At 49.1% G+C, this 71,642-nt stretch overlaps 1 protein-coding gene across 2 annotated transcripts; it reads left to right on the forward strand.

The window, feature by feature from the left end:
• The first annotated feature begins 13,491 nt into the window (after positions 1-13,491).
• Positions 13,492-59,478, forward strand: EIF2B4 (eukaryotic translation initiation factor 2B subunit delta). Of its 2 annotated transcripts, XM_073624818.1 has the most exons (14): positions 13,492-13,725; positions 15,169-15,209; positions 22,481-22,616; positions 22,863-23,087; positions 41,779-41,858; positions 43,881-43,922; positions 45,067-45,158; positions 45,337-45,451; positions 48,181-48,257; positions 50,812-50,914; positions 54,280-54,407; positions 55,399-55,576; positions 57,379-57,559; positions 59,222-59,478. In XM_073624818.1, the coding sequence occupies exons 1-14, from the start codon at positions 13,704-13,706 to the stop codon at positions 59,419-59,421; spliced, it is 1,620 nt and encodes a 539-aa protein (XP_073480919.1). In that variant the 5' UTR covers positions 13,492-13,703; the 3' UTR covers positions 59,422-59,478. The 2 variants fall into 2 exon arrangements, with proteins under 2 accessions (XP_073480919.1, XP_073480920.1); XM_073624819.1 differs by lacking the exon at positions 43,881-43,922 and having other exon boundaries at positions 13,500-13,725.
• The last annotated feature ends 12,164 nt before the right edge of the window (positions 59,479-71,642 follow it).

Below are 71,642 nucleotides of genomic sequence, written 5' to 3' on the forward strand. Positions count from 1 at the left end.
TATGTGAAATCTACAGATCGCAATCAATTGCTACATTTTAACAGCTTTCATCCTCCTAATGTTTTTGCCTCTATTCCAAAGAGTCAGATGATGAGGGTACATCGGATCGTTGGTGATCCACTGTCCCGAGATCGGAGACTTGATGAAATGGAGACTAAATCAATCAATATCCTGAAGCTTTAGTTAAAAAAGAACGGTCCAGTATGAATTTGGTTAAAACCTCTAAAAAAGATATTCAGAGAATTCCTTTTATTATGCAATATCATCCCTTTTCTTATAAAATCTCCAAAATAATTAGGAAACATTGGAATCTTTTAAGAACTAGTTATCCTATGGTACAAGAATTCTGGAATCCCCCTATGTCATCTTATAAGAAAGGTAGAACAATACGTGACCGATTAATAAAATCGGATCAATCAGTGGTAGCACCTAAATTAACATTTCTGGGACCAAAAAAATCTGGGCTCATACCCCTGTTTGTCGTGTACACAGTGCAATTCTATGATTAAAGGCAAATATTTTACACACCCCCATAGGGGTTTCAATATCCCTATACGGGGATACTACACATACGGACACCGTCCGTATAAATAAACATATTTGAGGCCTATACCTTAATGCAATAGGCTGCACACACCTATGACAGTCTAGTTTTAACAAATAATAATCAAAACACTGCGCTTACTCAATTAGATAGCGGCTCACACAACAAACAAGGAGATTTGTAAAAAGTACAGGTGTAAATAGTGTAGCGCTAGTTAAAATACAAAGATTTTTAAATTGCGAGTAATGTATACACCAAACAAAAGCACATAACTGCATATATCGCAAATAATAATATAAAATGCTCTAATAGGCATCTATTACATAAAAAAATTCCAGAAACAGATGAAAGTCCCATAGGTAGTGTTGTACACCACGTGGATAGCTGGTTGAAAAGTGACACATACATAATGGATCCCCCGCGTGGAAGCAATGCAGGCTTATCGGAACTGTTGGACTCATAAAAACATATGTCCCATGAGTCAGTAATGCTTGTATGACAGACAATGAAGTGGGGTCTCCCAGCAAAACAATATGGAATCCAGGTTGTGTCTAGGACTCTAGGCAAAGCTCTTCTACACGTAACATGATCTCGTGGTGGCCACTTAGACCAGTTCCACTTGGACAGGGTTCCAACAGGCTCAATAATAATAATAATAGATATTGGGCCTGTTGGAACCCTGTCCAAGTGGAACTGGTCTAAGTGGCCACCACGAGATCAAGTTACGTGTAGAAGAGCTTTGCCTAGAGTCCTAGACACAACCTGGATTCCATATCGTTTTGCTGGGAGACCCCACTTCATTGTCTGTCATACAAGCATTACTGACTCATGGGACATATGTTTTTATGAGTCCAACAGTTCCGATAAGCCTGCATTGCTTCCACGCGGGGGATCCATTATGTTTGTGTCACTTTTCAACCAGCTATCCACGTAATGTACAACACTACCATCTTTATGGGACTTTCATCTGTTTCTGGAATCTTTTTTATGTAATAGATGCCTATTAGAGCATTTTATATTATTATTTGCGATATATGCAGTTATGTGCTTTTGTTTGGTCTATACATTACTCGCAATTTAAAAATCTTTGTATTTTAACTAGCGCTACACTATTTACACCAGTCTAGTTTTAACCACTTGTTCACTGGGCACTTTCACCCCCTTCCTGCCCAGGCCAATTTTCAGCTTTCAGCGCTCTCGCACTTGGACAACTACTCGGTCGTGTAACACTGTACCCAAATGACATTTTATATATATATATATATATATATATATATATATATATATATATATATATTATATATATAAATTCACACAGCATTTTTTTTTTTTTTTTTGCTAAATGACACCAAAAATTTTGGAGTGTGGTGTGTTTTCCCAGCCCCCTTTCATAGTTAAAAATGACCAGTTTACAGAATTTTATATATTTTTTTTTTTCTCCTTTGCTGAGGCTGTGCTGGTAGGTGGCGCTGATAAGGAGGTACTGATGGGCGCTGATGAGGAGACACTGGTAGGTGGTACTGATGGGTGCTGAGGCTGCACTGGTAGGTGCTGATGAGGCACTGGTAGGTGGCACTGAAGGGCGCTTATGAGGCACTGATGGGTGCCGAGGTTGCATTGGTAGGTGGCACTTATGAGCGCTGATGAGGAGGCACTGATTGGTGCTGAGGCTGCACTGGTAGATGGCACTGATGAGGCTGCACTAGTAGGGGGCACTGGTAGGTGACACTAAAGAGGCACTGATTATCAGTGTAAATGTCCCTTTAACACAGTGGTTCTCAGGACCCACCAACAGGCCAGGTTTTATGTATTACCTTGGGGAGATGCAGAATACTAGAATACTGCAATCACTGAGCAGCAAATTATATCACCTGTGATGCATTTCAGTTATCATTTGCTGCTCAGTGATTGCAGTATTCTAGTCTGCATCTCCCCAAGGTAATACTTAAAATCTGCCCTGTTAATGGGTCCTGAGGACAGGAGCTGAGAACCACTGGTTTAACAGAAGCATACTTACCAACTGTCCTGAATTTCCCGGGATTTAGACTCTTTTCCCGATCTTATTGTTTCCTGGGAAATGTCCCGAGAAATCCGGGTTTTCCCGATTTTTCGCTGCCACCGCTAGAGGTCCGCGGCCACCATTTTTAGGAAGACCAGGAACACGGCTGGGTGGCTACAGTAGAGACGGAGCTCCTGCATCGCCGGCCACCCCGACCCACTCCGCCCCGCTGCCGGTCTGTTATGGAAAGGGGCGGGGGTTCTATTGTAACCATGCAGCCAGCGGAGACACTATTTTGTATACCCCCTTGGCCTCTGTTCTGTAATGGCGGCGGAGACACCACTACTAGGACACCTGATGCAAGGACGGGCTCTGCTGGGGGCACCTGATGCAAGGACGGGCTCTGCTGGGGGCACTTGATGCAAGGACGGACTCTGCTGGGGGCACCTGATGCAAGGATGGACTCTGCTGGGGGCACCTGATGCAAGGACGGACTCTGCTGGGGGCACCTGATGCAAGGACGGACTCTGCTGGGGGCACCTGATGCAAGGACGGACTCTGCTGGGGGCACCTAATGCAAGGACGGACTCTGCTGGTGGCAGGTGACAAGCTCAGGGATCCCACTGATTCGGCATTATGTTGAGTTAAATGATTTTATTTTAGATTACAATGTAATAATAGTGATGCACTTCAGTCATCCTGACACCATAACCATGGTGCCGGGATGATTGAACCGCTAACACCAGGTGTTTGGAGTATCTTTATCTGCTGATTGTTAAACTTTCTAGAATACACATATTTCTATTGTTGTTGTGTAGGATCTGGGACTGCTGTCCCTCCATCCCTCTTCCCCCACCCCCCTTTCCCCCTTTCCCTCTCCATCCCTCATTCATCTCAGTCTAACCATACCCCCTTTGAGACACACCCATTTAAGCCACGCCCACTATTTCACCCATTTTTCATTGCGCTTCACATTTTTATTTTCACCTACGCTACACCTACAAACGCATGCCCCGCCCCCTAATTATAAGCCTCCGCCTACAGCCAAAAAAGTGTCCCCAAAATTTTTTTTCACAATGTTGGCAACTATGCAGAAGCTAGTCATCGGCTCTCCTCATGCTGTCAGCGTAAGGAAAGGAAAGCCGATAACCAGGTTTCTATTTACATCCCGTGTCCAGCTGTCATTGGACACAGCTGATCACTTAAAGAGCTGCTGTGATTGGCCCTTCACCCCAATCTGTGATCAGCTGAGCCCTAAGGACATCCCAATCACAGAGCGCGCTGCAGGGAGTGCACGGACAGGGCAATCACGGGAGGACCTCCATGGACGTCCTCCCGCTAGAGTAAGTCCACGCTGTAGCTGTCTTTTGGCTATAGCGCGGGCAGCAGGGTATTAAAACCCAAGGCCGAGTTAAAGTCCCCAATATCATTCTGGGGGCACTGTTTCGAAAATCTGAATTTTGATTATCGGTAAAGTACACAAGAAGCTTCTTTATTTGCAATCATCCATTCTATGGAAGCGGGTTCTACCTTTTGTTCGCCCTCCCATCTTTCTTCTACTGCAGATAAAAGCCTCATCATGTCACCAGCTTCTCCAGAGACATTTCTAGGCAATGTCTGCAGGGACCGGATCCCTCCTGCTTCTCCTGTTCTGTATGGGAGCCTTGCCACTTCTGGAGACCTCACCGAGGATAAAGAAGCTTTGGGTAAGAATTGGGTAAGAATTGGAAAATGTATGTAAAATACCGGTAGTGACTCAATCAGTTTTATAAATGTGTATGTCTTCCATTTATTAATATAGAAATTAATGAAAGTGTTTCCTTGCTCTGGTTGCACGGTGTATACTGTTGCTGTTTATGGTGTTTTTTAAAGCTTATCACTAAAGTGAATGCAGTTTTCAAGTGTGCAGTTCTTTGGATCTTTTTTGTATTTGTTCCACATTTGAAATTAAAATGTAGGCAAACCTATTTTTAACCATTTGACCTTCGGAAGATTTTTTTTTTTTTTTTCGACACGGCACTGCACTACTTCACTGACAATTGCGCGGTCATGCAACACTGTACATAAAGGAAACTTGGATTTGATCATTTGGTGGTATTTTATTTTCACCTGCTTAGACTGTTATTTTTCTGCTGTCTGTTGTGCTCCTTCATCCACAGAGGAAACACTCTAATACAGGATGTGTGTTACTGGTCAGATCACCAGATGAAAACAGAAGGTGGGGGGGCTAAAATAGGAAAACGAATGCAGCAGCCACACTATCACAGGTTAGGGTTAATTATATTTTTGTTGGTGTTAATACTACTTTAAATAAATAAGTGTAAAATACACAAATATGATTATTTTTATTTGGGCGTTTTCCCCTAATATGATTTTTTTAAGTGTAAAATACACAAATAAAAATAATAAATACAATCATTTTTTTAAAATTTTTTTTTAATTTTTTATTTAAAGATATGACACAGATAAAAATATAACGATAGCTTCGCATTGCATTTAAACTGTAATGAACACGTCAAGTATAACAGTCAGAAAATTAACAGTTAAAGTGGAGTTCCACCCACTTTTACAACTCTTCAGCATCTCTCACTAAACTGCGCACTGTAAACAGATTGGATATTTTTAATTTTTTTTTCTCAGCACCTACTGTATATCTGCTGTATTCATTTTTCACTTCCTGCTCCCTGGCCGCGGCCCATCGCATTATTTCCTGTTTGCAATGCCTTCTGGGAAGGGGCGGCAACTTCCTCTGAAACTGCCGTTGCTATGGAAACCTGACCTGAAACCTATTACACTGCTTGTGCTGCACTGAGCATGTGCGAGATCTGCAAGGATGAGATCCAGGAAGAAATACAGTCTGGCTTCAGATGCCCACACTTAAGATGGCCACGGCCTGCTGTAAGTTTATAAAATAACAAACTACTGCTATAAACTAACAAAACAGACCTTAGTTTACAGACTAACTTTACTAGAATACATTAAGCTTGTGTATTATAGGGGTATTTTTATTTAAAAAGTATAATTTCCGCCGGAACACCACTTTAAATGTGAGTGAAGGTCATTATTCAGTTAGACTGAGATACCACTCGCTGAAGTCTAATATAATGTAAACTTAAACATCTGTGCCCATCACTTTTTATGTCTTTTTTATAGAAAGAGAAAAATAGTAAAGTTAGAGAGAGAAGACTGAGGAGAGAGAAAAAGAAAGAGAGATAGAAGAATAAAAAAAAGAAAAAAAAAAGAAAGAAAATTATTAAAATTTAGACAAACAACACTCCTGGGAGGGGGGGGGGGGACGGTTGCTCCCGGGGAGCCAAATTCGGTAATGCTGAACTGTCAATGGGGATCCTAGACGATGGATCCTGACAGGTATTGGTGGAATTCGTTGGAGAAGCAAAAAAGGTTCCAATGAAACCATCTGGACTTATGTTCCTCCGACTTGTCCCGCAACGCAGAGGTCAGATCCTCCATCTGCTCAATGTCCTTCACCCTCGCGAACCATTGGGCCACCGTTGGCGCAGACTGTTGCTTCCAAAGAGGTGGAATGCTAGCCCGGGCCGCGTTAAGGAGATGCTTGAGGAGGGATTTGTGGTAACGTTTCTTTGACAGGGGAGTAAGGTTAAGAAGAACCGCAGCTGGATTATCCTGAAGGGAGATATCCGTGAGTTTCTGTACGAGCTTAAGCACCGGCAGCCAAAAAGTTTTGAGCACAGGGCAGTCCCAGAAAATATGTAATAGACTGCCTGGATGTAGGTTGCAGCGCCAGCAGCGGTCAGATTGTAGAGGAAATATCTTAGCTAGCACTGAAGGGGTCCTGTACCAGCGCGTCACTATTTTATATGCGGTCTCTTGGTATTTGCTGCACATAGAGGATTTCTGTGCAAAAAAGAGTATGCGTTCTTTTTGGGGTTCTGTGAAGGTGACTTGCAAGTCTCTCTCCCATTTTGCTAAGAATGGGGGATCCTCTGTGGCGTGAAGGTCCAAGAGGGATTTGCAGGAGGTTGACAAGGACCTCCGAATCGGTCCCTCACCCAAGCAGAGTTCCTCAAAAGAGTGGAGCTTTCTGACAAAGTGGGTTGGTTTGGGTAGTGAGCCAAGAAAGTGGAATAGTTGGTTGATCCTCCAGTGGTCTAACCGGAGTGGAGCCTGACCTGAGAGCAGGTTCTCTGTAGTTAGCCAACCGGAGGACCGCAAGAGCGTAGAGGCCCTCATGAGTCCCTGTGGGGCTTGCGATCGAAAGGACGGGTCAGTGAGGCCAGGTAGAAAATCCGGATGACCAATAAGTGGCGTCAGTGGAGATGGAAAGTTTCTTAATGAGGCTAATCGGAAAAACCTCTTCAGTTCCATAAGAGTTGGTCCAATCAGTGGGTGAGTAGTCAAGTGGGTGGCAGGAGTTTTCCCAGCCCAAGGTAGGCCCGCCAGTGGGGCTCTGGCTGCCTCCTGCTCCAGCGATACCCAGAGCTTCAAATCACTGTGACGGCACCAGTCCACGACCCTGGTCATATGTGCCGCAGTATAGTATAGAGCTGGATCTGGGAATCCGAGACCGCCTCTAATCTTTGGTCTTAATAGGAGTGTTCTGCCGAGACGTGGGTGTTTTCCACGCCAGATGAATCTGATGAATAATGAGCGAACGGCGTGAAAAAATGTTTGAGGTATCTTAACGGGCAGCGCCTGCAATAAGTACAGGAGTCTGGGCATTGCATTCATTTTAAGTATATTGCAGCGGCAGAACCAGGAAAGGGCCAGGGAGTTCCACCTCTCAAGATCAGCAGCGAGCGTAGATAAAAGGGGCTGAAAGTTGAGGGTGACGATGTCTTGTAGTTTTGCAGAGATTTTTGTTCCTAGATATTGTATTGAGCGGGCAGCCCATTTGAATGGAAAGAAGGGGCGTAAGTTAGAAATGGTAGAATCTGACAAGGAAACATTTAAGGCCTCTGATTTTTGTAAGTTAACCTTAAAATTAGATAGGGTGCCATAACGCTTTAGCTCCTATAACAAGGAGGGTAGAGAGGTGAGGGGCTCGGTAATGTAGAACAAAAGGTCGTCGGCATAAGCCGCAACTTTGTGTTGGCATTGATCCTATTGGATGCCTTTTATGGACTGATTACTTCTGATATGGCGTAGAAAAGGTTCCAGGGAGAGGACGAACAGCATTGGAGACAGGGGGCAGCCCTGTCTGGTGCCGTTCGAGATAGAGAAAGGGCTGGAGTCAAAGCCGTTTACCCGGACAGTCGCTGTGGGATTCTCATAGATGGCCGAAATCCATGACAGGATGGAATCTGGCATACCCACGAATTTAAGTGTCTCCCGAAGGAAGGACCAGTCCACCCTGTCAAAAGCCTTCTCGGCATCTGTGGAAAGGAGCAGTAAGGGTATTCGGGAACGTTTTAAATACAATCATTTAATAGTATGCGTTAATTAACACCTTACCCTTAAAAACCAAGAACCCTAACACAAAATAAATAAAATAATAATTTATTAATATTATTTTTTGTTGTTTGGGTGTTAAAGTGGAGTTCCACCCAAAAAAAAAAATACATTAATGTCCATGAAATAAAATAAAAAAACATTTGGAGAAAATTATTTTATTTTTTATTTTTTTAATTTTTTTTTTATGCCTGTTGCTATGTGGTCCCTCGAAATCTGCCTCCTTCAGCGCCTGGGCTCCTGACGTCACTTCCCTCACCGCCTCTGCTCGCTACTGCTCCTGGGAGACGTGTGTCATCATTTCCCAAGAGTCAGTGCGCTGCGCCGAGGGCTAGGTTGCCATAACAGCACTTCCGCCGCCCGTTGTTATGGCAACCTGTATACTTTACAGCGCCGCTATGGCGCATTACTGCGTGAGAACGGGGCGGTGCATGCTGGTAGCTCAGCAGCACCGCGTCCCGCAACTGTATGCTTGTGGGCTTCACATGCCCACAAGCAAGATGAAAACGGTCAGGGTCGAATTTTATAACCTCATTATCTATATGAAACCGGACATCGGAGGACGAATTTCACAAAAGAAGTGAGTGTTACATTGCAATGTCATACACTTATGAATTGTTTAAAAAAAAAAAAAAAAAAAATATATATATATATATATATATATATATATATATATATATATATATATATATATATATATATATATATATACACATTGTCGTTGGAACTCTGCTTTAATATAATTAACAAAATAATAAATATTAATGATTACTAATGTATTTAAGGATAGGGGTTAATTATTTCATGTTCAATGGTTTTTATTCAGAATTTTTAAAGTATACAACGTCAGCAATAGCCGTTATGACAATAAACAGTCGTTGGCTATAAACCAGGGTGTGAATCTTTGCGACAGTTAAGAGTACATACTAACATCAAACGTATTGCATCGCCATTTACTTTATGAACATATAATGTGTGATTCAGAAACACCTAGTGGATAAAATAATAACTAAATTCCAAATAAAATTATTAAATGAAATGAAAAAACAAAACAAAACAAAGTGCAAAAAAATTGTCCAAGTAAAAAAAAAAAAAAAATTATATATATAATTATAAAATGTATTGACTGAACAAGATGACTGGTCAATCCAACAACGAAAGGAATCAAGAAAAGAAAGCCACCACCAAATAAAGGCATAGATTGGCCGCACACCTCCAGGTCTGACTAAAAGGTCAAATAAGGCTCAACAGATAACTGATGGGAATCCTGCTGATACGTCTGCAAAGACCCCCCCCCAATACCAAGCCAAAACGCTACTCCAGGTATAATTGTAGGATCAGAACATCATAAGATAACCATAGCAGCGTGTACGTTTTTCTCCTATATAGATAATGGCTCTTGTCACCTCCCACCCTTCTGAGGAACATCAGGACGTGGTAGTAGACCATCAAACATTTCTATTTTAGAGCTAAGAAACTTGCCTCTTACTCAGAAATCAGTAGGTGTGGAACAGCATATAAAAAGTATTACACTAAACTATGAGGAACTCACAACACCTGTTTGGAGCACCGGCCAGTCATAACTCTCAGGCAATCGTGGATTCCCCGGGTGACCTGAGCACCCATGAAGGGCAAATATGGTAGGACAAGTAGAGTGAATATAGTCAATAGGATGCACCTTTCTCTCTCTAATGCTTGGTTTCACTTTTCTGCACCTATCGCAGAGGAGAAAAAAAAAAAAAAGGTGGGGGGGGGGGGGTGGATTCCATGGCATAGCTGTCTCATAGGCTTTGTGACAGGTATTTAATCCAGAGGTCCCAAGTCTTTTCGAAGTTTATCATTTAGAATCACCGACAGGCCCTCGTTTACCATTATCCAAGATAGTTCGGACCTTTAGTAAGTTGAAGGGAACCGTGGGAAATTTCCATGACCTGGCTATGGTGACCCTGGCTGCTACAAAATACAGGCGGTCCCCCTAGTTACAAACATCCGACTTACAAACGACTCCTACTTACAAACGGAAGGAGACAACAGGAAGTGAGATGAAATCTACCCCTAGGAAGGGAAATTCTCTCCTGTAAGAGTTAATATGGGGAAAAGGTGTCTCCTTTCCACTGATGCTTTATCACCAATCCTTGTTTCTACAACAACCCAACATTTTCAAAATCCATTTGTCATTGGGACAGAAAGTGAGGTGAAATCTTCTGAAGAGGAGCACAGACAGCAAAACAAATGTCACAGGGGTGATAACCCTTCCCTATGTTTTCCAAAAAGCTTAAAAATAGTTTTTTGGGCTGGAGCTACACCTAAAAAATGTACCTGTTCCAACTTACAAACAGATTCAACTTAAGAACAAACCTACAGTCCCTGTCTTGTTTGTAACCCATATTCATGTATTATTACATATTAACTTCATTTATGAAGTTAATATGTAATAATACATGCGAAAAGCGCGCAAATGAGCACACAAACACGTAAATGGCGCATTTCCATTCATTTCTATGGTAATAAAAACACACCAAAAAGTTGCAAATCTGCCCAATTTTGAGTTACAAAAAAAAGCTCCAGGACTTTTTTGAGCTTCAGGCTACTTGGAGTGAAGATGTGGACCATCTCCATAGAGAATAATTGATTTTCTTTTTTTTCCTCCTCCAGCATTTTGGAGCTTCAAGCTCCAAAACGCTGAGGTGTGACAAGGGCTAAAGAGTTAATTGAATTGACTACTAAGAGAGCGGAGATGGTCTAAGCCGATCCATTTCCTGAAGATGTCCAGATGTGACGAAACGCGTAGAGGAGGCACTTCCAGTTTGTGACGTTGTGTACTCTCGGTTGAAAGCATACTGACTCCGAGGTTGAGAGGCGCAGTGGCACCTGAACTGTCTCATTGGCTGGTGATTCCGGGTGTCAGAGGGGACCCCTATATATTGTGGGTGCATTTATTTTTTTATGGGGGAGTCATTTTCTAAAAAAGTAGTAAATGATGATGTCTCTCCGGGTCTGTGTCTCACATACTTCATTACAAGTGAGGATGGTCTGAGGTCGGGACTCTTGCTTCTGTGACTCTTCTGGACAAGAAAGTGTGGTGAGCCTAAAAGTGTGGTGACTGGTGAGCCTAAAAGAGGCGGCCCTTCCGGAGGTTGGGTCACAAGCACCCTTGGACCTTCTTAATTTAACCACTTGCAGACATGCCCGCCCACAATGTACCGTGGTCCTTGCAGGCAAAGCGAGGTACTGGTACATCTCTGCCTGCTTCCTGGTTGAGGGCGTGCATTTGCGCCACCCCTGCGCTGACACTCGCTGTCAGCAAGTACCAGCCAATGATTCACGGTCAGAACCTGCTGGTCAGCTGTGTCCCATCACAGCCCAGAGCTCTGTGTTGACAATCAACGCAGAGCTCTGTACAAAAGGAACGATCTCTCTGCTTCTTCTCCCTGCAAAGCAGGGAGAAGAAACAAAGAGATCTAGTACTAAAAGCAGTGCACATTACTTATAGTTAGGCGCATGTTTAACCCCTTGATTGTCCTAGATATTAGCTCAGCCCACTGTCATATTAGCTCCACTGCACTAGCATTTCAGCTTCACCCATTTTAATAATAGCTCCGCCCACTCTGATACCTGCTCAGTCATACTGTCATTCTGGCTCCGCCCACACTAATACCAGTACTGCCCACTCTGACATCAGTACCACCCACTCTGGTACATGCTCAGTCAGTCATACTGTCATTTCCAGCTCCGCCCATTCTGACATCAGTTCCACCCGCTGTTATATTGGCCTCCCGGCCACTCTGATACTAGCCCCGCCCATTCTGATATCAGTTCCACCCACTGTTATATTGGCCCCGCCCACTCTGATACCTGCCCCGCCCGCTCTTACATCAGCCTCGTCCGTACCAGCCCAGGCACACTGTCATCTCATCTCAGCTCCGCTCACTCTGATATTAGCCCCGCCCGCCCAAATATTAGCTCCGCTGACTTTGATACCAGCTCCGCTCACGCTTGTCAAATCAGCCCCGCCCACTCTAATACCAGCTCCACCACCCTGTCATATCAGCTCCTCCTACTCGGATACCAGCTCCGCCCACTCTGATACCAGCCCGGCCACACTGTCATTCCAGCTCCGCCCACTCCGATATCAGCACCGCCCGCCCATATATTAGCACCGTCCGCTCTGGTTCCATCTCCGCCCACACTGTCATATTAGCCCCGCCCACTCTGATACCAACCCAGCCACACTGTCATATCAGCTCCTCCTACTCGGATACCAGCTCCGCCCACTCTGATACCAGCCCAGCCACACTGTCATATCAGCTCCTCCTACTCGGATGCCAGCTCCGCCCACTCTGATACCAGCCCAGCCACACTGTCATATCAGCTCCTCCTACTCGGATACCAGCTCCGCCCACTCTGATACCAGCCCGGCCACACTGTCATTCCAGCTCCGCCCACTCCGATATCAGCACCGCCCGCCCATATATTAGCACCGTCCGCTCTGGTTCCATTTCCGCCCACACTGTCATATTAGCCCCGCCCACTCTGATACCAGCCCAGCCACACATATCAGCTCCTCCTACTCAGATACCAGCTCCTCCCACTCTGATACCAACCCAGCCACACTGTCATATCAGCTCCTCCTACTCACACACCAGCTCCGCCCACTCTGATACCTGCCCAGCCACACTGTCATATCAGCTCCTCCTACTCACACACCAGCTCCGCCCACTCTGATACCAGCCCAGCCACACTGTCATATCAGCTCCTCCTACTCGGATGCCAGCTCCGCCCACTCTGATACCAGCCCAGCCACACTATTATTCCGGCTCCGCCACTTCGATATCAGCACCGCCCGCCCATATATTAGCTCCGCCTACTCTGATATCAGCATCGCCCGTCCATATATTAGCTTCGTCCGCTCTTGTTCCATCTCCGCCCACACTGTCATATTAGCCCCGCCCACTCTACCAGCCCAGCCACACTGTCATATCAGCTCCTCCTACTCAGGTACCAGCTCCGCCCACTCTGATACCAGCCCAGCCACACTGTCATATCAGCTCCTCCTACTCGGATGCCAGCTCCGCCCACTCTGATACCAGCCCAGCCACACTTTATTCCGGCTCCGCCCACTTCGATATCAGCACCGCCCGCCCATATACTAGCCCCGCCTACTCTGATATCAGCTCCCCGCCCGCCCATATATTAGCCCCGCCTACTCTGATATCAGCTCCCCGCCCGTCCATATATTAGCTCCCTCCGTTCTGGTTCCATCTCCGCCCACACTGTCACATTAGCCCCGCCCACTCTGATACCAGCCAGGGGTGTTCTATCGATATGTGCCCGCCGCAAAACACCGGCCACACTGTCTATCCAGCTCCGCTCACTCTGATACTAGCCCCCGCCCACACTGATACCAGACCCGCCCGTTGTCATAGCCCCGCCCACTGTGATTCCAGCTCAGCCACACTGCCCTACTCGCTCCGCCCGCTCTAATACTCCGCTGTGAGACCTTCTATATAGCAAGATTGATCGGGGACTGTATTCTGTAATTCCATTGAAAGCGATAGGATCATATCCCCGCCCCCTTCCCTCAGTCTCCGCCCCCCACCCGGTCGTGTCGCTGTTTGGTGACGTGTTGTTATCACTCGGCCATGTGACCCGTCACGTGATCTCCACTTCCGCCTCTGTCCTCGTGGTCGCACAGTGACAGGCCGGTGAGGAGGAGGAGCCAACAGGAAGATGGAGGGACCCGATCCTCCGGGTGAGAAGAGGGGGGATTACCGGGGTGTGTGTGTGTCCTGTATACCGACATGTGTCATCTCTTCCTCATTATATATACTGTATATATATATATATATATACACACACACATGGCATTCCTCTGATGTCATACCTGACATAAGGAGTCATCTAGTGTGAAATATGAACTGTCTGTGTCCCCCCTGTACAGTGTGTGTGTGTGTATATATCTCTATATCTATCTATCAGGGGGGAGTCCTGTGTGCTCTCCTATGAGGAACACACTAAAAGGAATGGAATGTCCATAGAGAATAGACTGATGTGAATGTACAATGTATATGTAAATTGACATCCCTATACAAGTACCTGTAATAAATAATATTGGAAACAAAATATTTCAATTAGTGACAGAATCTTTATCAAACCTGATGGTAGATACACACAGGCTGACATCGGGCCGCTATTGGTCAGTTCACCAGAAAGTGTCCATCATTGGGCCGTGTGTAGGATAGACAGTCTCACCTCCACCTTCTGTCACATCGTCCAATGGCTGTGTGTTCTATGGGGAGGGGGTCCTCAGTCAGGACACAATAGCACGGGGGGGGGGGGGCGCGGGAGGAGATGGCCGCACTGACATCACTTACTACAACCACTTTCACCTCTCAGGTGTTTTTTCATTCAGCCCACTGGGTTGGGGTAAAAAAAAAAAAAAAACCTTCCAGTGTGTACCCGGCTGTATGGTGGTGTCCTGTCATTGGATGTCATATTAGGGGGGTGTAGTGTCTATCCTGTCATTGGATGTCATATTAGGGGGGTGTAGTGTCTATCCTGTCATTGGATGTCATATTAGGGGGGTGTAGTGTCTATCCTGTCATTGGATGTCATATTAGGGGGGTGTAGTGTCTATCCTGTCATTGGATGTCATATTAGGGGGGTGTAGTGTATGTACTGTCATTGGATGTCATATTAGGGGGGTGTAGTGTATGTACTGTCATTGGATGTCATATTAGGGGGGTGTAGTGTCTGTCCTGTCATTGGATGTCATATTAGGGTGGGGTGTAGTGTCTGTCCTGTCATTGGATGTCATATTAGGGTGGGGTGTAGTGTCTGTCCTGTCATTGGATGTCATATTAGGGTGGGGTGTAGTGTCTGTCCTGTCATTGGATGTCATATTAGGGTGGGGTGTAGTGTCTGTCCTGTCATTGGATGTCATATTAGGGTGGGGTGTAGTGTCTGTCCTGTCATTGGATGTCATATTAGGGTGGGGTGTAGTGTCTGTCCTGTCATTGGATGTCATATTAGGGTGGGGTGTAGTGTCTGTCCTGTCATTGGATGTCATATTAGGGGGGGTGTTGTGTCTGTACGGTCATTGGATGTCATATTAGGGGGGTGTAGTGTCTGTCCTGTCATATCCAGGTGGAGTTTGTGTCTATGATGAAATAATTATGTTCTCCTCTCTTCCCAGGTGGGGGGAAAAACAAGATGGTGGAGTCTCACCTGGTCAAGGTACTGTATTGTGTGTGTGTGTGTGTCACTCCCCCCAGCCTGGGGCCATCATGCATCTGTACACAATGAGGGTCATAATAACAGCAGGGAGCCGGGTTCTCACAGCAAGGAGCAATGGGGAGGGTACACCTGACAGAAGAGAGGTACACCAGGGGAAAGAGGTACACCTGATAGAAGAGAGGTACAGCTGGGAGAGGAAGGGTACACCTAAGGGATGGGGGTACACCTGATGGAAGAAAGGTATGCTAAGGGATGGGGGTACACCTGATGGAAGAAAGGTATGCTAAGGGATGGGGGTACACCTGATGGAAGAAAGGTATGCTAAGGGATGGGGGTACACCTGATGGAAGAAAGGTATGCTAAGGGATGGGGGTACACCTGATGGAAGAAAGGTATGCTAAGGGATGGGGGTACACCTGATGGAAGAAAGGTATGCTAAGGGATGGGGGTACACCTGATGGAAGAAAGGTATGCTAAGGGATGGGGGTACACCTGATGGAAGAAAGGTATGCTAAGGGATGGGGGTACACCTGATGGAAGAAAGGTATGCTAAGGAAAAGGGGTACACCTGATGGAAGAAAGGTACACCTGGTGGATAGGGGTACACCTTATGGAAGAAAAGTACACCGGGGAAAGGTACACCTGGGGAATGGGGATACACCTGATGGAAGAAAGGTACACCAGGGGGAGGAAGGGTACACCTAGTGGATGGGGGTGCACCTGGGGGATGGGGGTACACTTGACAGATGAAGGGTACATCTGGGAGGCGTGCACCTGATGGTGGGGGGGATACACTTGGGGGAGAAAGGGTATCCTTGATGAAGGGGGGGCAGTTGGGGGAGGAAGGGTACGCCTGGAGAATGGTGGTACACCTAGGTGGGAGGAAGAGTACACATGATGGAGGGGGGTACACCGGGGCCAGGGGTACATACATAGAGGGGAGTTGGGGATGTCATGTACACACACAGGGGTGCCAGCGATGAGAGATGTCTCTGGTGGTGTCTGTGATGAGGACACTGAGTGAGGGTGTCTGTGGTGGTGCCTATGATGGGTACTCTCATGAGTGGGGGTATCTCTGGTGGTGTCTGTGATGAGGACTTTAATCATTGAGGGTGTCTGTAATGAGGACTCTGATGAGCGGGGGTGTCTGGTGTCTATGTTGAGGACTCTGATGAGCGGGGGTGTCTGGTGGCTGTGATGGGGATTCTCATGAATGAGGGTGTCTTTAGTTATAAAAAATAAGAAGTGCAGTGCAATAAAACACAGTCCAATATGCTGGTGAACTACAAGTCCCAGAAAGATGAGAAGATGACTCCACCGGTGAAGATCAGCAATATCAAATGAATGGTGACAGACCCTCCACCTTCAATCTAAGTTCTCCGCTCACCTCGGAGCATGGACCCCTGAGCTAACAGGTAGTCATGCAAGCAGGTCCCACACCAAAGGTAGACAGCAAAAACAGGTCAGTTTAATCTCCAGATTGATAACATCAGTGGGGGCATCAAACCGTATATAGATAAAAAAGAGGAGAGATCGAAGTGCTCGCTGTGCAACCAATTAAAATGTATTGAGGTCCAACACGGACTACTCACATGAATAAGAACAAATACAGGCATATGGCACAACAGTGTGCCGAGTGTTTCCAAAGGATGGCAGCGGGTGACGTCATCCGCGCGTGGCTTCTCCCCCGTACGCGTTGTGGTCCTCGGAACTTCCTCAGCAGGGCGGGGCCACATCGCCACCCAGCAGCTTATTTAAAGTACTCCGTTGTCATGCCAAAGGACAACACATACGAGCGCCGATAAACGAGGCTTAAACATAGATTACCGTAACTGCCGATCATGTGCTCCAAGCATCAGAATAGGCTCTCGTAAAGGTCTTATATACAAAATATACACAAAAAGACATAAACTATGTAAAAAAAAAAAAAAAAAAACCTATAAAGGAAAATAGTGCTTGTAAATTCATTCACAGCCAGACCGCTGCCCCCTAGTGGGTGATCGGCATATCTAACCTGGCTAATCTCATAGATAGATAGATAGATAGATATATATATATATATATATATATATATATATATATATATATATATATATATATATATATATATATATATATATATATATATATATTATACCATGTATACTCGAGTATAAGCCGAGTTTTTCAGCACAGTTTTTTGTGCTTAAAGTGCCCCCCTCGACTTATACTGGAGTCACTGCGATCTGCATACCTGATCAGCCCGTGTGTAATGCTCAGATGGCAGCCGACCAGTGTACAAAAGCCGTGCTTCCTCCTTGTCGGTGATAGGGGAACACTCCTTTTATCAGCAGTGAGTCAGTGTTCCGCTTATCACGGACGTCCTCTCGTCCTCATCCCACAGACGAGGATGTCCATGATAGGCGGAACACTGAACAATGACTGCTGGGAAACTGAGTGTTCCGCCTATCACGGACGAGGAGGAGGCGCGGCTTTTGTACACTGGAATGGCCGTCGTCTGACTGCATGACACGGGCTGATCAGGTAGGCGGATCAGCACAGGGAAGGCATGCAATGCACACAGAGGAGGCTGCAGTGGACACAGGGAGGTATGCAGCTGCAAATGGGCATTGTTGACCCTCTTTTTTCCACTTACAGTAGATGCGCATTTCTCACCCTCGACTTATACTCGAGTCAATACGTTTTCCCAGTTTTTTGTGGTAAAATTAGGTGCCTCGGCTTATATTCGGATCGACTTATACTCGAATATATACGGTATATAGATAGATAGATATATATATATGTACACACACACACACACAGTGGGGATCGAAAGTTTGGGCACCCCAGGTAAAAATGTGTATTAATGTGCATAACGAAGCCTAGGAAAGATGGAAAAATCTCCAAATGGCATCAAATTACAGATTAGACATTCTTATAATATGTCAAAAAAAAGTTAGATTTTATTTCCATCATTTACACTTTCAAAATGACAGAAAACAAAAAAATGGTGTCTGCAAAAGTTTGGGCACCCTGCAGAGTTAATATCTTGTACTGCCCCCTTTGGCAAGTATCACAGCTTGTAAACGCTTTTTGTAGCCAGCCAAGAGTCTTTCAATTCTTGTTTGAGGTATCTTTGCCCATTCTTCCTTACAAAAGTCTTCCAGTTCTTTGAAATCTCTGGGCTGTCTGTCATGCACTGCTCTTTTAAGGTCTATCCATAGATTTTCAATAATGTTGAGGTCAGGAGATTGTGAAGGCCATGGAATTTACGCCTCTTGATGTAATCCCCCGGTGGATTTTGAGGTGTGTTTAGGATCATTATCCATTTTTAGAAGCCATCCTCTCTTTAACTTCAGCTTTTTCACAGATGGCATCAAGTTACCATCCAAAATTTGCTGAAATTTTATTGAATCCATTTTTCCTTCTACTCGTGAAATGTTCCCTGTGCCACTGGCTGCAATACAACCCCAAAGTGTGATTGATCCACCCCCATGCTTAACAGTTGGACAGAGGTTCTTTTCATTAAATTCTGTGCCCTTTCTTCTCCAAACTTACCTTTGCTCATTCCGGCCAAAAAGCTCTATTTTAACCTCATCGGCCCACAGAACTTGTTTCCAAAATGCCTCAGGCTTGTCTATATGCTCATTTGCAAAGTTCAAACGCTGATTTTTGTGGTGAGGACGTAGAAGAGGGTTTCTTCTGATGACTCTTCCATGAAGACCATATTTGTACAAGTATCTCTTTATAGTGGAATAGTGTACCACAACTCCAGTGTCTGCCAGATCTTTCTGGAGGGATCGTGCAGTCAAACGTAGGTTTTGAATTGCTTTTCTCACAATCCTGCGAGCTGTTCTGTCTGATAATTTTCTTGGTCTTCCAGATCTTGCTTTAACTTCCGCTGTTCCTGATGACTGCCATTTCTTAATTACGTTCCAAACAGAGGATATTGACATCTGAAAACGCTTTGCTATCTTCTTATAGTCTCCAGCTTTGTGAGCGTCAACTATTTTCAGTTTCAGTTTTCTAGACAACTGCTTAGAAGAACCCATGGTGCTGATTGTTGGGGGGTGGTCAGATGAGTCTGGCCATTTAAAACCTTTGAGATTGACATCACCTGGTCTTCCCAGACGATGATTGAGAACAATCCATGACACTGGCAGGTCTCAGCTTTGCAAAGGGGGCAGTGCATGCTATAAATTCTGCAGGGTGCCCAAACTTTTGCGGACGCCATTTTTTTGTTTTCTGTAATTTTGAAACTGTAAATGATGGAAATAAAATCTAACTTTTTTTGACATTATAAGAATGTCTAATCTGTAATTTGATGCCATTTGGAGATTTTTCAATCTTTCCTAGGCTTCGTTATGCACATTAATACACATTTTTACCCGGGGTGCCCAAACTTTCGATATTCACTGTATGTGTGTGTGTGTGTGTGTGTGTGTGTATACATATATATAGATAGAGACATGGAGATAGATAGATAGCTATATATATATATATATATAAATATATCGATATAGATATAGATATAGATATATATATATATATATATATATATATATATATATATATATATATATATCGCTATCTATATCTATCCTCACCCAATGCCATCCTTTAACATGATCACATAACATTATAAACAATATTTAACCACCTTAATACAGGGCACTTTCACCCCCTTCCTGCCCAAGCCATTTTTCAGTTTTCAGCGCTGTCGCACTTTGAATGACAATTGCGCGGTCATGTTACACTGCACCCTAATGAAATTTTTATAATTTTTTCCCCACAAATAGAGCTTTCTTTTGGTGGTATTTGATCACCTCTGTGGTTTTTATTTATTGCGCTATAAACAAAAGAAGAGCGACAATTTTGAAAAAACACAATATTTTTTACTTTTACTTTTACTGCTATAATATCCAATTTTTTTTTTTTTTTTTTTTTTTTTAACAAATGTTTTCCTCAGTTTAGGCCGATATGTATTCTTCTACATATTTTTGGTAAAAAAAAAATCGTGATAAGCGTATATTGATTGGTTTGCGCAGAAGTTATAGCGTCTACAAAATAGGGGATAGATTTATAGCATTTTTATTTATTTATTTTTTACTAGTAATGGCGACGATCTGCGATTTTTATTGTGACTGCGATATTGCAGCGGACATATCGGACACTTTTGACACATTTTTGGGACCATTCACATTTATACAGCGGTCCGTGCTATAAAAATGCATTGATTACTGTGTAAATGTGACTGGCAGGGAAGGGGTTAACCACTAGGGGGCGATCGAGGGGTTAATGTATGACCTAGGGAGGTGATTCTAACTGTGGGGGGAGGGGGCTGACTGGGGGAGGTGACCGATCGGTGTCCCTATGTACAAGGGACACACCATCGGTCTCCTCTCCTCTCTGACAGGACGTGGATCTGTTTTTACATGCACAGATCCACGGTCCTGCTCTGTTACCCGGCAATCGCGGGTGCCTGGCGGACATCGCGGCCTCCGGGCACGTGCACTGGGTCCCGAGCGACGCAGCCCCCTAGTGGCTCGGGAGGGCGATCACGTCATATGACGTCCGCCCAGAACAAGAGAAGCCTCGTCCCGCCGTCATATGGCGGTGGCTTAGTGGTTAAAATTCATAAACATTGTAAAAAAATATTTATTTATTATTTAAAAAAATGTATTTATCAGAAATAAAATACAATTTAAATAGAAATCAACATTTAACCCTTCGGGCGTTAAAACTTTAGCCTCCACAATCCAGAATGATTCTTTTTGGCTTTGGCGGATATCATTACCCCTCCAATGTCTGTCCACCCTTTTTCAATACCCCGGAATTTTAGGAATCTAGGATCCCTGTCGTGGCATTGTCTGAAATGTTTAGAGACGCTGTGGGTCCTCAGGACCCCTTTTAATATTATTGACGTGCTCGCCAACACGAATACACTCAGGGGATGGGAAGTTCGGCCGATATATATTGGAGTTCACAACTGCTGTGGCCCCGCTGAGGAAGTTCAGATGAACGTAACGGGGGAGGAGCCACGCACGGATGACGTCACCCGCTGCCATCCTTTGGAAACACTCGGCACACTGTTGTGCCATATGCCGGTATTCGTTCTTATTCATGTGAGTAGTCCGTGTTGGACCTTAATACATTTTAATTGGTTGCACAGCGAGCACTTCGATCTCTCCTCTTTTTATCTATATACGGTTTGATGCCCCCACTGATGTTATCGATCTGGAGAAGAAGTTTAAACTGACCTGTTTTTGCTGCCTACCTTTTGTGTGGGACCTGCTTGTATGACTACCTGTTAGCTCAGGGGTCCATGCTCCGAGGTGAGCGGAGAACTTAGATTGAAGGTGGAGGGTCTGTCACCATTCATTTGATATTGCTGATCCTTCACCGGTGGAGTCATCTTCTCATCTTTCTGGGACTTGTAGTTCACCAGCATATTGGTCTGTGTTAAATTGCACTGCACTTCTTATTTTTATCATTTTGTTACGGATTTCTGTGAAAGTCTTTTAGTGTTCAGCTTGCATTCTGAGGGGGAATATTTTTGCGCTGATTGCACATTCTATTTTACATTGTATTTAGTAGACATGTGCAATTTGTTGAGTTCCGAATTAATTTTTTGACAAATTAGTTCATTTCGAAATTTCCGAATTTTTGGAATTTCCAAAATTACAAATTTTCAAGTTTTCGAAAATTTGCAGATTTGAAAATTTGCAGATTCAGAAGTTTCGGAAATTTCAGAATTAACTAATTTTAAATTGGAACATTTCGGATATTAGGAAATTCGAAATTAGGAAATTTCATAAATTTAAAAATTCTAAAATTTGGAAATGTGAAAATCCAAGAATAAGAATGAAAATTCAAAAGAATGAAAATTCGAAAACCTGAAAATCTAAAATAATACCTATAATTTAATATTTATTATTAGTTATTGGAATTTCCTTTCAAATTTGGCTGTTTGTGATCGTAACGAATACGAATTTATCCGAAGTTAAAAATTATCTGAAATAACAAATGCTGTATCTAAACGAATAGAACGTAACGATCTAATAATAAATAACGATAATAAAACCTTCGAAATTCGGGAAATCTGGAAATTGGGAAATCTGGAAACTGGGAAATTCGGAAATTTGTAAATTTGAAAATCGAAAGTCCGAATTTTCGGTTTTTCGAATTTCCGAAAAAAGCAAAAAAACGAATGCTTCGAAAACGAACACATTTTTTGTCAGTGCACATGTCTAGTCTTTAGTGATGTTTGAATTGGTGTCTTCTGTGTCCAGGGGAAAGGTCCAGAACTTTCCAAGGAGGAGAAGCTTCGCTTGCGAAAGGAGAAAAAGCACCAGAAGAAGAACAAGGAAAAGGCGACAGCAGCAGTGGAGGCCGTGGTTGTTGTGCAGGACGGGGCTGTTCAGAAAAGTATTATTTTACACTGATATTGATCTGGGTGGTAGGAAGTGTCCCGGGTCTGGGTGACCACAATGAACATTAATCACATTGTAGCTCAAAGTATAAAGGGGACATTAACACCTCTGGTAAAGTTGTCCTATAATTTATCTCCCACCACTCTGCATGCTCCCACCATCTTCACTGTGCTGCCCTGGGGCTTACATGGGCATTCTGGGTGTATGTGTGTTTTCCTGACCAGGTTATTTTGTCTTCCAGCTGAGGTACAGTTGCCCATCACAGCACCAGTCCCTCCAGTACCACCAACTGCTGCTGGCCCAACGCCCGAGGCACCACCTGCAGGAAAAAGCAAGGCTGAGCTGAGGGCGGAGAGACGAGCCAAGCAAGAAGCCGAACGGGCACAGAAACAGAGCAAGAAGACTGAGCAGGGTGGGGGGCCTGCACCAACCAAACCCAAGAGCCAGCCCTCGGAAAGCCAGACAGGTGAGATGGGGGAGAGAAGGAAAAGCGGGGGGGACAAGCGGCGGGAAAGAAGAGTGGGGACAGGCAGGGAGGAAGGCAGAAAGAGAGTGGGGACAAATGATGAAGAGGAGGAGCTTGAGAAAGAAGAGTGGTGATGAACAGTGGAGATAAGGAATAGCGGAGAGAGAGGAGTGAGAGCGGGGGCAGGCCGGGTGAGAAAAAAGATTGAAAGGAGAAACGAAAGAGCAGGGAAGAGTGTGGGCAGGTGCAGAGAGAAGAGGAAGAGCAGTGGTAGACTGAGAAGAAGAGTGACGGTAAGAGTAGGAGTAGATGGGGGAGAGAATGGGCAGTGGGGGGGGGGAGTGTAGGCAGGTGTGAGGAGGGGATGGAAGAGCAGAGGGCAGACGTTGGAGAGAAGGAAGAGCAGGGGGAGAAAAGTAAGAGCAAGGGGCAGACGGGGGGAGCGAAGGAAGAGCAAGGGGCAGACTGGGGGAAGCGAAGGAAGAGCAAGGGGCAGACGGGGGGGAGCGAAGGAAGAGCAAGGGGCAGACGGGGGGGAGCGAAGGAAGAGCAAGGGGCAGACGGGGGGAGCGAAGGAAGAGCAAGGGGCAGACGGGGGGGAGCGAAGGAAGAGCAAGGGGCAGACGGGGGGGAGCGAAGGAAGAGCAAGGGGCAGACGGGGGGGGAGCGAAGGAAGAGCAAGGGGCAGACGGGGGGGGAGCGAAGGAAGAGCAAGGGGCAGACGGGGGGGAGCGAAGGAAGAGCAAGGGGCAGACGGGGGGGAGCGAAGGAAGAGCAAGGGGCAGACGGGGGGGAGAGAAGGAAGAGCAAGGGGCAGACGGGGGGGAGAGAAGGAAGAGCAAGGGGCAGACGGGGGGGGGGGGGAGAGAGAAGGAAGAGCAAGGGGCAGACGGGGGGGGGGAGAGAAGGAAGAGCAAGGGGCAGACGGGGGGGGGAGAGAAGGAAGAGCAAGGGGCAGACGGGGGGGAGAGAAGGAAGAGCAAGGGGCAGACGGGGGGGAGAGAAGGAAGAGCAAGGGGCAGACGGGGGGGAGAGAAGGAAGAGCAAGGGGCAGACGGGGGGGGGGGAGAAGGAAGAGCAAGGGGCAGACGGGGGGGGGGAGAAGGAAGAGCAAGGGGCAGACGGGGGGGGAGAAGGAAGAGCAAGGGGCAGGACGGGGGGGAGAAGGAAGAGCAAGGGGCAGACGGGGGGGGAGAAGGAAGAGCAAGGGGCAGACGGGGGGGGAGAGAAGGAAGAGCAAGGGGCAGACGGGGGGGGAGAGAAGGAAGAGCAAGGGGCAGACGGGGGGGGAAGAAGGAAGAGCAAGGGGCAGACGGGGGGGAGCGAAGGAAGAGCAAGGGGCAGACGGGGGGGAGCGAAGGAAGAGCAAGGGGCAGACGGGGGGGGAGCGAAGGAAGAGCAAGGGGCAGACGGGGGGGAGCGAAGGAAGAGCAAGGGGCAGACGGGGGGGAGCGAAGGAAGAGCAAGGGGCAGACGGGGGGGAGCGAAGGAAGAGCAAGGGGCAGACGGGGGGGAGCGAAGGAAGAGCAAGGGGCAGACGGGGGGGAGCGAAGGAAGAGCAAGGGGCAGACGGGGGGGAGCGAAGGAAGAGCAAGGGGCAGACGGGGGGGAGCGAAGGAAGAGCAAGGGGCAGACGGGGGGGAGCGAAGGAAGAGCAAGGGGCAGACGGGGGGGAGCGAAGGAAGAGCAAGGGGCAGACGGGGGGGAGCGAAGGAAGAGCAAGGGGCAGACGGGGGGGAGCGAAGGAAGAGCAAGGGGCAGACGGGGGGGAGCGAAGGAAGAGCAAGGGGCAGACGGGGGGGAGCGAAGGAAGAGCAAGGGGCAGACGGGGGGGAGCGAAGGAAGAGCAAGGGGCAGACGGGGGGGAGCGAAGGAAGAGCAAGGGGCAGACGGGGGGGAGCGAAGGAAGAGCAAGGGGCAGACGGGGGGGAGCGAAGGAAGAGCAAGGGGCAGACGGGGGGGAGCGAAGGAAGAGCAAGGGGCAGACGGGGGGGAGCGAAGGAAGAGCAAGGGGCAGACGGGGGGGAGCGAAGGAAGAGCAAGGGGCAGACGGGGGGGAGCGAAGGAAGAGCAAGGGGCAGACGGGGGGGAGCGAAGGAAGAGCAAGGGGCAGACGGGGGGGGGGGGGAGAGAAGGAAGAGCAAGGGGCAGACGGGGGGGGGGGGGAGAGAAGGAAGAGCAAGGGGCAGACGGGGGGGGAGAGAAGGAAGAGCAAGGGGCAGACGGGGGGGGAGAGAAGGAAGAGCAAGGGGCAGACGGGGGGGGGGGAGAGAAGGAAGAGCAAGGGGCAGACGGGGGGGGGGGAGAGAAGGAAGAGCAAGGGGCAGACGGGGGGGGGAGAGAAGGAAGAGCAAGGGGCAGACGGGGGGGGGAGAGAAGGAAGAGCAAGGGGCAGACGGGGGGGGAGAGAAGGAAGAGCAAGGGGCAGACGGGGGGGGAGAGAAGGAAGAGCAAGGGGCAGACGGGGGGGGAGAGAAGGAAGAGCAAGGGGCAGACGGGGGGGGGGGGGAAGGAAGAGCAAGGGGCAGACGGGGGGGGGGGGAGAAGGAAGAGCAAGGGGCAGACGGGGGGGGGAGAAGGAAGAGCAAGGGGCAGACGGGGGGGGAGAAGGAAGAGCAAGGGGCAGACGGGGGGGAGAGAAGGAAGAGCAAGGGGCAGACGGGGGGGAGAGAGAAGGAAGAGCAAGGGGCAGACGGGGGGGGAGAGAAGGAAGAGCAAGGGGCAGACGGGGGGGGGGGAGAGAAGGAAGAGCAAGGGGCAGACGGGGGGGGGGGGGAGAGAAGGAAGAGCAAGGGGCAGACGGGGGGGGAGAGAAGGAAGAGCAAGGGGCAGACGGGGGGGAGAGAAGGAAGAGCAAGGGGCAGACGGGGGGGGAGAGAAGGAAGAGCAAGGGGCAGACGGGGGGGGAGAGAAGGAAGAGCAAGGGGCAGACGGGGGGGGAGAGAAGGAAGAGCAAGGGGCAGACGGGGGGGGGGAGAGAATGAAGAGCAAGGGGCAGACGGGGGGGGGGGGGAGAAGGAAGAGCAGGGGGCAGACGGGGGGGGGGGGGGAGAAGGAAGAGCAAGGGACAGACGGGGGGGGGGGAGAGAAGGAAGAGCAAGGGGCAGACGGGGGGGGGGAGAGAAGGAAGAGCAAGGGGCAGACGGGGGGGGAGAGAAGGAAGAGCAAGGGGCAGACGGGGGGGGAGCGAAGGAAGAGCAAGGGGCAGACGGGGGGGAGCGAAGGAAGAGCAAGGGGCAGACGGGGGGGAGCGAAGGAAGAGCAAGGGGCAGACGGGGGGGAGCGAAGGAAGAGCAAGGGGCAGACGGGGGGGGAGCGAAGGAAGAGCAAGGGGCAGACGGGGGGGAGCGAAGGAAGAGCAAGGGGCAGACGGGGGGGAGCGAAGGAAGAGCAAGGGGCAGACGGGGGGGAGCGAAGGAAGAGCAAGGGGCAGACGGGGGGGAGCGAAGGAAGAGCAAGGGGCAGACGGGGGGGAGCGAAGGAAGAGCAAGGGGCAGACGGGGGGGAGCGAAGGAAGAGCAAGGGGCAGACGGGGGGGAGCGAAGGAAGAGCAAGGGGCAGACGGGGGGGAGCGAAGGAAGAGCAAGGGGCAGACGGGGGGGAGCGAAGGAAGAGCAAGGGGCAGACGGGGGGGAGCGAAGGAAGAGCAAGGGGCAGACGGGGGGGGAGCGAAGGAAGAGCAAGGGGCAGACGGGGGGGAGCGAAGGAAGAGCAAGGGGCAGACGGGGGGGAGCGAAGGAAGAGCAAGGGGCAGACGGGGGGGAGCGAAGGAAGAGCAAGGGGCAGACGGGGGGGAGCGAAGGAAGAGCAAGGGGCAGACGGGGGGGAGCGAAGGAAGAGCAAGGGGCAGACGGGGGGGAGCGAAGGAAGAGCAAGGGGCAGACGGGGGGGAGCGAAGGAAGAGCAAGGGGCAGACGGGGGGGAGCGAAGGAAGAGCAAGGGGCAGACGGGGGGGAGCGAAGGAAGAGCAAGGGGCAGACGGGGGGGAGCGAAGGAAGAGCAAGGGGCAGACGGGGGGGAGCGAAGGAAGAGCAAGGGGCAGACGGGGGGGAGCGAAGGAAGAGCAAGGGGCAGACGGGGGGGAGCGAAGGAAGAGCAAGGGGCAGACGGGGGGGAGCGAAGTAAGAGCAAGGGGCAGACGGGGGGGAGCGAAGGAAGAGCAAGGGGCAGACGGGGGGGGAGCGAAGGAAGAGCAAGGGGCAGACGGGGGGGAGCGAAGGAAGAGCAAGGGGCAGACGGGGGGGAGCGAAGGAAGAGCAAGGGGCAGACGGGGGGGAGCGAAGGAAGAGCAAGGGGCAGACGGGGGGGAGCGAAGGAAGAGCAAGGGGCAGACGGGGGGGAGCGAAGGAAGAGCAAGGGGCAGACGGGGGGGGGGGGAGAGAAGGAAGAGCAAGGGGCAGACGGGGGGGGGGGAGAGAAGGAAGAGCAAGGGGCAGACGGGGGGGGAGAGAAGGAAGAGCAAGGGGCAGACGGGGGGGGGAGAGAAGGAAGAGCAAGGGGCAGACGGGGGGGGGAGAGAAGGAAGAGCAAGGGGCAGACGGGGGGGGGGGAGAGAAGGAGGGGCAGACGGGGGGGGGGGGGAGAGAAGGAAGAGCAAGGGGCAGACGGGGGGGGGGGGAGAGAAGGAAGAGCAAGGGGCAGACGGGGGGAGAGAAGGAAGAGCAAGGGGCAGACGGGGGAGAGAAGGAAGAGCAAGGGGCAGACGGGGGGGGAGAGAAGGAAGAGCAAGGGGCAGACGGGGGGGGAGAGAAGGAAGAGCAAGGGGCAGACGGGGGGGGAGAGAAGGAAGAGCAAGGGGCAGACGGGGGGGAGAGAAGGAAGAGCAAGGGGCAGACGGGGGGGAGAGAAGGAAGAGCAAGGGGCAGACGGGGGGGGGGGGAGAGAAGGAAGAGCAAGGGGCAGACGGGGGGGGGGGAGAGAAGGAAGAGCAAGGGGCAGACGGGGGGGGAGAGAAGGAAGAGCAAGGGGCAGACGGGGGGGAGAGAAGGAAGAGCAAGGGGCAGACGGGGGGGGGAGAGAAGGAAGAGCAAGGGGCAGACGGGGGGGAGCGAAGGAAGAGCAAGGGGCAGACGGGGGGAGCGAAGGAAGAGCAAGGGGCAGACGGGGGGGAGCGAAGGAAGAGCAAGGGGCAGACGGGGGGGAGCGAAGGAAGAGCAAGGGGCAGACGGGGGGGAGCGAAGGAAGAGCAAGGGGCAGACGGGGGGGAGCGAAGGAAGAGCAAGGGGCAGACGGGGGGGAGCGAAGGAAGAGCAAGGGGCAGACGGGGGGGAGCGAAGGAAGAGCAAGGGGCAGACGGGGGGGAGCGAAGGAAGAGCAAGGGGCAGACGGGGGGGAGCGAAGGAAGAGCAAGGGGCAGACGGGGGGGAGCGAAGGAAGAGCAAGGGGCAGACGGGGGGGAGCGAAGGAAGAGCAAGGGGCAGACGGGGGGGGGGGGGGAGAGAAGGAAGAGCAAGGGGCAGACGGGGGGGGGGGAGAGAAGGAAGAGCAAGGGGCAGACGGGGGGGGAGAGAAGGAAGAGCAAGGGGCAGACGGGGGGGGGAGAGAAGGAAGAGCAAGGGGCAGACGGGGGGGGAGAGAAGGAAGAGCAAGGGGCAGACGGGGGGGGGGAGAGAAGGAGGGGCAGACGGGGGGGGGGGGAGAGAAGGAAGAGCAAGGGGCAGACGGGGGGAGAGAAGGAAGAGCAAGGGGCAGACGGGGGGAGAGAAGGAAGAGCAAGGGGCAGACGGGGGAGAGAAGGAAGAGCAAGGGGCAGACGGGGGGGAGAGAAGGAAGAGCAAGGGGCAGACGGGGGGGGAGAGAAGGAAGAGCAAGGGGCAGACGGGGGGGGAGAGAAGGAAGAGCAAGGGGCAGACGGGGGGGGAGAGAAGGAAGAGCAAGGGGCAGACGGGGGGGAGAGAAGGAAGAGCAAGGGGCAGACGGGGGGGGGGGGAGAGAAGGAAGAGCAAGGGGCAGGGGGGGGGGGGGGAGAGAAGGAAGAGCAAGGGGCAGACGGGGGGGGAGAGAAGGAAGAGCAAGGGGCAGACGGGGGGGAGAGAAGGAAGAGCAAGGGGCAGACGGGGGGGGGGAGAGAAGGAGGGGCAGACGGGGGGGGGGGAGAGAAGGAAGAGCAAGGGGCAGACGGGGGGAGAGAAGGAAGAGCAAGGGGCAGACGGGGGGAGAGAAGGAAGAGCAAGGGGCAGACGGGGGAGAGAAGGAAGAGCAAGGGGCAGACGGGGGGGAGAGAAGGAAGAGCAAGGGGCAGACGGGGGGGGAGAGAAGGAAGAGCAAGGGGCAGACGGGGGGGGAGAGAAGGAAGAGCAAGGGGCAGACGGGGGGGGAGAGAAGGAAGAGCAAGGGGCAGACGGGGGGGAGAGAAGGAAGAGCAAGGGGCAGACGGGGGGGGGGGGGGAGAAGGAAGAGCAAGGGGCAGACGGGGGGGGGGGGAGAGAAGGAAGAGCAAGGGGCAGACGGGGGGGGGGGGAGAGAAGGAAGAGCAAGGGGCAGACGGGGGGGGGGGAGAGAAGGAAGAGCAAGGGGCAGACGGGGGGGGGAGAGAAGGAAGAGCAAGGGGCAGACGGGGGGGGGGGAGAGAAGGAAGAGCAAGGGGCAGACGGGGGGGGGGGGGAGAGAAGGAAGAGCAAGGGGCAGACGGGGGGGAGAGAAGGAAGAGCAAGGGGCAGACGGGGGGGAGAGAAGGAAGAGCAAGGGGCAGACGGGGGGGAGAGAAGGAAGAGCAAGGGGCAGACGGGGGGGGGGGGAGAATGAAGAGCAGGGGGCAGACGGGGGGGGGGGGGGAGAGAAGGAAGAGCAAGGGGCAGACGGGGGGGAGAGAAGGAAGAGCAAGGGGCAGACGGGGGGGGGGGGAGAAGGAAGAGCAAGGGGCAGACGGGGGGGGGGGAGAAGGAAGAGCAAGGGGCAGACGGGGGGGGAGAAGGAAGAGCAAGGGGCAGACGGGGGGGAGAGAAGGAAGAGCAAGGGGCAGACGGGGGGGAGAGAAGGAAGAGCAAGGGGCAGACGGGGGGGGGGGGAGAGAAGGAAGAGCAAGGGGCAGACGGGGGGGGGGGGAGAGAAGGAAGAGCAAGGGGCAGACGGGGGGGGGGGGGGGAGAGAAGGAAGAGCAAGGGGCAGACGGGGGGGGGAGAGAAGGAAGAGCAAGGGGCAGACGGGGGGGAGAGAAGGAAGAGCAAGGGGCAGACGGGGGGGGAGAGAAGGAAGAGCAAGGGGCAGACGGGGGGGGGGGGGAGAATGAAGAGCAGGGGGCAGACGGGGGGGGGGGGAGAGAAGGAAGAGCAAGGGGCAGACGGGGGGGAGAGAAGGAAGAGCAAGGGGCAGACGGGGGGGGGAGAGAAGGAAGAGCAAGGGGCAGACGGGGGGGGGGGAGAGAAGGAAGAGCAAGGGGCAGACGGGGGGGGGGGAGAGAAGGAAGAGCAAGGGGCAGACGGGGGGGCAGAGAAGGAAGAGCAAGGGGCAGACGGGGGGGCAGAGAAGGAAGAGCAAGGGGCAGACGGGGGGGAGAGAAGGAAGAGCAAGGGGCAGACGGGGGGGGGGGGGGGGAGAATGAAGAGCAGGGGGCAGACGGGGGGGGGGGAGAGAAGGAAGAGCAAGGGGCAGACGGGGGGGAGAGAAGGAAGAGCAAGGGGCAGACGGGGGGGGGAGAGAAGGAAGAGCAAGGGGCAGACGGGGGGGGGGAGAGAAGGAAGAGCAAGGGGCAGACGGGGGGGGGGAGAGAAGGAAGAGCAAGGGGCAGACGGGGGGGGGGGAGAGAAGGAAGAGCAAGGGGCAGACGGGGGGGCAGAGAAGGAAGAGCAAGGGGCAGACGGGGGGGAGAGAAGGAAGAGCAAGGGGCAGACGGGGGGGGGGGGAGAATGAAGAGCAGGGGGCAGACGGGGGGGGGGGGAATGAAGAGCAGGGGGCAGACGGGGGGAGAGAATGAAGAGCAGGGGGCAGACGGGGAGGGGGGGAGAAAGGAAGAGCAGGGGGCAGACGGGGGGGGGGGGGGGGAGAGGAGGAAGAGCAGGGGTAGGGATTGAAGGGCTGGGCTAGATGGGGGAGAGAATGCAGAGCAGGGACACATGGGGAGGTGTTGCGTGAGAAGGAAGCGGAATGTGAGTTGTTTGTGTGTTTAAAACGTTTGATTTCCTTCTAACATGCTGAGACACTGGAGACTGGTGTTTCTGGGGAGTGCAATTACCCGATATGCCTTCCAGGGACACACACACACACAACAAAGCCTCCTCCCAGCTGCTGCACAAAAAGTCTCCGCCGGCCTGCACTACACTTTTAGTGTAGCGCCAGTCTTATGGGGTGGACTGGCCTGGGGGGCAGGGTCCAGGAGGCAGATCAAGCTGACGACCCCTTACAGCGGCCGCACTGCTACCGGAACGAGAATACCGGCCGGTAGGCGTTGACTGGCCTGATGTTCAGACAGACCAGCGGCTGCATTTAGTACAACTGGCGGCAGCAGAGGGTTTATTCTTTGCGTTCTCACTGACCAATCTGAAGAGGACATTTAGGTGGTTTCCTTCCTGCTTGATAACTTTGAAGAGATATATAAAGTGGTTACGGGATTAGTTTCTGTGACTTTGAGCGCTAATGAATCTTACCTGTTTTCCTGGCATTGATGGGGTTAAATCTTGAGAGCTCCGGTGTTGGTGAAAATACCAGGCTTTTGTAGTCTTCTGGATGAGAAGTAAAGCTTGAACATATACTTTTTTTTTGCTCATGGTTTTTGCAACCTGCTGATTTGTCTTAAGTTTTTTTTCTATAGGAACATCTTTATGCCAGTTAATCCTGTTTTATTTAGCATGTGTAATGTGTAGCAAATGTATTGTAGTTAAACATACACAGATTAAAGATCGTTCCTTCTGTGTGTTGACATACTTTGATCTCCCGTGCCCTCCGCTGTTTACCGGAGCCATCGGCAGCGGCGGAGGTGATCGGGACCTGTCTGTGGCTGGGTATGGAGACGAGTGAGGGGAAGATGGCCCCCACCCGTCTCCATACCATAGCAGGGCGGAAGCAACGTCAAAACGTCACTAATGCCCATACGTCTTATAGGCACATTTTTCTGTTGTCATTTTTTTACAAATGACAATTTTTTTTTTATTTTTTTATTGCATTTATGTCCAAATATGAGATCTGAGGACTTTTTGACTCCGGATCTCATATTTAAGAGGACCTGTCATGCTTTTTTCTTTTTTTTTTTTGAAAAATATTTATTGGGTTTTATGACATATATAAGTACAGGACTTAGTGTTACAAAAGTCACAGAGTAATAAGCGTACATTCTATAAGTAGCATAACTTCCCATGGTAGTAAAAGTAAACTCTTGTCATATCCATTGGATCAGATGAGAAGTAGCAGAGAGACAAAAATAACATAAATATAACAATAAGAAAAATTAAGGGAAAGGGAAAATGGGGGGGTTCATGTTTGCCATCCCTTCAACATTACGGGTAGAATTTTTCTCGAGATACAAAATCTTAACATCTAAGTACTTTCAGGAGTGGAGGCAGCGTCTGACTAAACTCAAGAGGGTGGATGTCAAGGGGTACAATAAATTTATGGATAACCTACGGTGGGTTAAAAATAAAAGAATCTGGGGTGGGAGGTATTTTGAGTCGACCTAGGGAATTGGTGACATCATTTGTTAAGTACCATTTCGAGTATCGAAATGGGTTCATTATTTCGACCATAGCCTGCGGAGCGAATGTAGCTTCAATGTATTTCCTCCATCTTTTGAAGAAACGGGAAGTTGATCGGAAATTAAGGGTGATGGTGTCTAGCCTTTCTAGATTAAAAAGTGATGTTAAGGCTGTTTTGAACGTTGTTAGGGAAGGAGGAGTAGCTGATATCCAGTGAGACATGATAGTCCTGCGGGCCACTAGAAGACACAGGTGAGCCCAGTGTGGAATATTTTGTGAGACCCTCGTTGATGATGAGGGTGAAGGGAGTATGTTGAACAGGCATAGTAGGCGGTCCTTTGTGCACTGAAGTTTGTGGACCTCGTTGATATAGTTGATCACCTTAGTCCAGTAAGCATCGATCTTGTTGCAGTCCCAGAGTCTATGTAGTAACGTGGGTCGAGGCATGTTGCACCAGGGACATTGAGCTTGGGTGGGGTCTACCTTGTTGTAGCGGAAGGGGAAATAAGCTCTGTGAATGATCTTGAATTGCGTTTCCCTCCAAGATTCAGAAGAAGTAAGGTTGCGGATTGTCTTGTATCCCTCAAGGATTTTTTCTGGCAGAGATTCGTCACCCAAGACTTGTGTCCACTTTTGAAAGGGTCTGAGGGCATACTTCCGTGTTTGATGTTGTATAAGATAGGAGTAAATATTGGAGATGGAGTAGTTATTACTTTTGATGAGAGTATCAATGCAGGATGTTTCAAGTGGGTTGGTATGAGGACCAGAACATGATTTGAGGTAATTGATGAGTTGGTGATAAAAGAAGGCATGTGTTGGTGGTAGGGAATATTCCCGCATTAAGGTATGAAATGGTTTGAATTTGCCTGGCTTGTTGAGGTAGCAGGAGGAGACATCTATGAGGCCTTTAAGTTTCCATTGGCCAAAAGCTTTATGAATGAGAGATGGAAGGAACATAGGGTTGCCTTGTATTTTGAGGTATTTGGAGATGCTGGATGGAACTTTAAGCAATTTTCTGACTTCTCTCCATGCAATAACCGTATCTTTAATTATTACACTTGTTTTGAGGTGGGGGGGTAGTGTATTGGGATTAGAATGAAGGATGGCTGAGAGGGTATATGGGTGTACCATAGCCTCCTCCAAGTATAGGTTAGAGTATCTAGAACCACCGGTTAGCCAGTCTAAGCCCTGTCTAAGTAAACATGCCAGGTTGTAAAAACGCATATTGGGCAGTCCCGCCCCACCCTCGCCCTTCGGGAGACATAATTTCTGTAGCGCTATGCGAGGTTTTTTGAGACCATATAAAGGTAGTTAGGGCCCTCTGGATTTTTTGGATGTCTGAATGTTTAATCAGGAGAGGTATGGTCTGCATTGGGTAGAGCAGGCGCGCAAAGGACACCATTTTGAATAAATGGCATCTCCCAAAGAGCGAGAGAGGTAGGGACCCCCAAGCCTCCAACTCCTTTACAATTTTGGTTATCAAAGGGGGGTAGTTCAAAGAATATAAGGAGGATGGCTCACGTCCTATTTTAATGCCCAGGTATGTAATGTGTTGGTTGGCTATGGTCAAGGGGGATAGGTGTTTCCATTTACTGGAGAGATGGGGGTGTAATGGTAGGATCTCACTTTTGTCAAAATTTATTCTGAATCCTGAGCAGAGTCTAAAGTCTGAAAAAAGTCGTTTGAGTCTGTCAAAGTCTGTGATAGGGTCGGTGGAAAATAGCAGTATGTCGTCCGCGAATAGCGCCGAACGAAGAGTGTGGTTCTCTAGAGTGATGCCACTGATTCCATCAGCCGAATTTAGTATTCTGGACAGGGGTTCGATTGCTAGATTGAACAGGAGTGGAGACAGGGGGCATCCCTGTCTCGTTCCTTTTGTTAATGGAATCGTGTCCGAAATGAAATCAGGGGTGACTAGACGTGCGGTGGGGGATGCATACATTTGAAGCAAGAATCTCATAATCGGTCCTGAGAATCCAAATTGTGTCATCACTCTAAAGAGCCAGGAGAAACTGATGTTGTCGAAGGCCTTTTCCGCGTCTAATGACATGATGGCAATGTCTTGGTTGGGGTGAGTTTTGGCGTATTCTAGAGCCATTAAAACCTTACGGATGTTTAGGGTGGCCGATCTGCCCGAGACAAAGCCAGATTGAGCTGGGTGCAATAGAGATGGAAGTAAGGGAGCTATCCGTGACGCAATTATTTTGGACAAGATTTTGACATCAACATTTATTAATGAAATTGGTCGGTATGAGCCCGGTAATAGGGGGTCTTTCCCTTTTTTAGAGATTAATTTGATGTGAGCCTGTGTTCCCGTAGGAAGATAGGGCCCTCCGTCCCACATAGCTGCGTAGACTTGTTTTAAAGTATCAGGGATGAATTCTCTAGTCATTTTATAGAATTCAGCGGTATAACCGTCGGGTCCCGGGGCTTTGGCCGAGGCCATGTTTTTGATCGTGAACCGAATATCATCGACGGTGATGGGGGCATTAATCGTCTCTAATTGTGTGTGGTGGAGTTTGGGTAAGCGTATTTTGTCGAGTAGTAAGTCAGTGGTAGGTAAGTCAGTCGGGTCAGCTTTATATAGATTGGTATAGTATTCCACGAGTAGGTTGCTTATTTCAGCTGGGGAGGTGGTCAAAGACCCTGTCTTAGCTCTAAGAGCTGAGATACGGGTGGGATGTCTGGGGCCTGAGCACATCTTGGCTAGAAGCCTACCAGCCTTGTTTCCAAATCTATGAAAATGCAATTGGGAGTAAGATGTTTTGGCCGCTTCGTGTTGTTCTGCCCACAGGTCAAAGGTGTTTTTGGCCTGTCTCCATTTTTGTATGTTTTCTATGGTGCGATTTAACGTGAGCTGCTCATGAGCCTGTCGTAGGGCTTCGCTTGATTTACTATACTGTTGCTTGGCTTTCTTTTTAAACTGGGCTGTGTACGAAATTATTTTACCTCTTAAGAAGGCCTTGCCTGCTTCCCAGAACAGGTTAGGGTCCGTAATGTGTGCTCCATTAGTGGAGATGTATTCCTCCCAGGCGCAGTATAATGTATGTTTAAAGTCTTCATTGTCATTTAAATAGGAGGGGAAACGCCAAGTAGGGGAGGGAGATGAGCGAGCTGTTTGGGTGAGATGAATCACGATTGGGCTGTGATCTGAGATCACTGCGTCTTGTATGTCTGGTGCACTGATTATGGAGCTCAGGGATGGGGAGGCAAAAAAATAGTCTATACGTGAAAACGTGTTGTGCGGGGGCGAGAAAAAGGAATATTCCCGTTCCGTTGGGTGCATTAGGCGCCATACATCCTCAAATTGTATGGAGGCAATGGTTTGTGCCAATAGGGTGGTTGTACATGATGGGGAAGTACGGGTTTGTGTTCTGTGTGTAGGGGGGCCCGAACGATCAGCCAGGGGGGACATGACTGAGTTAAAGTCCCCACCCAATAGGTGTAACGTCTCTGGTGTAGTCAGCACCCATTTCACTAAGTCCTGGAAGAAGGAGGTGTCAGGAGAGTTGGGAGCATAAATGTTAGTAAGTGCTATGTATTTGTCATCTATGGTCAGAAGTAGAGTCATTTTTCTTCCCTCTGAGTCAACCTTGATATCTCTGACTTTGTGTTGTAGATTTTTATGCAGGAGGATAGCAACCCCTGCTTTACGTCCCACTGCTGGTGAGCCATATACAGAGCCCACCCACAATTTACGTAGACGTTGCAAATCGTCTGCAGCCAGATGTGTCTCCTGAAGTAGAGCCACATCTGCCCGGAGACGCCGCAGATGTCTGAGAATGGACATACGTTTGTTGGGGGAACGCAGCCCCTTAACATTCCATGAGACAAACTTTAGGTGACTCCCTGGTGTAGACTGTGACATAGTTGGCATTTGAAAGTGTTTTGGTTTAGGGGTTTGTATAGAAGCCCCTGAGTGGATGTATTATCTACCTCCTGGGAGCCGCCAAAGCGCCCCGGAACCCCTGAAGACATAGGAATTAGGCTGGCAAACATGAACTTAAACTTCTCTAAGCAACAATAATATGTAAACATTAGTAAGGCAGTATATCGTGTAAGGAAATACAAATCTCGAGTTGTGGACTTCTCTTTTTTCCACATGAGGTCTCACCTATCTAGCCAGCGTAGCTCCCATTGATTGCCAGCTCCTCAGCTAGGGGCAGGGCGGTGGCAACGGGGGGGTGGGGATAGGGAAGGTGAGGGAGAGGAAGGGGGAATAGGGAGAGGGGGGAGTAGGATAGGAAGGGGGGGTGGTCCGGGGGGGGATCTCCTGAGCAGGTAGTGCAGGCGTAAAGTAATCAATGGCGAGGTATACTGAGCATAGGGGAGAGCCCTCCTCTTAAAATTAGGCTTAAGTAGCCGAAAATTAGAAAATACATACAAACATAACATTTCAAGTGTCTTTGTAAGGGAAGGTTTCCCAGGTAATGGGGGGTTATGGCAGTTATTGATTAACATGACTATAACAATATAACGTTATAATTCTTAACTGTGTAACTTTAGCCACAGGCTGGAAGGGGTAGTGCTCTATAGGGAGCATGTACGGGAGTTTATAAAACCCCTCAGGAAGAGAAGAGAAAAAACATCTTCATCTTAATGATAAAGATTTTTATAGGAAAAAAAAAAAAAAAAAAAGAAAAATATAAAAGATGGGTTGATACTTCCCGTCCTAAGGTGACGATGCCAAAAGGGTGGTGATGTGGAGTCCACCATCAGTTCCTTCAACGATTCCCAGAACGGTCTTCCTGGTTGGTGAAGCGGCTGCGCTTATATGGAGGCTTGGTTGGGCTTCGGGGGTGTTTAGGGGGTCCATAGGGATGTTGTGAAGATGACGATGGTGACCCCTCTGCTGCGGCACTGTGTTCCATTTCGGAGCTTCTGTTAGTTAGGTAGGTCTCCGCCTCTTCTGGTGTATGGAAAGTGAGTTGCTCCCCTTCAGATGTTTGAACGCGGAGGACAGCTGGATAGGCTAGGGAGAATCGGATCTGATTGTGGTGCAGAGTGGAGCATACCGAGGAGAATGCCTTGCGTTGTTTCATTACCTCTATGGAATAGTCCGCGAAGAGTAGCAGTTTCGCGCCATCCACCACCAGGGAGCGTGTGCGACGGAATTTTTGCATTATGGCGTTTTTGTCGGCGTAGTTTAAGTATTTTACTATCACATGCCGGGGTTTAGCACGTGTGTCAGAGTATTGGCCCATGCGGTGTGCTCGTTCAACCGTACACGGTATGCGGAGGCCAAGTTGTTCTGGGATGGTTTTTGCACAAATGTTTGTAAGGTGGGAAGCTGGGATCGACTCTGGCAGTCCAATGATGCGCAGATTATTTCTTCTTGAGCGATTTTCCAAATCGTCCAATTTGTCCCATATGTCTCTGTGGGAAGCATTTATGCGTGCAAGTGCTGCAGATGAGGCAGTGCAGTCATCTTCTAATATTGAAATTCTTTCCTCCGTCTGGGAGATGCGCTGGGCCTGGGCCTGGAGTTCTATGTGCAACTGTTCAAGCCCCCTGTGTACCGCTGCGTCCACAGTGGCTGTAAGGGATGGCCCCAGAAGTTGAACTACTGCCTGGGCAATGTTGGCAGGGGATGCGGGGTCGGAATCTGTCACAGCTGGGGCAGGGGGAGGCTGTGGCTGCTGCTGAGGCCGCTCTGTTAAGTCCGGAGCGGCCGCCATCTTGGCTGATTCGTCCGCTGTGTCTCCCGCCGGCGGAGCTGTGGAGGGGGGCGAGGACAGCGCCCGAGCGTATGATCGCTCCACAAAGCGATCCATGCCTGCCTGGTATGAAGCGGAGGCGATGGGGGTTTCCCCGGTGCTGTGGCTGGCTTATATGCCGGTTTTGTGAGGAGCTGTGCGGGAGCTGGAGCCGCTTACCTCCTCCTCATGTGGCGCCGGAACCGGAAGTCTGCTTTTTTCTATTACAAGAGATGTTTACTTTCCTTGTAATAGGAATAAAAGTGACACATTTTTTTAATTTTTTTTTTAAACAGTGAAAAAATAAATAAAATGAAGTAAAATAAATAAGAAAAAAAAAAAATGTTTTTTAAAGCGCCCCATCCCGACAAGCTCGTGTGCAGAAGCGAACGCATATGTGAGTAGCGCCCGCATATGAAAACGGTGGTCAAACCACACATGTGAGGTATCGCCGTGATCGGTAGAGTGAGAGCAATAATTCTAGCCCTAGACCTCCTCTGTAACTCAAAACATGCAACCTGTAGAATTTTTTAAACGTCGCCTGTGGAGATTTTTGAGGGTAAAAGTTTGAGGCCATTCCACGAACGGGTGCAATTTTGAAGCGTGACATGTTGGGTATCAATTTACTCTGCATAACATTATCTTTCACAATATAAAAAAAAATTGGGCTAACTTTACTGTTGTCTTATTTTTTTTTATTCAAAAAAATGAATTTTTTCCAAAAAAAGTGCGCTTGTAAGACTGCTGCGCAAATACGGTGTGACAATTAGTATTGCAATGACCATTTTATTCTCTAGGATTTTAGGAAAAAAATGTATAATGTTTGGGGGTTCTAAGTAATTTTCTAGCAAAAAAAACTTGTCTGAAAAAGAGGCCTGGTTTTTAAGTGGTTAAACCCCCTTCCTAACCAGACCAATTTTTAGTTTTCGTTGCTCTCACGTTTTGAATGACAATTAGTCATGCAACACTGTACCCATATGAAATGTTTGTCCTTTTTTTCACACAAATAGAGATTTCTTTTGGTGGTATTTAATCACCGCTGTTTTTTTATTTTTTGCGCTATAAAAGAAAAAAGACCGAAAATTCTGTAAAAAAAAAAAAAAAAAAAAAAAAAAAAAAAAGCATTTTTCTTCATTTGTTAGAAAATTTTGCAAATTAGTAATTCTTCTTCATAAATTTTGGTCAAAATTTATACTGCTACATGTCTTTGGTAACAATAACCCAAATCGGTGTATATTGGTCTTTGTGAAAGTTATAGAGTCTACAAGCTATGGTGCCAATCTCTGAAAATTGATCACAACTCATGCACTGACGGCCGATCTCATTTCTTGAGGCCCTAACATGCCAGGAAAGTACAAATATCCCCAAATTACCCCTTTTTGGAAAGTCGACATTCCAAGGTATTTAGTAAGAGGCATGGTGAGTTTTTTGAAGTTGTAATTTTTTCCCACAATTCTTTGCAAAATCAAGATATTTTTTTAAATTGTTATATTAGCAGGTTATTTCTCACACACAGCCTATGCATAGCACAAATTACAGCCCAAAATACATTCTACTGCTCCTCCTGAGTACGGCGATACCACATGTGGGAGACTTTTACACAGCCTGGCCACATACAGAGGCCCAACATGCAGGGAGCACCGTCAGGTGTTCTAGGGGCATAAATGTCAAATCTAATTTGACTACCTATTACACTTTTGTGAGGCACTGTAGTGGTTGGGATGTGGCATGGATGAGAACTGATGTGGCATGAGTGAGCATGAATGGGGATGGATGAGCCATGAATGGGTACGGATAGGATGGCTATGCACGGATAAGTATTGCTGATGATGGATGGATGAGTATTGCTGATTAGGGATGGATGGATGAGTATTGCTGAATATGGATGGATGGATGAGCATGGATGAGTATTGCTGAGTATGGATGGATGGGTGAGCATGGATGGATGAGTATTGATGGCTGAATATTGCTGATTATGGATGGGGATAGATGGGATGGCTGAGGATGGATGGCTGGATGAGGCAGGAATTGTCACAGATCAGCGCTGTGGGCACGACAGATACAGCCCACAGCGCTGCTGCACCCAATCTCTCCCCTCTCCACTCACACTGTACCGATCGGTACAGAGAGGGGAGAGAGGAACCGAGTATGATACCGGTTTGTTTACAAGTGATCGCTCCGTCATTTGACGGAGGGATCACATGATAAACGGCCGCTGTCACAGATATTCCCGGGTGCGCGGGAGCGCGATTCTGGGAGGACGTCAGTGTACGCCCTCCCAGAGTTATCGAGCCACGTTGTAGCCGTCATTCAGCTATGGCGTGGTTGGCAAGCGGTTAAGCAGGCCGTACATCATGCAATTTTCTTTCCTGCAACCATGGGTTGCAGGGAAAAAAATTGCTTGTTTTCCCCCATCAACGCTGACTGTGGAGCTATCATGTTCACCAGGCTGGAGGGCGCGGAGAGATGTCCCTGTCGGGAGAACACAGTGATTTGCAGATGATAGGGCGGGTCTTAAACAGGAGGAGGTGTGGCCTTGGCAGGAAGAGGTGTGTCAAATTTAAATTAGGGAGTGCACGAGTTTAGTCAGGCCTAGGGCAGCACAAAACCTAAATACACTACTGAGTATCCCACCAGACTGCCAATCACACATCTAATGCCCCGTACACACGGTCGGACTTTGTTCGGACATTCCGACAACAAAATCCTAGGATTTTTTCCGACGGATGTTGGCTCAAACTTGTCTTGCATACACACGGTCACACAAAGTTGTCGGAAAATCCGATCATTCTGAACGCGGTGACGTAAAACACGTACGTCGGGACTATAAACGGGGCAGTGGCCAATAGCTTTCATCTCTTTATTTATTCTGAGCATGCGTGGCACTTTGTCCGTCGGATTTGTGTACACACGATCGGAATTTCCGACAACGGATTTTGTTGTCGGAAAATTTTATAGCAAGCTCTCAAACTTTGTGTGTCGGAAAATCCGATGGAAAATGTGTGATGGAGCCCACACACGGTCGGAATTTCCGACAACAAGGTCCTATCACACATTTTCCGTCGGAAAATCCGACCGTGTGTACGGGGCATAAGTCTGCTTTAGTCAGTCCCATGTAGTAGATCCCTCTTGTGCTCCTTCCATCCCTCGCACGGCCACCTTCCTACTGATGCAGCTTAGGACACCCAGACCTCTCTGACCCACCCCCTTGTGTCCTCTCCATGTAGAATGATATTCTGGTAGCAGCCTTGTTCCGGGAGGTTGTGATGGATCGCTCTGCTCCGTAGAAGAGTTGTGCCAGCTCCATTGTCTCCAATGTTCTCCATGGAAGGGGGCTGTACAGCACTTATAACATTTCCTATTTTTTTTTAGTGAAACGCCTCCCGGAACACATCCAGGTAGATGATCCAGCAGCCCAGAAGAAGCTGGCAAAGAAGTTGGAGAGACAGCAGGTAGGTGTGCGAAGGGGCTTTATTCCAGAGAAGAGACATGGGCTCATATACGCAGTACAGGCATGGGGCACAGATAGAGCTTCTACAAAGAAGCACCTTCTATGTGTGTGCTCACCCATGTCCATCCATGCAGTCCTTGTCCCCTCCAGAGCTTCTGAACACACAGGAAAGTGTGGGACCCACCCCAGCCCTAGGACTCTGGATGCATTGACTCCAACATTAAAAATCATAACTAAGAATTATGAAGGTAGCAACATTTGGATCATTATATTGAGTTTTATATTACATCTTACATGGCAACATAGAGAACTTAGTCACACTTTATGTTCATCATGATTATCTGTCATTTCCACAAGGCTCAATGGAGTCCCGAGTCTGGTGTTCCAAGAGAATATCAGATTTATTGAACCTTAACCTTTTGTTATTTATGTTGACCAAAGCTGTCCCTGTGGAACCAGCCAACTTTCGATCAGTGTATGGCCAGCGTAAAATGACCGGTCACCTGATGCACAACTTCCACAATGATCGATAGTCTCTAAAGTGAGCACCATTGGGAGCTGAAGATCAGCCCCATGATCATTACGGCATGGAACATGTAAGTTTTAGGTTACTGAATTAAGTCAGACATGAAAAATGACAGCTACAGAGTACAGTCTAGATCAGTCTTTCTCAACCTTTTCAACACAGAGGAACCCTTGAAATAACTTTCTGGTCTCGGGGAACCCCTGCTAAAAATTCCTATATCTCCAACTCATGATTCATTAGTGTGATGGTCAGTGGGAAGAATGCTCCTTACACTTGTGGTCACTGGAAAAAAATGACCCCTTTACAGATGACTGGTATCAGTGGGAGCTTATCTGAGGGGCAGAAACTGCTCGTCGCTCAAGGAACCCAGATTGAGAAACCCTGGTCTGGAGTCTTGGCAGGGGTCAATATACAATGAGTAGACAACTGGTGTGCCTGTGAGGAATAGTATGCTGTAGACCAGTGGTTCTCAACCCTGTCCTCAAGTACCTCCAACAGGCCACGTTTTGGGAATTTCTCTTAGATAATATAGCTGTCCAAAATACCAAGCCATTGACTCTGGTTTAAAGCACCTGTGCAAGATAAAGGAAAACCTGCAAACATGGCCTGTTGGGGGTACTTGAGGACAGGTTTGAGAACCACTGTTGTAGACCAGAGGTCTCCAAACCTTTTAAACAAATTGCCAGTTTGCTGTCCTTCAGACTTTAGGGGGGCCAGACCATAGCCCTCGGGAGTAGAAAATGTCCTGTCATCAGTGGGAGCAAACAATGCCAGCAATGCAAACAATCTTTGGCGTCAGTGAGAGGAATAGTGTCTCATCGGTGGTGTCATTGGGAGGAATTGTCCCCCATTATTGGTGTCATCAGACCCGACTGTTGGAGTCATTGAGAGGAATTGTGCCCCATAGTGGGTGTCATTTGGAGAAATTATGCCCCTTCTTTGGCATCAGTGGATAAAATAGCGCACCAAGGACTGGATGAAATCAAGCAAAAGGCTGTATCTGGCACAGTTTGGAGACCACTGCTGTAGACCTCAGGTCACCCCAATTCCTGCATCATCAGAAAGGCCAGAGTCTTACATTCATGCCTGCTGAAGGTTGTGGTTCCACTAGTAGGGAGGAGGAGCGACGGGGACGCTCTTTATGTGATATCTGCAGGTGCTGCTAGGTCTACACTGGTAATGGAAAGAGGCTTGGCGCCTGAACATCAGTGACAAAAGCTAGGCCTTGGAAACCTAGAGATGGGTGGGCTTCAGGCACAGAAGGGAAGGCCAGGCTTTGTAATTAACAGCCTAGTGAGCAGGCAATTGCAGCCTATGGTATGGGGTATAGAGGAGCTTCTGGTGGGCCAGTCTGTGCATGCCACATGACCATCTTCCAGGTGCCACTGAAAATGACTTTGAGTGCCTGCCCTGGCACGCATGCCTTAGGTTTGTCTTGGATCTCCGGTTCTTCCTGTAATGCCGCTAACGATAATTTTTTTTCCCGTTATCCTCCAGAAGACAAGTATTGGGACAGCCACGGCCCGCCATGGGCTGGAGGTTTGTGCAGCGTGGTTTGTGATTAGAGCTAGTGCCGTGTCTGCTGTGTGTGACTTACAAGAAGGGCAGATCGCTAATGTATTGTCCTCAAAAACAAAAGAGAAAACTGCACTTAGTGCAAAAAATATTAAACAATAACAACCATGGAAAAATAAATGTTGAGAAGCATTCAAAAACACATAGCTACAACCGTATAAAAAGCAAAAATTGTTGCGCTATACCTTTAAATTAATATAACATGCGAAAAATGTGTATAAAAGTCCAACATATCCAATATAATTGTATAAAGCATTATAACTTGTTTGGACATCAGCCATGCCCCTTGAGAAAGTCTTCTAGGACGAAACGTGACAGGGAGGAGCCCGTGCTGATGTCGGCATGCTGCTGGACTGAGCAGTGGCTGGGTTGTTTGTTTTGCTGCTTTATAAGTTTAAATGACAGCCTCTTACCAGAGGAACGGACCTTAAAGCTTCAGAGATCAGTTCACACACAATGTAAGTGCCTTTGGATGATTTGGAACCACCCGGCATACCAGCAGAGATCAAAGGGAATTTAGCTGTAGCCTGTACCTCCACTCGGCATGTCAGGATTACACCAAGGAAAACAAATAACAAGCTCCATAGTGTAAACCCGTTTTAACAGTTTATTAGCAACTTAGAGAGGTATTCACATGAAGCAGCAAAACAAACAATCCAGCAGAATGATGACGTCAGCACAGGCTCCATCCGGCATGTTTCATCCTAGAAGACTTTCTCAAGGGGCTGGCTGACCATGAATTGTAAGCGCAGAGAGTTCCACCGCTGAATCCTATATGGATTTGAACAGACCGCGAGCAGCTTGCCCTCATCTCTCTGTACAGGTATGGACAGGCACATGTATGAAGCAGAGCAAATGGCTTTGCTCTTTGTGTATTTTTATACTTGAAGTCACCCCATGGAGCTGAATGTCTTCCACTTAGTGCTCAGATATCGGTCTCTCCACAGATTGGAGGTGTCCTGTTCAATCGGGGTAGAGGGAGTCCATGCTGGGACTTTGCAGTGACTTAGTCTGTATTATACTCTGATTGCTGTGTGTGTAAGCCAGACAGGGGTTGTCCTGTACCCGGGGGTTGTCTTCTGATATTTATCTTGTTTTCTTGTTCCAGGTTCCTCTGCGGCAGGACTATGGGAACAAAGTCAGCCTGTTCTCTCATCTCCATCAGTACAGCCGAAAAATGCCCCTCACCCAGCAGCTGAGGTGAGTGAGTAGATGGTGAGGGCCCCTCCAAATGTGTTGCGGCTCCCCACCTCTTAGGGATGCCCCTTTGCTGATTGATCAGTTGTTTTGCAACGTTCTGGCTCTTTTCTTTCCTCAGTGGAGCTCTATAAAATGCCTTTATTGTTGTGATCTTAATCTCTTTTCTTCTCTCTTTCAGCATCCCGTCCTCTGCGATACACCCGTCCGTGGTGAGGCTTGGTCTCCAGTACTCGCAGGGTATTATCAGCGGCTCCAACGCCAGATGTATAGCATTACTGCACTGCTTCAAAAAGGTACACCCTCCTCAGTGTTCGCCTGATCCTAACCTCTCCCCATATACCTGCCCCGTCTTCCTGCCCCATCCAGGCTTAAATACCCAACCCTCACCTGCCAACCCCACCTCAGTCATAGACACCTACCCACTCTGAAACCCTACCTTCACCTGAATACCCCTCCACATTCCCAGATACTTACCCAAACCTTGTCCCAGATACCTGCCCCTCGCCTGCTAATCCCTACCAATTCTGGATACCTATCCCTCACCTGCCAACCTCTCCAAGTCTCAAATACTTGCCCCTACTCTGTCCCAGACACCTGCCACTCACCTTTTAACCCCTCCCAGCCTCATGAACCTGACCTTCACTTGCTAACCCCTGTTCAGTCCTAAATACCTACTCAGTCCGATACCTGCCAGCTCTTTCTAATCCCTGCTGCTTACCCCAACCTAGTGCTAAATCCCCAAACTTCACCTGCCAATATTTCCGAGTTCCAGATACCGACACTTCACCTGCCAATCCCTTTCAGCCCCAGATATCTATCCCTTACTTGCCATTCACTTCCTTTCTTAGATGCTTACCCCTCACCTGCCAATCCTTCCCAGACCCAGATGCCTACCTCTCACTTGCCATTATTTCTCTGCCAACCCTAGTCTCAGATATCACATGCAACCCTACCTTGTCCCCAGATACCCACCCCTCACCTGCCAACCCTTTATTTGTAACGGATACCTGTCTCTCAAATGTCAACTCCTTCCAGTCTCAGGTACCCACCCTTCACCTGCCATCCTCTTCTCAGTCCAGGATACCTGACTCTCATCTACGTACCTTTCTCCTTCCAAGATACCCCTCCCTCACCATTCTCTCTCAGGCCCTGATACCCTCACTCCCCTACCAACTCAGCCTCTCACCAGCTAATTATGAAGCGGTCACCGTTTTCTAAACCCCCCTCAACCCCCTCCAAAATCTTCACCCACCAATACCAAAAACCTGTCCACTTGCCTATCTTTCTCTTTCCCAGATATCTGTGCCTTACTTGCCAACCCTTCCCAAGCTCAGATACTCGCTTCTCACCTGCCAACCCCTACCCAGTCCTAGATAGCCACCCCAGTTTCCAATATCTGCCCCTTACTTTCCAAGTTCTAGTTACTTACCCCTCACCTGTCAACTGCTCCTAGTCCTAGATGCCTGCCCCTCACTTGCCAGTCCTTCCCAGTTCCAGATACCCACCCTTGACCTGCCCCTCACGTTCCCAAACCTTCTCTCTCCCAGATACTGGCCCCTCACTTGCTATCCCCTCCTCGGTGCAACCTTGTATAAATGACACTGCTAAAGGCAAGCACATGCAGCAGCCAGCCTCACCAGGCTCAGATGCCCACTTCACACCAGCCAACCCCTTTCAGTTGCTTATACCAGGGCTGGACAAATTTGCTTTGAATCTAGAAGTCAGCTAAAAAGGTTTGGAGCCAGGCACCTGGAACTTCATGTCTGAGGCGTCGGGCAAATGGAATTTGACAGCCCCATATAGTCAACAAAGAGACATTTCAATCCAGCAAAGAGATCCTCGTATAACAGAGACATCCTTATCCAGCATGGAGGCAGCCCCATCCTGCAAAGAGACATGCCAAAAACAGCTCAGCTCACAGGTAAAGGAATTGTACAGCAGCAATGTAGCGCCTACACATTCAATGGGCAGGCCGGTCCATGAAAGCTCCCCCCTTCCTCTTTACCTTCACCGACCAACTAAGCTCCGATCCTGCCTCATTGATGCAACATGCAGCTCTTCAGTCAGTTTGAGTGAGCCGTGGTCCACCGCCGCTCACCTGGCCCACCGCCGCTCACCTGGCCCTGATGCCCCCTCTGCCGCCCGCCAAACAAAGGAAGCTGTAGTGGAACTGGCAGCTTGGGACGCTGGGAGTGAGAGCACACAGCACACTCGGGAGTTCGGACAGTGGACGCGGAACAGTAAATGGGCTGAGGAAAGCCCAGGCGCCAGGATGCAATTTCTAGCCACAATTGCAATCTGGCGTCTGGAATTTGTAGAGCTCTGCCTTTATACCTTCCCTTCACCTGCCAACTCAGCCCCACAACAGCCAACTGGTCCCAGATAGCCACTCCTGAACTACCAACTTCTTTCAAAATACACACCTCTTCACCTGCCAACCCATTCATTTTTTGTCCTGTCCCTCCTGCAAATCTTTCTCGCTCCCAGATCTCGGCCCCTCACTTGCCAATCCCTTCCAGGCTCACCATACCCACTTTCTGCCTTGCCACCCCTTTCATTTCTTGATACCTTCCCCTCACCTGCCGACTCAACCTCTTACCTGCTTCCCAGATATCTACCTTTTCAGCCGTTGGCGCCTCCTTCATGCCAAATAGCTACCCCTCAACTGATAGCCCTTCTCCTGTCTTGGATATCTGCTCAAAACCTAACCCTACCCCAATCTCAGATACCCACCTCTACTCTGTTCCAGATACCCACCCTCCTCCTGCCAAACCTTACACTGTCCTAAAATTACTGCCCCCCCCCCCCCCCCCCCCACCTGCCAACCCTTCCTGAGTCACAGATACTTGCCTTTTATCTGCCAACTCTTCTTTAGTCTCCTTACCTGCCAACCCCTCCCAGTTCTGGATACTTGGCCCTCATCTGCCAACCCGTTCCTGTTGCTAGTTACCCACATCAGTCACCTCTCCTAGATGCCTTCTGACTGGGTATAGATTGTCACACTGCTGTCTATGTTGTATAGGTGATCCAGGACTACAGCACTCCACCCCATGAGGAGCTGTCACGTGACCTGGTCAACAGACTGAAGCCTTACATTAGGTAGGAGGGGTTTGTGCTTTAACAGAGGGGTGTAGGGGCATTACTAGAAGTGGATATTGAGGCTGGTTTAGCCTTCTAGCGGTCTCTCTCTTGGGCTGGTCCCTAGGGCAGTCTATCTTTGAAATGATCTGTCTTGGGGTGGTTTTTCTGGAGTGGGGGAGGTGGGGGTCTCTCTCTCCCTGGGAAGAGGAAGCGGTCTCTCTCTGTCACTGGGGAGCGGGGGCGGTCTCTCTCTGTCCCTGGGGAGGGGGGGCGGTCTTTCTCTGTCCCTGGGGAGGGGGGGGCGGTCTCTCTCTGTCCCTGGGGGGGGCGGGGGGCGGTCTCTCTCTGTCCCTGGGGGGGGGCGGGGGGCGGTCTCTCTCTGTCCCTGGGGAGGGGGGGCGGTCTCTCTCTGTCCCTGGGGAGGGGGGAGCGGTCTCTCTCTGTCCCTGGGGAGGGGGGGAGCGGTCTCTCTCTGTCCCTGGGGGGGGGGGGGGAGCGGTCTCTCTCTGTCCCTGGGGGGGGGGGGGAGCGGTCTCTCTCTGTCCCTGGGGGGGGGGGAGCGGTCTCTCTCTGTCCCTGGGGGGGGGGGGGAGCGGTCTCTCTCTGTCCCTGGGGGGGGGGGAGAGCGGTCTCTCTCTGTCCCTGGGGGGGGGGAGAGCGGTCTCTCTCTGTCCCTGGGGGGGGGAGAGCGGTCTCTCTCTGTCCCTGGGGGGGGGAGAGCGGTCTCTCTCTGTCCCTGGGGGGGGGGGAGCGGTCTCTCTCTGTCCCTGGGGGGGGGGAGCGGTCTCTCTCTGTCCCTGGGGGGGGGGGAGCGGTCTCTCTCTGTCCCTGGGGGGGGGGGAGCGGTCTCTCTCTGTCCCTGGGGGGGGGAGAGCGGTCTCTCTCTGTCCCTGGGGGGGGGAGAGCGGTCTCTCTCTGTCCCTGGGGGGGGGAGAGCGGTCTCTCTCTGTCCCTGGGGGGGGGAGAGCGGTCTCTCTCTGTCCCTGGGGGGGGGAGAGCGGTCTCTCTCTGTCCCTGGGGCCCTGGGGGGGGGGGGGGAGAGCGGTCTCTCTCTGTCCCTGGGGGGGGGGTGGTCTCTCTCTGTCCCGGGGGGGGGGGGGGGTGGTCTCTCTCTGTCCCGGGGGGGGGGGGGGGGTGGTCTCTCTCTGTCCCTGGGGGGGTGGTCTCTCTCTGTCCCTGGGGAGGGGGGGCTGGTCTCTCTCTGTCCCTGGGGAGGGGGGGTTGGTCTCTCTCTGTCCCTCCCTGGGGAGGGGGGGCTGGTCTCTGTCCCTCCCTGAGGTGGGGGGGCAGTCTCTGTTTCTCCCTGAGGTGGGGGGGCAGTCTCTGTTTCTCCCTGAGGTGGGGGGGCAGTCTCTGTTTCTCCCTGAGGTGGGGGGGCAGTCTCTGTTTCTCCCTGAGGTGGGGGGGGGCAGTCTCTGTCCCTCCCTGAGGTGGGGGGGGGCAGTCTCTGTCCCTCCCTGAGGTGGGGGGGGGCAGTCTCTGTCCCTCCCTGAGGTGGGGGGGCAGTCTCTGTCCCTCCCTGAGGTGGGGGGGCAGTCTCTGTCCCTCCCTGAGGTGGGGGGGCAGTCTCTGTCCCTCCCTGAGGTGGGGGGGGCAGTCTCTGTCCCTCCCTGAGGTGGGGGGGGCAGTCTCTGTCCCTCCCTGAGGTGGGGGGGGCAGTCTCTGTCCCTCCCTGAGGTGGGGGGGCAGTCTCTGTCCCTCCCTGAGGTGGGGGGGCAGTCTCTGTCCCTCCCTGAGGTGGGGGGGCAGTCTCTGTCCCTCCCTGAGGTGGGGGGGGCAGTCTCTGTCCCTCCCTGAGGTGGGGGGGGCAGTCTCTGTCCCTCCCTGAGGTGGGGGGGGCAGTCTCTGTCCCTCCCTGAGGTGGGGGGGGCAGTCTCTGTCCCTCCCTGAGGTGTGGGGGCGGTCTCTCTCTGTCCCTGGGGAGGGGGGAGCGGTCTCTGTCCCGGGGTGGGGGGGGGGGTTGGAGAGAGCCGTCTCTCTCTGTCCCGGGGGGGGGGGTGCAGTCTGTCCCTGAGGGGGGCGTGGTCTGGGTCTGTCCCTGAAGGGGCGCGGTATTTCTCCATGGGGAGAAGCCAGTCTCTCTCTAGCACTGGGGGGGGGGGGGGGGGAGCAGTCTCTCTCTGTCCTGGGGGGGGGAACAGTTTCTCCCTGTCCCTATGGAGGGGGGGAATCGGTCGCGGTCTCTGTCCCTGGGGGGGGGGGGGGGGGGGGAGCGGTCTCTCGCTGTCCCAGGGGAGCAGTCTCTCCCTGCCCTGGGGGGGGGAGCGGTCTGTCCCTAATGAGGCGCGGTATTTCTCCATGGGGAGAAATCAGTCTCCAGCCCTTGGGGGATCGATCTCTCCCTCCATCATTGGAGGGAGCAATCGGTATCTCAGGGGGCTGATCTTTTCCTGCCCCGCTTGGGGGTTATCGCTCTCCGTGTTGATGGTGGGGGGGGGGTCTGTCTCTCTACATCCCTGCCTGTGGGGAGGGGGATTTCTCTCCATAAGTGGGGGTGCAGTTTTCTTTCTCCAAATCTTTAGGGGCGGTTTTCTTTTTTTTTTCTGATGGTTCTTTTTATTTTTTCTTGCAGTTTCCTGACTCAGTGTCGCCCTCTGTCGGCCAGTATGGGAAATGCCATAAAGTACATCAAGAAAGAGATCTCAAATATGGGTCGGCAGTTGGGAGAGGAGGAGGTGAGTGTGAATCCCACACTGCGAAACTTTACACATTTCTCTTTCTGCATGTGTTTTTTTTTTTCTTTTTGTGTTTCTGTTAGTGTTTTTTTTTTTTTTTTTTTTTTGCATTTACTAAACAGGCATAATAAAACATTTACAATGGTATATTTAACAGAGCAAATAATAGAAGTTCATTGTTGGGCTTTACAAACACTGTAACTGCTTCCTGTCCAAGCAGGAGACCTATTGTTCTGGGTGGAAGTCATATAACGTCCTCCCCAGAACACGTCTAATGCGTGCCCGATGGGCCAAGCTCCGGCGCGATCTGTCCCAGCTGTGTCCGCCAGACACATCGATGACAGATCAGTGTACCTGCTGGTACCATGTGATCGCTGTGACCAATCGCAGCAGATTATACTGTGTAAAAAAAATAAATAATAAAATCCTGATCACCTTCAAAAGTAGTAGTGTTACTCTGGTCAGTGTGTAAAAAAAAAAAAAAAAAAAATTAAATAGTATTGTTTGATTTTTTTATTTTTTTACACACTGACCAAACAATACTATTTAATTTTTTATTTTTTTTTTTTTTTTTTTACATGCTGTCACCAGTCAGTGTCCCCGTTCACCGCCACATCATTTATATGATGATTCTGTTGTAATTTTTTGTCACAATTTTTGAAAAGAAAAAAGAAAAAAAAGTTTTCTCACATTTTAAAAAATCTTTTTACACACTGCAGTGGTGACAGTATGTAAAAAAGATTTTTTTAAATGTGAGAGAACTTTTTTTTTTTTTTTTATAATTTTTTACATTGTGACAAAAAATTACAAGCTCAAAAAAATTGCAATGCCTCTTACTAAATACCTTGGACGGTCTACTTTCCAAAGGGGGTCATTTGGGTCATCATTGTACTGTCCTGGCATTTTCAGGCCTCAAGAAATAAGATAGACCGTCAGTACATCAAGATTGATAAATTTTCAGATATATGTACTATAGTTTGTGGCCTAAATTTTATGAAGAAAGATTTATTTGTAAAATATTATAACAAAAACGAAGAAAAATGTGGGGGGTTTTTTGTTTTTTTTTTCAAAGTTTTCGGCCTTTTTTCATTTATTTAGTAAAAAACAAAAAAAAAAAACTGTGGTGATTAAGTACACCCAAAAGAAAGCTATATTTGTGTGGAAAGAAATGATACAAATTTCTTTTATGTGTACAGTGTTGTATGACCGCGCAATTGTCATTCAAAGTGTGACAGCACTGGAAGCTGAAAATTGGCCTGGGCAGGAAGGGGGGTAAAAGTGCCCTGTATTGACATGGTTAAATGCTCATATTCCTATTCATCAACATCCCACTGTAATATGCCACTGTGGTACTTGGTGCTCTGTAGCCCTCTTTATATACTGCCTTGAAAAAGTATTCATACCCCTTGAAATTTCCCACAAACTTGAAATTGTTACAACCAAAAACGTAAATGTATTTTATTGGGATTTTATGTGATGGACCAACACAAAGTGGCACATAATTGGGAAGTGGAAGGAAAATTATTATTTTCAAAATATTTACAAATATGTGAAAAGTGTGGGGTACATTTGTATTCAGCCCCCCGGAGTAAATACTTTGTAGAATCTTCTTTCACTGCAATTACAGCTGCAAGTCTTTTTGGGGATGTCTCTACCAGCTTTGCACATCTAGAGAGTGACATTTTTGCCCATTCTTCTTTGCAAAATAGCTCAAGCTCTGTCAGATTGGATGGAGAGTGTCCTGCTGGAAGGTGAACCTCCACCCCAGTCTCAAGTCTTTTGCAGACTCTAACAGGTTTTCTTCTAAGATTTCCCTGTATTTGGCTCCATCCATCTTCCCATCAACTCTGACCAGCTTCCTTGTCCCTGCTGAAGAAAAGCATCCCCACAATATGATGCTGCCACCACCATGTTTCACAGTGGGGATGGTGTGTTCAGGGTGATGTGCAGTGTTAGTTTTCCGTCACACATAGCATTTTGCTTTTAGGCCAAAAAGTTAAATTGTGGCCTCATCTGACCAGAGCACCTTCTTCCACATGTTTGCTGTGTCCTCCACATGGCTTCTCGCAAATTGCAAACAGGACTTCTGTTGGCTTTCTTTCAACAATGTCTTTCTTCTTGCCACTCTTCCATAAAGACCAGATTTGTGGAGAGCACGACTAATAGTTGTCCTGTGGACAGATTCTCCCACCTGAGCTGTGGATCTCTGCAGCTCCTCCAGAGTTACCATGGGCCTCTTGGCTGCTCCTCTGATGAATGCTCTCCTTGCCCGGCCTGTCAGTTTAGGTGGACGGCCATGTCTTGGTAGGTTTGCAGTTGTGTCATACTCTTTCCATTTTCAGTTGATGGATTGGACAGTGCTCTGTGAGATGTTTAAAGCTTGGGATATTTTTTTATAACCTAATCCTGCTTTAAACTTCTCCACAACTTAATCCCTGACCTGTCTGGTGTGTTCCTTGGCCTTCATGATGCTGTTTGTTCACTAAGGTTCTCTAACAAACCTCCTGAGGTTTTCACAGAACAGCTGTATTTATACGGAGATTAAATTACACACAGGTGGACTCTATTTACTAATTAGGTGACTTCTGAAGGGAATTGGTTCCACTAGATTTTAGTTAGGAGTATCAGAGTAACAGAGGGCTGAATTAAATGCACACCAAACTTTTCAGATGTTTATTTGTAGAAAATTTTGAAAACCATTTATCATTTTCCTTCCACTTCACAATTATGCGCCACTTTGTGTTGGTCTATTACATAAAATCCCAATAAAATACATTTACCTTTTTGGTTGTAACATGACAAAATGTGGAAAATGTCAAGGGGTATGAATACTTTTTTCAAGGCACTATAGATGGTAAAGCCGTAGACTGGTACTTGGTGCTCTGTAGCCCTCATTATAGATGGTGGAGTCGTAGACTGGTACTTGGTGCTCTGTAGCCCTCATTATAGATGGTGGAGTCGTAGACTGGTACTTGGTGCTCTGTAGCCCTCATTAGAGATGGTGGAGTCATAGACTGGTACTTGGTGCTCTGTAGCCCTCATTATAGATGGTGGAGTCGTAGACTGGTACTTGGTGCTCTGTAGCCCTCATTATAGATGGTGGAGTCGTAGACTGGTACTTGGTGCTCTGTAGCCCTCCATATAGATGGTGGAGTCGTAGACTGGTACTTGGCACTCTGTAGCCCTCATTAGAGATGGTGGAGTCATAGACTGGTACTTGGTGCTCTGTAGCCCTCATTATAGATGGTGGAGTCGTAGACTGGTACTTGGTGCTCTGCAGTCCTCATTAGAGATGGTGGAGTCGTAGACTCCCTGTTTGTGTCCCTGGGGCCCTTTTTATACCATGTGCTCTCTTTGTGCTGCAGGCAAAGGAAGAGTTGTATCGGTGTATAGACCGTTACATCCATGAGAGAATCCAGCTGGCCGCCAAGGCAATTTCCAAATATGCGGCAGAGAAGATCAGCGAGGATGACGTCATCCTGGTGTATGGCTGGTGAGTTTGATGGGGGGGGGGCAAAGGCAGGATAAAGCAACAGGTTCGCTTTAAGACTGGTCCCCATAACCTCTTATACTTCCCTTCCTGTTCCTCCTGCTGGAGAAGACCCAGGACACCTCCAAATCAGTCTTATTCAGAGCTTATTACACAGGACTTAGGGCTCTATCCCCACCCGCTTGTAGTGGTATATCTCATTATTCCCTAATCTGTTCCTGCACACAGAGGAGTTGTAGATGACCTCCAACCTCCCCAGGTGTTCCTGTTACTTCATAAAGCAAGGATAGCACAAACCCTCCCTAATGGGCACAGCAGCTGTAGAGACCCAGGAACTCAGCACAGGGATGGTGGGAACCCCTCATAATGGGCACAGCAGGTGTGCAGATCCAGGAACTCAGCACAGGGATGGTGGGGAACCCCTCATAATGGGCACAGCAGGTGAACAGACCCAGGAACTCAGCACAGGGATGGTGGGAACCCCTCATAATGGGCACAGCAGGTGTACAGACCCAGGAACTCAGCACAGAGATGGTAGGTACTCCTCATAATGGGCACAGCAGGTATACAGATCCAGGAACTCAGCACAGGGATGGTGGGAACCCCTCATAATGGGCACAGCAGGTGTACAGACCCAGGAACTCAGCACAGAGATGGTGGGAACCCCTCATAATGGGCACAGCAGGTATACAGATCCAGGAACTCAGCACAGGGATGGTGGGAACCCCTCAGAATGGTCTCAGCAGGTGTACAGGCCCAGCAATTCAGCACAGGGATGGTGGTAACTCCTCATAATTGGCACAATAGGTATGCAGACCCAGGAACCCAGCACAGGGAAGGTGGGAGTGCCTGAATGGGCACAGCACATATATAGAGACCTGGGAACTCAGTGCAGGGATGTCACAAATAGTCTCAAGCAATGGAGCGTTGCTGGTCTCAGGTGTTGGATGGATTTTACCGATCAGTATAAATGAAGTATGATTTGTTCTTTCAGCTCATCGCTGGTGACCTACACCCTCTGCAAGGCTCACAACAGCAAGAAGAGGTTTCGGGTGATCGTGGCGGACAGCCGGCCGCGGCTGGAGGGGAGAGAGACGTTGAGAAGACTGGTGAACTGCGGCATCCACTGTACATACATCATGATCACCGCCATCTCCTACATCCTACCAGAGGTGAGTGAGAAAATGCACATACGCCAGGCTGGCCGTTGGTCTCAGATGTTTGGTAGAGGAAATCTTTGGGATCCATCTGTCTGTGTTCTGTCTTCACTCATCTTGTCCACATATGTCCATAAAGAGACTCCCAGCATCGTTCTGTGTCAGACGGATCCCATCCTCCCGATGTATGATCCCTTCTCAGTTCCAGGACTCTTCTGAATCCTAAAGCCCAACCGAAGTCCCAGAAATAGATGTGAGGTCAGACACATTATATATATATATATATATATATATATATATATATATATATATATATATATATATATATATATATATGAGCTCTGTTATCAGCACTTAGCCCCTCTGTGGCTGGCTAACCCAATCCCTTCACCTCTATGGCCGCACGAGGGGCGCCCCCCCCCCTTCACCTCTATGGCTGGACATGGCCCCCCCCTTCACCTCTGTGGCCGGACGAGGGGCACAACCCCTTCACCTCTGTGGCCGGACGAGGGGCACAACCCCTTCACCTCTGTGGCCGGACGAGGGGCACAACCCCTTCACCTCTGTGGCCGGACGAGGGGCACAACCCCTTCACCTCTGTGGCCGGACGAGGGGCACAACCCCTTCACCTCTGTGGCCGGACGAGGGGCACAACCCCTTCACCTCTGTGGCCGGACGAGGGGCACAACCCCTTCACCTCTGTGGCCGGACGAGGGGCACAACCCCTTCACCTCTGTGGCCGGACGAGGGGCACAACCCCTTCACCTCTGTGGCCGGACGAGGGGCACAACCCCTTCACCTCTGTGGCCGGACGAGGGGCACAACCCCTTCACCTCTGTGGCCGGACGAGGGGCACAACCCCTTCACCTCTGTGGCCGGACGAGGGGCACAACCCCTTCACCTCTGTGGCCGGACGAGGGGCACAACCCCTTCACCTCTGTGGCCGGACGAGGGGCACAACCCCTTCACCTCTGTGGCCGGACGAGGGGCACAACCCCTTCACCTCTGTGGCCGGACGAGGGGCACAACCCCTTCACCTCTGTGGCCGGACGAGGGGCACAACCCCTTCACCTCTGTGGCCGGACGAGGGGCACAACCCCTTCACCTCTGTGGCCGGACGAGGGGCACAACCCCTTCACCTCTGTGGCCGGACGAGGGGCACAACCCCTTCACCTCTGTGGCCGGACGAGGGGCACAACCCCTTCACCTCTGTGGCCGGACGAGGGGCACAACCCCTTCACCTCTGTGGCCGGACGAGGGGCACAACCCCTTCACCTCTGTGGCCGGACGAGGGGCACAACCCCTTCACCTCTGTGGCCGGACGAGGGGCACCCCCCCCCTTCACCTCTGTGGCTGGACATGGGCCCCCCCCCCCTCCTTCACCCCTGTGGCCCGATGAGCGCCCCCCTCCCTTTCTGTGTGACACAAGCCTGTCTGCGGACACCTGTGCTGAGTGGTCTGGCTGATGTGATGAGAGGGAGTGATTTGTTACTCAGCTTCGCCTGCACAGAGCACTGGGGGGGGGGGGCAGAAAGCAGCTTTTTACTTGGTCACAAAGGTATTGTAAAGTATTTGCAAATCATAACCAGCAGTGCTGGAATTTGATGGTATGAGGCTTTATTTAGACTTCAAAGTGTACCTCTAGCCACAAACAAGATAAAGTTTTATCTAGAGACGCACTTTAACATTCAGATGTGTCAGGCATGAAATGGGGGGGGGGTTGGTGGGGTGCCACGGCGGTATGGGCGATTGGAATATGTGGACAGCTTACACTACAGTGTGGCAGCTGTTATTACGCATGACGTTTGTCTTTCCAGGTGTCCAAGGTGTTCCTGGGGGCGCATGCTCTGCTTGCCAACGGCTATGTCATGTCGCGGGTCGGGACCTCTCAGATCGCATTGATTGCCAAAGCCCACAATGTGCCAGTGCTGGTGTGCTGTGAGACCTACAAATTCTGCGAGAAGGTGCAGACTGACTCCTTCGTCTCCAATGAACTGGGTGAGAACCAATCACAGCCAGCGGTGACTGCACCTTCCTCTACACAGCCGTCTTATTGGCTGCATACTGCTTACAATTTCAGAATTCATCTTGTTGCCATTCAACTAGTTATATCTTATCCTCAACACCCACATTAGCTACACCCTGTGTACAGAAAACATCTCCTGTATGCTGCATGATACATACCTAGTACACGTCCCATGTGCTGGGCTATACATACCTAGTCCACGTCTCATGTCCTGGGCTATACATACCTAGTACACGTCCCATGTGCTGGGCTATACATACCTAGTCCACGTCTCATGTCCTGGGCTATACATACCTAGTACACGTCCCATGTCCTGGGCTATACATACCTAGTACACGTCCCATGTCCTGGGCTATACATACCTAGTCCACGTCTCATGTGCTGGGCTATACATACCTAGTCCACGTCTCATGTGCTGGGCTATACATACCTAGTCCACGTCTCATGTGCTGGGCTTATACATACCTAGTCCGCGTCTCATGTGCTGGGCTATACATACCTAGTACATGTCCCATGTGCTGGGCTATACATGCCTAGTACATGTCCCATGTGCTGGGCTATACATACCTAGAACACGTCCCATGTGCTGGGCTATACATACCTAGAACACGTCCCATGTGCTGGGCTATACATACCTAGAACACGTCCCATGTGCTGGGCTATACATACCTAGAACACGTCCCATGTGCTGGGCTATACATACCTAGAACACGTCCCATGTGCTGGGCTATACATACCTAGAACACGTCCCATGTGCTGGGCTATACATACCTAGATACACGTCCCATGTGCTGGGCTATACATACCTAGAACACGTCCCATGTCCTGGGCTATACATACCTAGTACACGTCCCATGTCCTGGGCTATACATACCTAGTACACGTCCCATGTCCTGGGCTATACATACCTAGTACACGTCCCATGTCCTGGGCTATACATACCTAGTACACGTCCCATGTCCTGGGCTATACATACCTAGTACACGTCCCATGTCCTGGGCTATACATGCCTAGTACACGTCCCATGTGCTGGGCTATACATGCCTAGTACACGTCCCATGTGCTGGGCTATACATGCCTAGTACATGTCCCATGTGCTGGGCTATACATGCCTAGTACATGTCCCATGTGCTGGGCTATACATGCCTAGTACATGTCCCATGTGCTGGGCTATACATGCCTAGTACATGTCCCATGTGCTGGGCTATACATGCCTAGTACATGTCCCATGTGCTGGGCTATACATGCCTAGTACACGTCCCATGTGCCGGGCTATACATGCCTAGTACACGTCCCATGTGCCGGGCTATACATACTTAGTACACGTCCCATGTGCTGGGCAATGCAAACACCTAGTACTCTTTCTATGTACATAAGCAGTATGATCTTGTGTCAGTTTTCAAAATGATATCTTATATTATGAATAAACCCCTAGCATGTTAGAATTTCGTATGTGTGTCCTTCTTTAGTTTTCTGACAGTTTCTGGTCTTTCCAGTGAGTAGTTTGTACCGGTATCAAGAAATATTAATACAGGGTGGGAGGGGCAGCCTGGTCCAATCATTACTTCCTGTCCGGGGGGTTCTGGGTGTCTCCTCCCTTACAGAAGTGCTTCCTTTTTGTCTCCTTCATCCAGATGACCCGGATGACCTGGTGGTGACCCGCAAGGGGCAGACTCCATTGAAGGATTGGGAAAAGACCCGCTCGCTGCGGCTGCTGAACTTGGTGTACGACGTGACGCCCCCCGACCTGGTAGACCTGGTGATCACGGATCTGGGGATGATCCCCTGCACATCGGTTCCTGTGGTCCTGCGATTGAAGAGCGGAGAGCAGTGATGGCCGAAGTTTGTTTATTTATCGCTTTGTTATTAAAGACGTTCTGTTTACACCCTGCAGATGTGTGATGTCATAGTGGTGTAGGCCAGTGTGTTTTTGGATTTTAATGCACAGTTTACACAATATAATACCCAATTGTTTGGTAAAATATAAAAGATGTTATTTTGAGTAATTAGATACCAAACATGTCGTGCTTTAAAGTTGTGCACACCTGTGCAACAGTGACAAACAACGTAAATTTTATTATCCATAGGCGACGCTTTAACAGCCTTTACAGGTTACCACTTTAGATTTACAGAGGAGGTCTGCAGCAGGGGCGTTGCTAGGGGGTGGCTTTTGGGGCTATAGCCCCGAATCTGAGGCCAAAAGCCCCGAGTCTCTGCAGGGGTCCCCAAGGGGAGGGGAGGCTCTCTGGGGACCCTTATGTAAGTGGGGGGGCTCTCTGGGGACCCTGATGTAAGGGAGAGGCTCTCTGGGGACCCTGATTTTAAGGCCTAGGCTCTCTAGGAACCCAGATTTAAGGGGGAGGCTCTCTGGGGACCCTAATGTAAGGGGGCCTCTCTGGGAACCCTGATGTAAGTGGGGGGGGCCCTCTGGGTACCCTGATGGAAGGGGGAGGCTCTCTGAGGACTCTGATGTAAGGAGGAGGCTCTCTGGGGACCCTGATGTAAGGGGGGGCTCTCTGGGGATATATATACAGCCACACGTATATCACTGTATATACATGTGTATGCCCACCCAAGCCTATGACTTTCTTTACTACGCTGCTATGGGCTCTAGCCCCAGATCTTTTGTAGACCTAGCAACGCCTCTGGTCTGCAGCCAGAATTACTACCCTCAATCTGACGTTCATGGCGATACAGTGCCTTGAAGAAGTATTCATACCCCTTGAAATGTTCCACATTTTGTCATGTTACAACCAAAAACTTAAATGTGATAGACCAACACAAAGTGGCACATAATTGTGAAGTGGAAGGAAAATGATAAATGGCTTTCAAGATTTTCTACAAATTAATATGTGAAAAGTGTGGGATACATTTGTATTCAGCTCCCTTTACTCTGATACCCCTAAATAAAAATCTAGTGTAACCAATGGCCTTCAAAAGTCACCTAATTAGTAAATAGAGTCCACCTGTGTGTAATTTAATCTCTGTATAAAGATAGCCATTCTGTAAAGCCCTCAGAGGTTTGTTAGAGAACCTAAGTGAACAAACAGCATCATGAAGGCCAAGGAACACACCAGACAGGTCAGGGATAATGTTGTGGAGAAGTTTAAAGCAGGGTTAGGTTATAAAAAAATATCCCAAGCTTTGAACATCTCACAGAGCACTGTTCAATCCATCATCTGAAAATGGAAAGAGTATGGCACAACTGCAAACCTACCAAGACATGGCCGTCCACCTAAACTGACCGGCCGGGCAAGGAGAGCATTAATCAGAGAAGCAGCCAAGAGGTCCATGGTAACTCTGGAGGAGCTGCAGAGATCCACAGCTCAGGGGGGAGAATCTGTCCACAGGACAACCATTAGTCGTGCTCTCCACAAATCTGGCCTTTATGGAAGAGTGGCAAGAAGAAAGCCATTGTTGAAAGAAAGTCATAAGAAGTCCCCCTTGCAGTTTGCGAGAAGCCATGCGGGGGACACAGCAAACACGTGGAAGAAGGTGCTCTGGTCAGATGAGACCAAAATTGAACTTTTTGGCCTAAAAGCAAAACGCTATGTGTGACGGAAAACTAACACTGCACATCACCCTGAACACACCATCCCCACCGTGAAACATGGTGGTGGCAGCATCATATTGTGGGGATTCTTTTCTTCTGCAGGGACAGGGAAGCCGGTCAGAGTTGATCAATCTTGGCAATCTTAGAAGAAAACCTGCCAAAGACTTGAGACTGGGGCGGAGGTTCACCTTCCAGCAGGATAACGACCCTAAACATACAGCCAGAGATACAATGGAATGGTTTAGATCAAATCATTTATTCATGTGTTAGAATGGCCCAGTCAAAGTCCAGACCTACATCCAATTGAGAATCTGTGGCAAGACTTGAAAATTGCTGTTCACAGACGCTCTCCATCCAATCTGACAGAACTTGAGATATTTTGCAAAGAAGAATGGGCAAAAATGTCACTCTCTAGATGTGCAAAGCTGGTAGAGACATCCCAAAAAAGACCTGCAGCTGTAATTGCAGTGAAAGGAGGTTCTACAAAGTATTGACTCCGGGGGGCGCCATACAAATGTACCCCACACTTTTCACATATTCGTTATTATTTGTAAAAAATGTTCAAAATCATTTTCCTTCCACTTCACAATTATGTGCCACTTTGTGTTGGTTTATCACATAAAATCCATTTACGTTTTTGGTTGTAACATGACAAAATGTGGAAAATGTCAAGGGGATGAATACTTTTTCATGGCACTGTAAATGTAGTTGTAGTGCCTTATATTACCTCCAGCCTATTGGCCTCCAGCTTCTCCTGGGTTCAGAGGTGATCTTCCCGTATAGAGCATTTAAAGTGATTGTAATGGTTGGATTTAAAAAACAAACTCGTCATTCTTACCCACCCTGTGTAATGGTTTTGCACAAAGCAGCCCCAATTCACCTTTTCTGGGGTCCCCGCCAGCGCTTCTGCTTCTGGCTCCTCCTGCTTTGAAGTGTCCCTATAGCCAGCAAAGTATAGTATAGAGTGTCCCTATAGCAGGGTATAAAAAAAAACCCTTCTGCCTTTTTATAATCACTTCCTTCTCCTGCCCAAGACTACATGTCCCATGAGCCATTGCTCTTCACATATTCATATTCACAAGTTCTCAGGCAGTTACTGACATGTTTGAAGGTTGTGCTGAGCTGTATTTGTGCTGCACTGTGTATACCGACATGTATGGAGGGTGTACTGAGCTGTATGTGTGCTGCACTGTGTATACCGACATGTATGGAGGCTGTACTGAGCTGTATGTGTGCTGCGCTGTGTATACAGACATGTATGGACGGTGTACTGAGCTGTATGTGTGCTGCACTGTGTATACCGACATGTATGGACGGTGTACTGAGCTGTATGTGTGCTGCACTGTGTATACCGACATGTATGGAGGGTGTACTGAGCTGTATGTGTGCTGCACTGTGTATACCGACATGTATGGAGGGTGTACTGATCTGTATGTGTGCTGCACTGTGTATACAGACATGTATGGAGGGTGTACTGAGCTGTATGTGTGCTGCGCTGTGTATACCGACATGTATGGAGGCTGTACTGAGCTGTATGTGTGCTGCACTGTGTATACAGACATGTATGGAGGGTGTACTGAGCTGTATGTGTGCTGCACTGTGTATACAGACATGTATGGAGGGTGTACTGAGCTGTATGTGTGCTACACTGTGTATACAGACATGTATGGAGGGTGTACTGAGCTGTATGTGTGCTGCACTGTGTATACAGACATGTATGGAGGGTGTACTGAGCTGTATGTGTGCTACACTGTGTATACAGACATGTATGGAGGGTGTACTGAGCTGTATGTGTGCTGCACTGTATTTCCTGAAATGTAAACAAATAATGCATTCTGTATGCAGGTCAACTAATCAATTTATAAAGATAGTTGACAACAGTTTTCATAATCGATTTTTGTTGATTCGTTGTTTCAGCCCTAATCAAAAGCTTTACAAAATGACCCGTTACTATGAACTCTTATGCCGCGTACACACGGTCGGATTTTCAGACGGAAAATGTTTGGGAGCCCTTTGTCAGAAATTCCGACCGTGTGTGGGCTCCATTGGGCATTTTGCATCAGAATTTCCGTTACACAAAATTTGAGATCTGGATCTCGATATTTTCTGACAACAAAATCCGTTGTCGTAAATTCCGATGGTGTGTACACAGTTCCGACGCACAAAGTGCCACGCATGCTCGGAATCAAGCAGAAGAGCCGCACTGGCTATTAAACTTCATTTTTTTCGGCGTGTTGTACGTCACCGCGTTGTTGACGTTCAGAATTTACGATAACATTTGTGTGACCGTGTGTATGCAAGACAACTTTGAGCCAACATCCGTCAGAAAAAAAAACATGGATTTTGTTGTCGGAATGTCCGATCGCGTGTACGAGGCATTAGGCTTGGTTCACACCTATGCGTTTTTTATTGCTATTTGCAGAAACGCACTACAGTCCATATAACATGGTTTCCTATGGGACATGATCACTTCTAGGCCTTTTTCAGCCGCTGTGTTTTTTTTTAAAAGCAAAATGGTGCGTTTTTGGTTCAATACACTACAATGGAGAAGCTTCAGAAAAGCATGTAGTTAGTTATTGCCACGATTTGTGTTTTTTTTTTTTTTTTGTTTTTTTTAAATCCACCCAACAACAAAATGGCCAAAAAAAAGGCATAAAAAAATGCAAAACGCATAAAAAAAATGTGTGGAAAATGAGTTGAAAACGCACATGCAGAAAGCACTGCAGAAATAGAGCAAAAGCAAACTGCATAGGTGTGGACCCCGAGCCTTAGAGGCAGTGGTGTAATCAGAACCTTGAGGGCCCCCCTGACCTCTGCCTGAGGCCCTCCCCTCTGAGCCCGATGCGACCTTTGTGAGCCTGGTAGTTCCACCACTGATGTCAATAGTTTTCTTTTTTGTTGTTTTTTTTTGTTTGTTTTTTTTAACTAATATTATTTATTTTTTACCATTATTATTCTATTATTAAAAAAAAAAATAGGAGCCCCATTAGGGGCCTCGGTGAAATATCAGGGGCCTAGGGACACACTTAACCCTTTGATCGCCCCTGATGTTAAACCCTTCCCTGCCAGTGTCATTAGTACAGTGACCGTGTATATTTTTAGCACTGATCACTGTAATAATGTCAATGGTTCCCAAAAAAGTTAGGTGTCCAATTTGTCCGCCGCAATGTTGCAGTCCCGCTAAAAATTGCTGATCGCCGCCATTACTAGTAAAAAAAAAAAAAAAAAATTCCATAAATCTATCCAATAGTTTGTAGACTTGCGCAAACCAATCAATATACGCTTCTTGGGATTTTTTTTTTTTTTTACAAAAAATATGTAGCAGAATACATATTGGCCTAAATTGATGAAGACATTTGATTTTTTGGTTTTTTTTATGTGTATTATAGCAGAAAGTAAAAAATATTGTTTTTTTTTTTTTTCAAAATTGTCAGCCTTGTTGTTTATAGTGCTAAAAAAAACGAAAAACCACAGAGGTGATCAAATCCCACCAAAAGAAAGCTCTATTTGTGGGGGGTGGGGGGGGGGGGGAGGGACATACATTTTATTTGGGTACAGAGGTTAATGTCAGATTGCCCGTCGAACTATCGCAGTCCCACTAGAAGTCGCTGGTCACTGCCATTACTAGTATAAAAGAAAGAAATAAAAGCTCCATTATACAGTGGGGACGGAAAGTTTTCAGACCCCCTTAAATTTTTCACTCTTTGTTATGTTGCAGCCATTTGCTAAAATCATTTAAGTTCATCTTTTTTCCTTCATTAATGTACACACAGCACCCCATATTGACAGAAAAACACAGAATTGTTGACATTTTTGCAGATTTATTAATAAAGAAAAACTGAAATATCACATGGTCCTAAGTATTCAGACCCTTTGCTGTGACACTCATATATTTAACTCAGGTGCTGTCCGTTTCTTCTGATCATCCTTGAGATGGTTCTACACCTTCATTTGAGTCCAGCTGTGTTTGATTATACTGATTGGACTTGATTAGGAAAGCCACACACCTGTCTATATAAGACCTTACAGCTCACAGTGCATGTCAGAGCAAATGAAAATCATGAGGTCAAAGGAACTGCCTGAAGAGCTCAGAGACAGAATTGTGGCAAGGCACAGATCTGGCCAAGGTTACAAAAAAATTCTGCTGCACTTAAGGTTCCTAAGAGCACAGTGGCCTCCATAATCCTTAAATGGAAGACGTTTGGGATGACCAGAACCCTTCCTAGAGCTGGCCGTCCGGCCAAACTGAGCTATCATGGGAGAAGAGCCTTGGTGAGAGAGGTAAAGAAGAACCCAAAGATCACTGTGGCTGAGCTCCAGAGATGCAGTCAGGAGATGGGAGAAAGTTGTAGAAAGTCAACCATCACTGCAGCCCTCCACCAGTCGGGGCTTTATGGCAGAGTGGCCTGACAGAAGCCTCTCCTCAGTGCAAGACACATGAAAGCCTGCATGGAGTTTGCTAAAAAACACCTGAAGGACTCCAAGATGGTGAGAAATAAGATTCTCTGGTCTGTTGAGACCAAGATAGAACTTTTTGGCCTTAATTCTAAGCGGTATGTGTGGAGAAAACCAGGCACTGCTCATCACCTGTCCAATACAGTCCCAACAGTGAAGCATGGTGGTGGCAGCATCATGCTGTGGGGGTATTTTTCAGCTGCAGGGACAGGACGACTGGTTGCAATCGAGGGAAAGATAAATGCGGCCAAGTACAGGGATATCCTGGACAAAAACCTTCTCCAGAGTGCTCAGGACCTCAGACTGGGCCGAAGGTTTACCTTCCAACAAGACAATGACCCTAAGCACACAGCTAAAATAACGAAGGAGTGTCTTCACAACAACTCCGTGACTGTTCTTGAATTGCCCAGCCAGAGCCCTGACTTAAACCCAATTGAGCATCTCTGGAGAGACCTAAAAATGGCCGTCCACCAACGTTTACCATCCAACCTGACAGAACTGGAGAGGATCTGCAAGGAGGAATGACAGAGGATCCCCAAATCCAGGTGTGAAAAACTTGTTGCATCTTTCCCAAAAAGACTCATGGCTGTATTAGATCAAAAGGGTGCTTCTACTAAATACTGAGCAAAGGGTCTGAATACTTAGTACCATGTGATATTTCAGTTTTTCTTTTTTAATAAATCTGCAAAAATGTCAACAATTCTGTGTTTTTCTGTCAATATGGGGTGCTGTGTGTACATTAATGAGGAAAAAAATGAACTTAAATGATTTTAGCAAATGGCTGCAATATAACAAAGAGTGAAAAATTTAAGGGGGTCTGAATACTTTCCGTCCCCACTGCATATCCCATAGACACTATAATGTTCACACAAACCAATCAATATACACCTATTTGGATTTTTTTTTTCATCAAAGACATGTAGCAAAAAAACAGTTTGACCAAAAAATATGAAGACATTTTTTTTTTAATTGCATATTTTTTTGTAGCAAAAAGTAAAAAATATTGTTTTTTTTATTAAAAAAAATCTGTCTTTATTTAAATCGCAAAAAAATAAAAAAAAAATCAAATGCCATCAAAATAGAGCTCTATATGTGTGAAAAAAATGATATAAATTTCAGTTGGGTACATTGTTGCATGACCAAGCAGTCGCCAGTTAAAGTAATGCAGTGCTGAATAGCAAAAAATGGCCTGGTCATGAAGGGGGGGGGGGGTAAAATCCCCCGGGGCTGATCAAATGGATTGATGACCCCCTAGGGGGGGATATCTCCAGCTGCTACAGGAATGGAGTCTAATTTGATCCTGTGTGCTGATAAGTGATAAGATCTTGCACCATGGTTCTAGTCTCTGACTGTCCAGTGCAGTATGTCTTCAGTCTCCAACCACCCCTGGTCCATGTCCACAGTCTCTGACCATCTACTCCAATATATCTGAAGTCTATGGCAGTCTTCTGTCATATAAGGAATATTATGTGTGGCCCTTTAGAGCTGTCAGGGGCCCCTTATCCCTCATATGCTGACAGAGAACACTGCGGTTGTAGGACACCAATACTCTTGTCTGGTACAATACTCCATCAGTACCACCTAGTTGTTGGAAGCTCCAAGGCCCAGAGTGTTGTTCTTCACTTGAACTTTGACGTGCTCTGTGGATCCTTGTTCCTCGAGCCCCGAGACCCTGGAACAGAACATCGCCATTGGTTAAAGTAGAATTTCATTCTCCCAATCAACATCGATCATTTTTTAATCCTTATGCTGATAGCATTAGTAAATAGATAGGACAGTATTTCGTATTTACTTGTTTTACATTTTTTTTATTACATTTCTTCGGTCACATTCTGGTTTCTTGCCTAGGCAAATGATGTCATACATCCCAGGAGTCTTCAGGAGGGGAGGAGGGGTCTTCTCAGCTAAACACACTCTTATGCTTGAATACTTGCGCTAAATTCCAGGAAGTGAATGCAACATGAATCATCTGCCCTCACTCAAGATGGCCATGGCTGGAATAGCTAGAGGGGCTGTTTTCTCTACAGAATAAAGCACGGACACATGGATGGATGGGGGGGGGGGGGGGGGGGGGATTGTTTTGAATGTTAAAATTGAATCAAACTGTGTTTTTGGTTTGTGGTGCTCAGATGCAGATAAAGATCTGCTTTGATAATGGCAGGCGGGATGCTCTGCTGTTCTGGGGCGACCCTGATCTTGGTAAAGAGCCGATGACGAGGCTCGTTACCCATGTGATCGGCTGTGTCCAATGACAGCTGATCACATGTAAACAAGGAGATTCCGGTTATCAGCTTTCCTCTCCTCACACTGACACTGAGAGGAGAGGCGAGCCAATCAGCAGCATCTCCCCACAGGGAAGATATGTACAGATAATCAGGGCACTGATCATCAGTGCAGCCCCAGTAGTGCCCATCAGTGATGCCAATCTGTCAGTACTGCCTTTCAATGTCTGCTCATCAGAGCTGCATATTCGTGCTACCTCATCAGTGCTGCCTATCAGTGTCCATCAGTGCTGCACATTGGTGCCATCTCATCAGTGCCCTTCAGTGCTGCACATTGGTGCCATCTCATGAGTGCCCTTCAGTTCCGTCTCATCAGTGCCCATCAGTGCTGCACATTGGTGCTATCTCATGAGTGCCCTTCAGTTCCATCTCATCAGTGCCCATCACTGCTGCACATTGGTGCCATCTCATCAGTGCCCTTCAGTTCCATCTCATCAGTGCTGCAAATTTGTGCCACCTCGTCAGTGCCCTTCAGTGCCATCTCATCAGTGCCGCCTATCCGTGTCGCATATCATTGCCCATTAGTGCTGCATATTAGTGAATACTCATCAGTGCCATCTCATCCATGCTGCCTCATCAGTGCCCATCAGTGCAGCCTATTAGTGCCTCATCAGTGCCAGCTAGCAGTGCCGCCTCATCAGTGCAGCCTATTAATGCCCATCAGTGCAATCTCATCAGTGCAGCCTATTAATGCCCATCAGTGCCCTTCAGTGCAGCTTCATCAGCGGACATCAGTGAAGGAGAAAACATACTTATTTATAAAATTTTCTGACAGAAACGCTGAAAAAAATTGTTAGTCTTTTTTTTTTTTTCGTTTTTGTAACAAAAAATAAAAAACCCAGCGGTGATTAAAGTCGTTGTTAAGTCAGAAGGTTTTTTTTATCTCAATGCATTCTCTGAATTAAGATAAAAAAAACCTGTGTGCATAAGCCCCCCTAATGCTTACCTGAGCCCCCTCTCGATCCAGCTATGTTGCAGGAGTGTTTCGGCTGCCCGGGACTCTCCCTCCTCATTGGCTGAGACGGCAGCGTGCCGCCATTGGCTCCCGCTGCTGTCAATCAAAGTCAGTGAGCCAATGAGGAGAGAGGAGGCGTGGCTGAACCACAGCTCCGTGTCTGAATGGACACAAAGTGCAGTGGTTCAGCTTGCATGCCCCCATAGCAAGCTACTTGCTGTGGGGGCACTCAGCAGCAGGGAGGACCAAGAGCGCTGGCAGGGGACCCGAGAAGAGGAGGATCTCTGGGCTGCTCTGTGCAGGACCAACTGCACAGAGGAGGTAAGTATAACATGTTTGTTATTTTTTACGAAAAAAACTGGGACTTTAGTATCACTTTAAATACCACTAAAAGAAAGCTCCATTTGTGTGAAAAAAATGATAAAAATGTCATTTGGGTACAGTGTTGTATGACCGCGCAATTGTCATTCAAAGTGTGACAGCGCTGAAAGCTGAAAATTGTCCTGGGCAGGAAGGGGGTGAAAGTGCCCGGTATGGAAGTGTTGAAACAGGACATCACATGATAGGACAACGGCTGCACCCCAAAAGGAATCCTGTCATTGGAAACTGGCAAAGTGACACCAGCCGACTGTAAAATTATTGGTTGAGTATTCTCTGAATAATACAGCAGGCCTGGCCAGAGACATGCTGAGCGCAGAGGGAGGGGGGATTGTTGGATGCAGAAGGAGGGGGGATTGTTGGATGCAGAGGGAGGGGGGATTGTTGGACGCAGAGGGAGGGGGGATTGTTGGACGCAGAGGGAGGGGGGATTGTTGGACGCAGAAGGAGGGGGGATTGTTTGACGCAGAGGGAGGGGGGATTGTTGGACGCAGAGGGAGGGGGGATTGTTGGACGCAGAGGGAGGGGGGATTGTTGGACGCAGAGGGAGGAGGCATTGTTGGACGCAGAAGGAGGGGGGATTGTTGGACGCAGAGGGAAGGGGGATTGTTGGACGCAGAGGGAGGGGGGATTGTTGGACGCAGAGGGAGGGGGGATTGTTGGACGCAGAAGGAGGGGGGATTGTTTAACGCAGAGGGAGGGGGGATTGTTGGACGCAGAGGGAGGGGGGATTGTTGGACGCAGAGGGAGGGGGGATTGTTGGACGCAGAGGGAGGAGGCATTGTTGGACGCAGAGGGAGGGGGGATTGTTTGACGCCGAGGGAGGGGGGATTGTTGGACGCAGAGGGAGGGGGGATTGTTGGACGCAGAGGGAGGGGGGATTGTTGGACGCAGAGGGAGGGGGGATTGTTGGAAGCAGAGGGAGGGGGGATTGTTGGAAGCAGAGGGAGGGGGGATTGTTGGACGCAGAGGGAGGGGGGATTGTTGGACGCAGAGGGAGGGGGGATTGTTGGACGCAGAGGGAGGGGGGATTGTTGGACGCAGAGGGAGGGGGGATTGTTTGACGCCGAGGAAGGGGGGATTGTTGGACGCAGAGGGAGGGGGGATTGTTGGACGCAGAGGGAGGGGGGATGTTGGACGCAGAGGGAGGGGGGATTGTTGGAAGCAAAGGGAGGGGGGATTGTTGGATGCAGAGGGAGGAGGGATTGTTGGGTGCAGAGGGAGGAGGGATTGTTGGGTGCAGAGGGAGGGGGGATTGTTGGATGCAGAGAAAGGAGATGATTGTCGGACGTAGAGGGAGGGGGAATTGTTGGATGCAGAGGAAGGAGATGATTGTTGGACACAGAGGGAGGAGGGGATTGTTGGGCACAGAGGGAGGAGGGATTGCTGGATGTAGAGGGAGGGGGGATTGTTGGACGCAGAGGAAGGAGATGATTGTTGGATGCAGAGGGAGGAGGGGATTGTTGGATGCAGAGGGAGGGGGGATTGTTCGATGCAGAGGGAGGGGGGATTGTTGGGCGCAGATGGAGGAGGGGATTGTTGCATGCAGAGGGAGGGGAGATTGTTGGGCGCAGATGGAGGAGGGGATTGTTGGATGCAGAGGGAGGTGGGATTGTTGGATGCAGAGGGAGGGGGGATTGCTGGATGCAGAGGGAGGAGGGGATTGTTGGACGCAGAGGAAGGAGATGATTGTCGGACGTAGAGGGAGGGTGAATTGTTGGATGCAGAGGAAGGAGATGATTGTTGGACACAGAGGGAGGAGGGATTTTTGGGCACAGAGGGAGGAGGGATTGCTGGTCGTAGAGGGAGGGGGGATTGCTGGATGTAGAGGGAGGGGGGATTGTTGGACGCAGAGGAAGGAGATGATTGTTGGATGCAGAGGGAGGAGGGGATTGTTGGATGCAGAGGGAGGGGGGATTGTTCGATGCAGAGGGAGGGGGGATTGTTGGGCGCAGATGGAGGAGGGGATTGTTGGATGCAGAGGGAGGGGAGATTGTTGGGCGCAGATGGAGGAGGGGATTGTTGGATGCAGAGGGAGGGGGGATTGTTGGATGCAGAGGGAGGTGGGATTGTTGGACGCAGAGGGAGTGAGGATTGTTGGGCGCAGAGGAAGGAGGGGATTGTTGGGCGCAGAGGGAGGAGGGATTGTTGGGCGCAGAGGGAGGAGGGGATTGTTGGATGCAGAGGGAGGAGGGGATTGTTGGATGCAGAGGGTTGGGGGATTGTTGGACACAGAGGGAGGAGGGATTGTTGGATGCAGAGGGAGTGGGGATTGTTGGGCGCAGAGGGAGGAGGGGATTGTTGGGCACTGAGAGAGGAGGGATTGTTGGGCGCAGAGGGAGGAGGGGATTGTTGGATGCAGAGGGAGGAGGGATTGTTGGACGCAGAGGGAGGAGGGATTGTTGGACGCAGAGGAAGGAGAGGATTGTCGG

The sequence above is a fragment of the Aquarana catesbeiana genome, linkage group LG04 (assembly GCF_042186555.1).
Source record: "Aquarana catesbeiana isolate 2022-GZ linkage group LG04, ASM4218655v1, whole genome shotgun sequence".
NCBI lineage: Eukaryota > Metazoa > Chordata > Amphibia > Anura > Ranidae > Aquarana > Aquarana catesbeiana.

Excerpts from the sequence above, each read along its gene's own strand:
- EIF2B4 (XM_073624818.1), top strand. The coding sequence starts at position 13,704 with ATGGAGGGACCCGATCCTCCGG. Across the intron at positions 41,859-43,880 it reads AGAAGTTGGAGAGACAGCAG|AAGACAAGTATTGGGACAGC; the intron begins GTAGGTGTGCGA and ends GTTATCCTCCAG. Across the intron at positions 48,258-50,811 it reads AGACTGAAGCCTTACATTAG|TTTCCTGACTCAGTGTCGCC; the intron begins GTAGGAGGGGTT and ends TTTTTCTTGCAG.